Source organism: Hylobates moloch, unplaced genomic scaffold (genome assembly GCF_009828535.3).
Source record: "Hylobates moloch isolate HMO894 unplaced genomic scaffold, HMol_V3 SCAFFOLD_2, whole genome shotgun sequence".
Lineage (NCBI taxonomy): Eukaryota > Metazoa > Chordata > Mammalia > Primates > Hylobatidae > Hylobates > Hylobates moloch.
This window is the reverse complement of record NW_026652277.1, coordinates 151,470,391-151,542,479: the sequence shown is the minus strand read 5'-3', so window position 1 is coordinate 151,542,479 and position 72,089 is coordinate 151,470,391. Positions and strand designations below refer to the sequence as shown.

Below are 72,089 nucleotides of genomic sequence, written 5' to 3'. Positions count from 1 at the left end.
TGTAAAGTATAATAATTATTTAGAGTACTAACAAATCTTCAAAACACAGTGGCTCAGACAAGCCACAGATTTACTTTTCTCTTTCGTATCAGTGCAGACCCAGGCAAGTGGATGACTCTGCTCCATAAGGACACCCAGGGATCCAAGTTTTTTCTACCTTGTTACTCTTTCATCCTTTGGTGGGTGACATACCTGAGTGAAGCCAGCTTACCTTCACCAGCCCTGAGGAAGTGGGAAAAAGAGGATGGAAGGCAAGCAGATTCCTTGTAATAATGGGATCTGAAAGTTATGCATATAAGTTCCACCCCCATCCATTGGCCTCTTTAGCTGCAGGGGAATTTGGAAATATGGTTTCTAAATATGCCGTGCTAAAACTTAGGGCTGGGGGAATCTATTAGAAAAAAGAAAAGGAGCCAGTTCACAGAATCTGCCAGTGTATTTATAGCACAAATGATAAAGTTAACTATAATGTAAAGACCTGAGTCTCTTGTTTGACCCTGATATAAAGTTTACTTTCTGTATAAGCTAGCTTCATTGTTTTTATGCAGATGACAGTTCTCTGTGAAATTTATAATTAGTCAGAATCTAGGGCTAGTGGGCTTCATGTCTTATTTGGAGCTCAGAATCAGTTGAAAAACATTTAACAACTCACCTCTGGCTACATGCTTGAGGTCACACACCAATGTGAGGCATTCCAACTAATGTTGTCATTAACTTACCTTCAAAACACAGCTTTATAAAATCCTGTTTTTGAGGCTAGACCAGTAAAAATGTATAGGTTATATTTACTAACAATCAATGGCACTCACTAAAGCCCTCCAAGTTGTTTTATAAGAGTTGAGAGCAGCTCTTTAAAATAAATTGCTCTGTCACTCAGGCTGGAGTGCAGTGGCACAATCTTGGCTCATTACAACCTCAGTCTCCCGGGCTCAAGCAATCCTCACACCTCCTCTTCCCAAGTAGCTGGGACTCCAGGTGTGTGCTGGTATGCTTGGCTAACTTTTAAATTTCTTGTAGAGATGAGGTCTCACTATATTTCCCAGGCTGGGCTCAAACTCCTGGACTCAAGCAATCCTCCTGCCTTGACCTTCCAAAGCGCTGGGATTACAGGCATGAGACACCACACCCGGCCTGACATATTTTCAAGGTTTGATAGTGGTGTGCTCTTTTAGTCAGCTTAGGCTGCCATAACAAAATACCATGTGGCTTAAACAACAGAAATTTATTTTCTCACAGTTCTGGATGCTGGAAGTCCAAGATCAGGGTGCCAGCATGATTAGGTTCTGGTGAGGGCTCTCTTCCTAGCTTTAACTTTAATTTCATTTAGCAGCCTCCTTCTCACTGTGTCCTTACATGGCCTTTCCTCTGAGTGCATACAGAGAGACAGGCAGAGAGAGACAGAGAGAGAGAGAAAGAGAGAAATCTCTTCCTCTTATAACACCACTGGCCCTATCGAATTAGGAACCCCCTTTAAGACCTCATTTAAGTGTAATTATCTCCTGAAATTTCTATCTCCAAATACAGTTACACTGGGGGATGGGACTTCAACATGAATTTCGGGCATACACAATTCAGCCCATAAAATTCACTATTAGAAATTATAACCAAAAAATGTCTTTTCTTTATTTTTATTCCCAGTTTTCTACCTATTCAAGATTAAGAGAAGATATGCCTAGGACTCTTCTCTCTTTTGAAGATTTACTGTAGATTTTATACCTTTGGCAATAATGGTAACAACAATAAACCTAAAGCATTGGCTGTCTTGATTTTCCTTTTTGAGGAATCATTAGGATAAACTGTACATCTAGATTCATGATCTATGATGGGGGTAGGGAGGTCATCTGATTCTCATTCCTAAAATTTGCAAAGAGAGAGGACTATTCTTTAGTTAGAAGCTCTAAATCAATTTTAAAGAGCCATTCGTAGAAGAATTTAGGAATTCTTTATCTAGTGCATTTGAGTACACCACACCGCTCCCACACAGCAATAGACATGGGTTAGATCCATTTAGTAATAACATTTGCCAAATGATTTTGGGGGGTTACTCCATAGACAAAACAAGCAGTTGATTGACTGTACTGGGGTCTTTTCAACTGGTCACTCTGACATATTTTAGATAAAGTCAGTATTATTTTAAGCTAGAATGTTAAGCAGATACTACACTTCTTCCTCTCACACGAATAAGTAAATTCTTTTTCCTCTCAATCTAATTGCAAAGCCATCTACAGTGAAATAACTTGCCCAGGAAGGATAGGAGTCACACTTCTCAAATGAATTTGAGTGGAAGAGTAAACTAAATGTTCGATGGAAAGTATAAAGCTTACATCCTATCAAATTTTAAAACATGAAAGTCCTTCATAGAATTATGATTTTCTGTTCATTTTACATTTTTCTCTTAAATTATTGTGGTGGGAAAATACTCCTGGACTGTGAACCAAAGGACCAGATCCAAGTTTTGCTTATACATCTAACTAGTTGCATGAACTTGGACAAGCCCTTTAACTTCATTGGGTCTCAGTGTCCTCTTTAATGTGCTGACAGCAGGGATGGGTTCCATAGGGCTAATTGAGATGATGCATACAAAGGGATTTTGTTTAGTGCTTAACATGTAGTAAACATTTACAAATACTGGTGGTTGCTGTAACAGTAGTTGTTGCCGTCTCTTAGGCCCTTTTTAACAGTAACATTCCATTTTTTTTTCCATTTCCATTTTTGGCTAGGGGTAAGATTTTATAGAATATAAGACTTTCAGCAATAACAAAATAATAATAATAATAATAACTCAAAATTAGTAAAAGATGATAGTCATATGTTTGCATCATGAAAAAACATAGACTTGCATTGGATTTTTTATGGAAAATGGAGCCAAATTTTCTATTGCTGATGAGGGAAGCCCTCAATCAACAAACCAACCAAATAAACAAAAATGCTTTTTAAAATGATGCTGTTGATACTTTGGGAGGCTGAGGTGGGTAGGTCACTTGAGGCCAGAAGTTTGAGACCAGTCTGGGCAACAAAGTGAGATCCTGTCTCTATGAAAAATAAAAAAATTATCTGGGTGTGATGGCGTGCACTTGTAATCTCAGGTACTCAGGAGGGTGAGGCAGGAGGATCACCTGAGCCCAAGAGTTTGAGGCTGGAGTGGGCTCTGATTACGTCACTGCCCTCCAATGTGGGTGGCACAGCAAAAGGCTGTCTCAAAAAAAGAAAAATGATGCTATTGAATAAAAACTTTAAACTTTTAGAAAGAAGGAATAAATAGTCATGCCTCTCTAATAATGATATTTACATATGATTTCCCATTAAATGGGGGCAGGTAATAGAATCATGAAGCCTCCATTTCAGTCTTACTTAAATATATACATTTTATTTTAATTTTCATATATGCATTCATATTCATATATATTTCTAGTATTAAAAAATCATCTGAGAACTGAATCAGTTATTGCATGTATTATTTATCATTTTGTCTTTAAGAAGAAATTTTAAAAATTATAGTCTATTGTTATGTCAAGAAAAGCACTGAAAGGCTTAAATGTTTCACCTTCAATTTTTCTATCTCTATCAAGTGATTTTACTTGATTCCAATTATTTTGCATCCTTTTCTGTCCTTTTGATTATCTTTTACAAGGTGTTCAAAGTCAGTATCTTAATGATGAATAATCTTAGAATAACTGTAGTTTATCTTCTCATGCCTTGCGGACTTTTATCCGTTAGATCAAAAGCTTCATGGACTTCCCAAGCAATAAAGAATTAGCCTTAGAAACTTTACATAAACCATATAGGTTAGGCAGCATTTCCATTTTTCCCCCTTATTTTTTAATAACTTTTCTCACTGTGGAAGAGACTCTTGATCAGACAGATGTCTTTTCTTTTTCCCTTTGGGCTCTTCAATTTGTGTTATACATTTTAAAAAAATCCTTAAAAGACAACATGAATATAATATGCTTGGTAAGACGTGTTCTTTTTTTTTTTTTTTTTTTTACAAAAATTAAACATTGACATTTAAAAACAACTCACATTGTAAGGGGCTTCCATCTTTCATACTGAAAGCGTTACTGACACATACCATGTGAAACGAGTTAAAGAGTAATTTTTTCTCAAAGCGTCTGCAGCTATTTTTTTGTCCTTCACCTATACAAAATGACAAATAGGAATAAAACATTTTTTATCACATCCTAGAATACTCCTGAATTTTTATATCAAGCAACTGATGTCTATTTTTCAAAAAATATTGTTTTCGTGACATGAAAGAAAAATGTAGTATACTCTAGGCTGATGGCTATTTGTAAGATGGCAGCATACTTTATCATCCCACAAATATTTCTACAGGGAAAATGTTGAGAGGGATGATGTCTTTTTTGACTGCTTGTTTCTGAAATGTTAAATAAACTACATTAACATGCTTCACTTACATTGTTTCTAAATATGCAAAACCATCAGAGGAATTTTCATCATTAGGATAATCCATGCCAATTTTTTTTCTTCAAAAATATAAAGATAACAAACTGGTATTTTGGGAAAGAGCTTAAATTATGTAAATAATTGCCTTCCTTCCTCTGCTTCACAATCATCGTAAGTTCTTAAATATTCTAAAATATTTTAGTTTTCTTTTCTCATATTTTAATTTTTGGTCTGGGCCAGATTGAGGTAAACATGCTCTGTTTCATTTACAATTACATCCAAAAGAGTGGGATCACTTTGTCCAAATCATCTTTTTGTTTCTAGTTTCTATAGTTGATTTCCTTTGACGACATGCACAATGTTAACTTCAGTTAACAGCTACCACTCCACAACCAAACTCGACTGAGAGTTGTAAACTTGTAGAAACAAAAAACTTAAATGCCTCTGACAAAAGGGAAAAGGATTTTTAAAAGGGTAGGCAAGGCATAAGTTATCATGAGGGCTGTGGGTAACTCTATAGTGTAAGTAGCTATTGACCTGTCTACCAAGTTACTGAAACCTCTCCCCAACTCCAGGAAGGAAAATAAAGTGTTAGTAGAAGTTTCCTGTAATCCTTCCTCATCGTGACATAAGATCCCTTGGGAAATCTGCTGCTGTTGTAGGATTTCTCTGCTTCTATGTGGAATAGTGGTTATCTTTCCAATGCCATATTCTAGGCCCCTTAGCAAGTGGTTCAATTCATTCTTACTCAGATACCATCTTCATCAGCAGGTCTTCTCAAATTGCTGTGTTTTTTAAATTCTAGTTTCACTTCAATATGGGCACATAAACAGAGTATGTAAATATTAAAATTTAGCACACTGGAGCTCTTTCTTCAAAATGGCAAACAACGTATAGATTGCATTAATTGACTGAAAAGAAAAAATTAAGTATTTTAAAGATATTGTGACAGAATTTCCCTTTTTAGCAGCTTTATGGAAGTATAACTTGCATACCATAAAATTACCTCTTACGATTCAATGATCTTAGTAAGTTTATAGAGTTGTGAAACCATCACTACAATCCAATTTTAGACCATTTCCATTACTCCAAAAGTTCTCTCCTGCCCATTTGCAGTTAATCCTCACTTACCTAGCCCCAGGCAATCATTGATCTGTTTTCTGTGTCTAAATATTTGCCCTTTCTAGACATACTGTAGAAATTATAAAATACATGAATCAGAATATGTAATCCTTTGTATCTTCCTTCTTTCACTTAACATGTTTTTGGGGTTCATCTATATTATGGCATATATTTGTATTTTGTTCCTTTTAATCGTTGCGTGGTATTCTTGCATTTCAATTTTTAACCAGTTATTTGGCATATTATGGAAACACAGACCCAGCTAAAGGCCAGCATTTTTGACTTTAGTATTAAGAACCATAGGCCGGGCGCGGTGGCTCACGCTTGTAATCCTAGCACTTTGGGAGGCCGAGGCGGGCGGATCACGAGGTCAGGAGATCGAGGCCATCCTGGCTAACACAGTGAAACCTGGTCTCTACTAAAAAATACAAAAAAAAAAAAAAAATTAGCCGGGCGTGGTGGCGGGCGCCTGTAGTCCCAGCTACTCGGAGAGGCTGAGGCAGGAGAATGGCGTGAACCCGGGAGGCGGAGCTTACAGTGAGACGAGATTGCACCACTGCACTCCAGCCTGGGCGACAGAGCGGGACTCCGTCTCAAGAAAAAAAAAGAACCATATATTAAGTGTTTTAAAGAGAAACAAAATAAGTACTGTCCTTTCACTTCTGAAAACCATACTGGAGTGTGATGACTAGTTCTTCCAGTTTCTACAACACTGTAATTTGTTGTGGGAAGGTTATAATAGATAGACCAAATTTTTCTTTCTATCAGTAATTCCTGAGAAAGAAACTATGTTACTACCATGATCTTTTCATGCAGACACTGGCTTGGATATATTATTTTTGCTTCTATTCTTGGATTACATTAGGTATGAAGAAGGAGGAAAAAATTGAACAACAATACAAGATAGAAAGCAAAAGCTTAATATTATGCACCAGGAATATTGAGACAAACTACAGCTATATTCAACATCATGGATGAATCATAGAAACATGCTTAATCATAGGAATGTTGAATGAAAAATCAAGCCACAGACTACATACAATATGATTGTATATTATATATTGTATGTGATAAAACTATCTAGAAACATAAGGGATTGCTGAAAACAAAATTCAGAATGTGATTTTATCTAGGGATTTTAGGGGTATGTGATTGGAGGAGCACAAAAATAGATTTATAGGTGTTGGCAATGTAGTTTTTGTGTTGAATGGTGGTTCTGGGTGTTTTAAATGAATGGTGGCTAAGGTGTTTGTGTGGATCAAATATTATGTAATTATGTACTTGTATGATATAAAACCATGAAACTCAATATAACCTCATAAGTTTTATAAAGTCATTAATTTATACTTTCTGGAATAATGTAGAAACTGATTTATATTTATGATGATGATAGTCATTCTTTCATAGTACTGAATATTTTCATTGTTAACATTTAAAAGAAAATCTACAATCCACTCTCCAACCATATGCCAGAAATAACAACCTGTTGAAAGTGATAACTTCAGTGAGACCAAACAATTTTTTTTACCAACTTGACTGAATATATTTGGGGTTTACCACTTTAGCCTTTGGGACTGATTGTTAAGTTATTTTTCCCATTCACCTTTTGGGATTTTTCACTACGCGTTAAGCACCTCCATTAGAGAGGAGGGAAAGGGAAGGAGAGGAGGTTTGTTATTTCAGTGTTGGTTAGCAAGCTGTACTGGTGAGAGTTATGGGACAGACACTGAAATTAATAGCCATACCAAATATTTTGGATTATCTGTGAAACTCACTATCTATTGAAAGGTGTTCTTAGAGTTACAAATAAAAATAGACCTTTTGGATGGGTTCTGCATCAAGTAACAGAAAACCCATTTTGATTTAAGAAAGAAGTGGAGAATTTATTGGCCCGTATAGGTCAAAAGTCCGAGGATATAGTTGCCAACTATAGAGCTTAAATTATTAGAAATCAGTCCACATTTAGCCGGGCGTGGTGGCAGGCGCCAGTAGTCCCAGCTACTAGGGAGGCTGAGGCAGGAGAATGGCGCGAACCCGGTAGGCGGAGCTTGCAGTGAGCCGAGATTGCGCCACCGCACTCCAGCCTGGGAGACAGAGCAAGACTCCGTCTCAGAAAAAAAAAAAAAAAAAAAAAAAAAAGAAAGAAAGAAATCAGTTCATATTTCTCTCTGCCTTCTTTTTTATTTTTATTTTATTTTATTTTTATTTTTTGAGAGAGACTGTCACTGGTTGCCCAGGCTGGAGTGCAGTGCCACCATCACAGCTCACTGCAGTTGCCCAGGCTGAAGAGCAGTGGTGCAATATCGGCTCACTGTAGCCTCAACCTCCCACACTTAAGCGATCCTCCCACCTCAGCCTCCCGAGTAGAGGGGACTACAGGTGCATGCCACTATGCTTGGCTAATTTTTATATTTTTTGTAGAGATGGGGTTTCACCATATCAGCCAGACTGGTCTCAAACTCCTGGGTTCAAGTGATCTGCCAGCCTTGGCCTCCCAAAGTGCTGGAATTACAGGCGTGACCCACTGTGCCTGGCCTTCTGTCTGCCTTCTGGTGGTTGACTTCTGTGTCAGGCTCCAAATGGCATTAGAGTCATTGCCTGATAGTCCAGACCTCTTCCCAGGCATAGCCTTGGTGGGAAGAAGAGGGAATGCTCTTCTCTTGCAGCTCCAGCAAAAGGTTTGCAGCTGTGAAAGGCCCACTGGACAGCACAGACTTAAACCTGAACAAATCTGTGGGTCACTTGTTCTCTCTAGTCTTTCCCCCAGGCACAGATGAATATTTTGATTATGTCATTATGTCATATCTTTGACCCCCACTTTCACCTATACTCACTCTTGTGATGAGAATTCTTTCCTTCCCAGTATTCTGAACTTGCTCTTGTAAAGCCACTGTCATATTTCTAATGAAAAATACCAATGGCCTTTTTCTTGGTTTTCATCTTCTTTGGTTTTTTCGTACAGCATTGGTAGCTGGTTTATCATTGGTTTATTATAAACATTTTATAGTGTTTGCCACCAGTTTACACAAAGAGTGCATAAGTATATTTTTTATGGTAAAGCTTCAAAAAAAGCAGAATGAAAATGAGAAAGTTCCACTTCACACTGCTGTTCTATGCCTCCTCTTTTCTCCATGTGGTGGTCAACCTTAAAGTCCACCAAATACTTATAGTCTGTGAATATCTATCATCTATTAATATAGATATATAGACGTGTGTGAGTATAAATTTTACATATATTTTATAATGTTTTAAATTTTCTTCTTATATATTTGGAACCTTAACCACATATATATTATTCTGTGATTTAATAATAGGGCTTGGGAATCTTTCCATGGTAGCAAGCATAGATCTACCTTTCCCAATGGTTGTGTAATATACTGTGGTATTACATCATAATTTAATCATTTCCTGATTGATAGGCATTTAGGTTAACTTTTAAAATGTTATTTCAAATAATGCTATATCACTTTATCTATTTTTTTAAAAATACTCCTTTTGCTTGGATCCTGTGACGCTACACACTTTATATTGTTTTCACATTATCTTTGATCACTTGTTTTATTTTCACTGGGTCCTCTTACACAGATTACCTAAATGTGGGTATTCTCAGTTTCTCTTGCTGTTTTTTTTTTTTTTTTCATTTTCTTTCTTTACATTAAACGGTCATGGTCATTTCCAAGTCTTTAATTAGTAGTTGTACATGTATGGTTGTCCAATTAAGTTTTTCCTCTGGATTTAAATCCTGTAGTTCAGAAATGAATCTTCAAATGCCTTCTGGTCATTTCCTTATGCATTTGTCTCACAGGCAGCATGCCCCAAGCTAAGCTCTTTACTTTCTCTTTCAAACTAACTCCTCCATGTCAATATTGATCATTGATGAGAAGGAAGCCTTGGCTATTTGATAAGAAGAAGTAATTGGGATTTCAATGAAATATTCAAGAGAATTTTGATTGAATAAATTTGAAATCATTACTGAATGTTAGGTAATTTTTTGTGAAATTATATGTTTTGATTGATTAGTTGTATAAGTAGGGTTTGCATTAATAAAGCCATAATATCAATAAATTGATCAATATAAAAAGTACAAACAATAGGAATTATTCCTGTCCAAGCAGGACTCTCCTTAAATATATAAAATAATGTTATCAATACCTATAACAACTCATGCCTCTTGCCTGCCCCTCAAGCTCCTTTTTCATTTAGCAAATATTTATTAGTACCTTCCATGTATCAAGTAATGTACAAGATTCTGTGGACTTTTATGATTTGCATGCCTCTTGTTCATCTCCATCTCCGTCTTATTCTTTGGCTTGAAATACAAGGTACAGCATCTTGTTTAGGCCAGCGGGCTGTACTTGCAAGCTGCAAATCAACAGATGAAATGCTGAATGGGCATTTATTTTCTCCTTACATTTAACACACGTTTTGAACTGTCACATTTTCCTGTCTTAGTCTGTTTTTATCAATTTAGATTTGTGCCTTAAATAAAACAATTGAGTTTTTTTGGCTGCAAAATAGCCAAGTCTGAAGCCAAAAGGGATCCCTAGTTTATAGTGACCTTTCTCTTCTTTCAGTGAACTAGCTGCTGGAGAGAAATGAGTATCTTAGAGGCAGAATAGTACAGCTAGGTTTGGTGCCAGATGAATGGATCATTCTGCTCCTTTCTGGCTGCATGAGCTTGGGCATAATTAACCTATGTAGCTTCATATGCTTGTTTTGAGGATGATGTGAGATTGTACAAATATACACACACACACACACAAATAGCACATCTTAAGTACTCGATAAGTATTAATTCATTATTACATGCTCTATTTTGTGTTTCCTGTATGTTTTAGGTTAGAGGTCTTTTTCTGCCATTTTTAAAGTAAAATATATTATTTCACTTATTTAGATGTATACCTTAATCTAAACTTTCTAGAAAAATCATCATTCTCTGTATAATGTGAACTGTTAATGAATTGTCAGCTATCAATCCCAATTCTATGTGCTTGAGCAAACAAAGTTACCATGGAAATCTCTGTATAATAAAATGATTATAAAACCCATAGAATTGATGTATTTTAATGAACAATGTCTAAAATGTGAATTTCAAGGCAATCAAAATATTTGAGATTTTAAAATACTTGAATTTTTGCTATAAAAGAATTAGATCCATATCGTTGTCATAATTTTGATAAAACTACTGAGATGTGTTATACATGTGGACAGATATAAAAACACCATTCTACCATGTGACATTTAAAGAAGTTCAAAGCAAAGAAATATATTTGAAAAATCTGGATCCCATACCTCTTTAATGGCCATATTTCACTGTGATAAGATTATATTTTACATTTCTTCAACACGTTTGGTAATTTCATACAAATGTAAATTTTATATGATCCTTTGTAACAATTCTTTCTGCATCAAGTGTTAAGTATTTACAAGAGTACAAGCTCATTTCATCAATATTAGCCTCCAAAAGTACTATTTTCATTTAAAAGGCGGTAAAATAATTTGTACCGAGGTGCACAGGACTAGCTGTCTTACATTCACTAATTACTTGCTTATTAAAAGCAAATTTATCAATTCAAAAAACCCTCTAATTTGAAGGAAAAGATCTGTGTCCCAGGTGGGTTGAGGGCTTTACATGCATCATCATATTCAATCTCATAATAATGTTTCTAGGTAGATAACATCTCCCTTTACACACATAAAACCAGTACTTAGAATGATTATTTACTCAAGTTCACTCTTTCAAAGCAGGGAGAAGCTGATGAAAACCAAGTCTTTCTGAGTCGTATTTCTCCATTGCCTCACACCACTTCCTAATTATCTGCTTGTGGTAGAAATATTTCTTAGTAGAGAAACTTCCAAATGCCTTTATTTGTTAGATGGACTGGTTTTCTCTCAGAGATGGATTCTTGGATCTTTTTAGAATTGTTCAAACTGTTTCATTTTTATTTTATTTTACTTATTTATCAACAACATTTTAAATATTTATTTATTTATTTATTTAGAGGCAGGGTTTCACTCTGTCACCTAGGCTGGAGTGCATACTGCAGCCTTAAACTCCTGGGCTAAAGTGATCCTCCCGCCTCAGCCTCGTGAGTAGCTAGGACTACAGGCACTTGCCACCACATCTAGCTAATTTTTAAATTTTTTATAGAGATGGTGTCTTGCTCTGTTGCCCAGGTTGGTCTTGAATTTCAGTCCTCAAGTGACCCTCCTGCCTCAGCCTCCCAAAGTTCTGGGATGCTCAAACTACTTTAGGGAGTCGGCTTAGTATCTTTGTAATATGTGTAGACATCTACTAATTGCATATATGTGTATATTAACTTATTAATTATGTCTCTATTTTCTTGAATTTAAAAATTGAGATACTCCTGTTCCCAGGGGTACAGGCCATGGACATAGAGCAAGCAAGCTTCATTCTTCTCGAGCAACACAGACTAGAGGAGACAGAAACCCAGGACGGATTCTTGATACTTCTTGCTGTCTCATTTTCCACATCAGATAATCCATAACCAATTTCTCTTAACTCTACCTTCCAAAAATCATTGGAATACATCCATTTCTTCCATCTTTATGGCTAACACTAATGTTGAAGCTACCCTTATCCTTCACCCTGATAACTGCAACTGAATTAGTGCGAAGAAGTCTCTCCATATCCTTTCTTGCCCACCTTTATTTATTCTCTGTGATGCAGCCAAAGTAATCTTTGGAAAGACAATTCTAATTAGGCCAGTATTCTGTTTTAAACTCTTTCCTTTCCATTGCATTTAAGTTGAAAACAGTCTTGGTCCATCCAGGCTACTGTAACAAAATGCCCTAGCCTGTGTAATTTAGAACCAATAGAAATTTATTGCTGAGGAAAGTCCCAGATCAAAGCATCAGCAGATTTGGTGTCTTTTCCTCATAGATGGCACCTTCTGTGTCCTCATGAGGCAGAAGGGGCAAGGAGGCTCCCTCAGGCTACTTTTATTAGGGCACAAATCCTATCCGTTAAGGCAGAGCCCTCATAACCTAACTACCTCCTAAAGGCCCCCTCTTAATACTAGTGCATTGGAGATTAGGTTTCAACATAAGAATTTTGGGGAGACACAAACATTAAAACTATAGCAAAAACCAATACTGGTTTTCGGTGGGAGATGGACTGAGTGTGGCACATATACTTATTAATTTAGTGTTTTAAATATGTAGAAATGAGTAGTGCCTTCAATGTGTTTTCTCATGGTTTAATATTATGAAAAGTTACTATTACCTGCTATGAAGATGAAATTTGTTTTGTAGATAATTTTCTGAGCGATCATATTAGTACTAAAATTCACTTACAAGACCAACATGATAGATAGGAAGTACAGTATAAAGAGTTTTGACTTTCCTGGAGTGAGACTGTCGATGTTTGAAATCTGCTTGTTTTGCTGCTTCCTCACTGGAAAACTTACTTGAATTCTCTGGGCTTTGACTTCTCCATCTGGAAAGTAGGGACACCAGCAGTTCCTATTGTGAGGATTAAAAGGGAAAATACATATAAAATCCGCTTTGGAGAGCTTGGCACACAAAAGGTATTCAGTAACTTAGAGCTGTTTTCATTAGGTTCTTTAGTAGTTAGGCAAAATCTTGTAAAGAAGACCTACATAAAATATTTTACCAAACTGCTACTACTTAGATCAATAAATGAGAACTGAGCAAGATTACTGTTCTTAAATGTTAAAATAAGATACAAGTTAGAAAATAGAAAGGGAAAATTACCACAGATAATTAGGGAATCAGAAAAATTTAAAGAGATTACTTTAATTACTAAATTACTTTAAAGAAATTTCTCCTTAAAGAGTAAACAACGATCATTTTGGAGAAAAATACGATATAGCAAAACTTAAACTAGGAGAGACAAAAAAATCCCCTAACAGTCGTTAGAAAAATTGAAAAGCTGTCAAGACTTTCCACTGTCCCCTCATCAAAAAAGCAACAAGTCTAGATGTTTTTTTCATGGGATTCTATCTCTAAGGAACTGATAATGCCATTATTACTTATACAGTTTCAGAGGACAGAGGGAAAAGAAAGTTCCCAAATTATTTTCATGAAGTGAGTAAAACATCGATACCAAATTTTTTTTTATAAGTAGACAGTTTATTTGGGTCAAGTTTAAGGATTATAACCTGGGAGCAAAGACTCAAGTTGCCTGGAATCTACACTTTGACTAGCAGCAGTTGCAAGAGGAGTTGTAAAGACAAAAACAAAGAGACAGACAGTGGGCTGATAGAGTTGTTTGCCAGAAAGTTTTATTTATTTAAAGAAATAACATTGGTTATTGATTAGATATATATCATTATAGTTTAGGGTATGAGATATAGTATCCAACGTGGTATTATTAGTTTAATATATATCTACTTGTGGCAATAGTGAACAATTTCAAGGGATGAATACATAATTTTGAAATATAAACTTTTAACTGAAGTATAGTTAACATTTTTAAAAATGCCACATACATTACTACTAGTTTATTAAAATTGTTCGTACTTAGATATTTATATCTAATACCCCAAAAAATTTACTACCAAATTGTTACAGTAGATATTAGTCTGACATGTTTTTGATACCAAACGTTAAGAATGCTAGTGCACTTGAACCTGTGCATACGTATACCCAACCATCCACCATATCCAAGAACTGTGGTCCATTTTCCTCTAAATCTTTGCAAAAATCCTAACCAAAATATTTATAAAAAGAATGAAGCAGCAATATGAACAGACTAATATGATACATATAAGTACATTTATACATTTTTATGTGTATGAAAACAATGATGTTTTAGTATCAGGGACTCTATTATCTATTAACATATTCATTATATTCATAGGTCAGGAAAATCACATAGTCATTGCTATGCTCTGTATATTAGTCGGGGTTCTCTAGAAGGACAGAACTAATGGAATATATAGATATATGTATATATGTGTGTGTGTGTATATATGGGAGTTCATTAAGTATTATATATATGGTTTATTGTATATAATATATAAAAACTAAAAATATATATAATATATATAATTTATATATATAAAAAAATATATTATATATAAATTAAATATATTATATATTATTATATATAAAAATTATATATAAATTATATATAACATATATTATATATATATATATATTATATAAATATAAATATAATTTATATATTATATTATATATTATATAATTTATATATATAAATATAAATATATTATATATTATATATAAATATAAAATATAAATATAATTATATTAAAATATATATATATATTATATAAAATATTATATATTATATATAATTATATATTATATAAATATATAAGTATATATTATATATATTATATATTATATTATATATAAGTTTATTATATATAATAAACTCCATATATGTACATGGGAGTTTATTAAGTATTAATTCGCATGATCTCAAGGTCCCACAATAGGTTGTCTGCAGGCTGAGGAGCAAGGAGAGACAGTCGGGGTTCCAAAACTGAAGAACTGGGAGTCTGATGTTCGAGGGCAAGAAGCATCCATCATGGGAGGAAGATGTAGGCTGGGAGGCTAGGCCAGTCTCTCTTTTCACATTTTTCTACCTGCTTATATTCTAGCCATGCTGGCATCTGATTAGATTGTGCCCACCCTGATTAACAGTGGGTCTGCCTTTCCCAGCCCACTGATTCAAATGTTAATCTCCTTTGGCAATACCCTCACAGACACACCCAGGATCAATACTTTGTATCCTTCAATCCAATCAAGTTGACACTCAGTATTAACCATTACAGTCTGGCTCTGTGTCCTCACCCAAATCTCATCTTGAATTGTAATCCAAATTGTAATCCCCATGTGTGGGGAGAGGGACCTCAAGAGAGGTGACTGAATCATAGGAGCACTTCCCTTGGCTCTCCCCCTTTGCTGTGCACTTCTTTCATTCTTCTCCTTCCAGACACCATGTGAAGAAGGACGTATTTGCTTTCTCTTCTGCCATGATTATAAGTTTTCCGAGGCCTCCTCAGCCCTATGGAACTGTAAGTCAATTAAACCTCTTTCCTTTATAAATTACCCAGTCTCAGGTATTTCTTCATAGCAGCGTGAGAATGGACTAATACAGTAAACTGGTTCTGGTAGAGTGGAGTGCTGCTATAAGGATGCCTGGAAATGTAGAAGTGACTTTGGAACTGGGTAACAGGCAGAGGTTGGAACAGTTAGAGAACTCAGAAGTAGACAAGAATATGTGGGAAAATTTGGAACGTCCTAGAGACTTGTTGAATGGCTTTGACCAAAATGCTGATAGTGATATGGACAATGAAGTCTAGGCTGAATTGGCCTCAGATGGAGATGAGGAACTTGTTGGGAATGGGAGCAAAGCTGACTCTTATTATACTTTAGCAAAGAGACTCGCAGCATTTTGCCCCTGCCCTAGACATCTGTGGAACTTTGAACTTTAGAGAGATGGTTTAGGGTATCTGGCCCCGATGCCTTCACTGTTCCAGCCTTCAGGCTTTGGAGAGTCTGAGCCGACTCAGGGCAGAAGGGATCCCCCCAGCACAGCACAGCTGCTCTACCCAAACATGGTCAGACTGCTGCTTTAAGTGAGTGCCCAATCCCATTCCTTCTCACTAGACTGGACCTACCAACCAGGACCTCCAGCCGCCCCTGCCCAAGCTCTCCAGCCAACACAGATCTGAATTCCCCTGGGGCAGTGCATCCAGAGGGAGGGGTAGGCCACCATCTTTGCTGTTTAAGCAACTTAGTTGTTCTAGCCTTTGGGCTTTGGAGAGTCTGAGCTGACCTGGGGTGGAAGGAATCCCCAGCACAGCACAGCTGCTCTACCAGAATGGGACCAGATTGCTGCATTAAGTGGGTGCCTGACCCTGTTCCTACTTACTGGGCGGGTCCTTCCAAATAGGGCCTCCAGACACTCCTGCCTGAGCTCTCCTACTGAGAGAATTCTGAATTCCTCCTGGAACAACTATCCCAGAGGGAGAGGTGGCAACCATCTTTGCTGTTTGGGTGACTTAGTCATTTCAGCCTTTGGTCTTCAGAGTGTCTGAGGTGACCAGCAGCTGAAGTGGACCCCCACCGTAGCGTAGTAGATGCTCTAGCAAAACATGGCCAGACTGTTTTTAAAGCAGGTCCTGATCCCATTCCTCCTCGTTGGGCGGGACCTCGCATCCAGGGTCTCCAGCCACTTCCTACAGGTGTCTTTGGACCAGCAACAGGCATGTAACTCCCTGGGACAAAGCTTCCAGAGGGAGGGGCAGGCTGCCATCTTTACGTTTTTGCAGGCTTCACTGGTGACACCTCTAGGTTCTAGAAAATCCAAGGTGGCTAGAGACTGGAGGAGGCCCCAAGCATACCACAGCAGCCCTACAGAAAAGTGGCCAGACTGTTACATGAGTGGCTATTCCCATATCTCTTTACCAGGCAGGGCCTTCAGGCCTGGGCCTCCAGCCACCTCCTGCCAGAGCTATTGAGCCAATACCAACTCAGCAACTGTCTGGACAGAGCCTCCAGGGGAAATTGAAAGCCTCTTGGCCACCCCCCATGCAGTGGAACTGCCCTTGCCACCTCAGACTAATGAAGGCTAACAGTAGACCTCTCAGCTGAAACCCTACAAGCTAGAAGAAATTAGGAGCCTATATTCCACATTCTTAAAGAAAAACATCTTCAACCAAGAATTTCATATTCAGCCAAACTAAGCTGCCTAAGTGAAGGAGAGATAAGATCCTTTCAAGATAAGCAAATGTTGAAGGACTTCATTACTACCAGACCTGCCTTACAAGAGAGCCTGAAAGAGGCACTAAATATAAAAAAGAAAGACTGCTACCAGCTAATACAAAAACGCACTTAGACACACAGACCAGTGTCACTGTAAAGCAACCATACAAACAAGCCAACATAATAGCCAGCTAACAGCACAATGACAGGATCAAATCCACAGATATCAATACTAACCCTGAATGTAAACAGGCATAATGGGCCACTTAAAAGGCACAGAATGGCAAGCTAGATAAAAAAGCAAGACCCAATGGTATGCTGTTTTCAAGAGACACATCTCACACATAATGACACTCATTGAAGGGATGGTAACACTATTGAGGGAATGACACTCTATGAAGGGGTAGAGAAAAATCTACTAAGCAAATGGAAAATGCAGGGGCTTCAATTCTAATTTCAGAAAAAACAGATTTCAAATCAACAAAGGTAAAAAAGGACAAGGAAGGGTATTACATATGGTAAAGGGTTCGATTTATCAAGAAGACCTAAGTGTCCTAAATATATATTCACCCAACACAGGATAGTGAGTTCTTCTTGATGAATTGAGCACCCAGATTTATAAAGCAAATTCTAAGTGACATAGACTACCAGACAGTAATAGTGGGAGACTTCCACACTCCACTGACAGTATTAGACAGATAAGGCAGAAAATTAACAAAGATGTTCAGGACCTAACCTTAGGGTTGAACCAAATGGATGTGATAGACGTTTACAGAAGTCTCCACCCCAAAACAACAGAATATACATTTTTTTCATCACCACATGGCACATACTCTAAAATCGACCATATAATTGGACATTAAAAAGTCATAATTCTCAGCAAACTATCACAAGGACAAAAAACCAAACACCGTACGTTCTCACTCATAGGTGGGAATTGAACAATGAGAACACATGGACACAGGAAGGGGAACATCATACACCAGGGACTGTTGTGGGGTGGGGGGGGTGGATAGCATTAGGAGATGTACCTAATGCTAAATGATGAGTTAATGGGTGCAGCATACCAACATGGCACGTGTATACATATGTAACAAACCTGCACATTGTGCACATGTACCCTAAAGCTTCAAGTATAATAATAATAAAATAAAAGAAAAAAAGAAAAAAAAAGTCTTCAACAAATGTAAAAGAGGCAAAATTATACCAGACACACTCTTGGACCACAGTGTAATGAAAATAGAAGTCAACACAATGAATATTGCTCAAAACCATACCATTACATGAAAATTAAACAACATGCTCCTGAATGACTTTTAGGTAAATAATAAAATAAAGGCAGAAATCAAAAAGTTCTTCGAAAATAATGAGAACAAAGATACAGCATACCAGGATCTCTGGGACACAGTTAAGGCAGTGTTAAGAGGGAAATTCATAGCACTAAATGCCCACATGAAAAAGTTAGAAAGATCTCAAATTAATAACCTAACTTCATAACTGAAAGAATTAGAGAAGCAAGAAAAAATCAACCCCAAAGCTAGCAGAAGATGAGAAACAACAAAAATTAGAGCTGAACTGAAGGAAATTGAGACAGGAAAAACCACTCAAAAGATAAATGAATACAGGAGTTGGGTTTTTGAAAAAAAAAAAAAAATAGGCCACTAGCTAGGCTAAAAAAGGAGAACAGAGAGAAGATCTAAATAAATACAATTAGAAATGATGAAGGGAATGTTACTACTGACCCCACAGAAATAAAAACAACCATCAGAAACTACTAAGAACACCTCTAACCACACCAGCAAGAAAACCTAGAAGAGATGGATAACTTCCTGGACACATACACCCTCCTAAGACTGAGCCAGGAAGAAATTGATTCCCTGAACAGACCAATAATGAGCTCTGAAATTGAATCAGTAATAAATAGCCTACCAACTGAAAAAAGCTCAGGACCTGATGGATTCACAGCTGAATTCTACCAGATGTACAATGAAGCACTGGTACCATTCCTATAGAAACTATTCCAAAAAGCTAAGGAGAAGGGACTTCTCCCCAACTCATTCTATGAGGCCAGCATCATCTTGATACCAAAACTGATTAGAGACATAACAAACAAAGAAAACTTTGGGCAAATATCCTGATGAACATTGATGCAAAAACCCTCAACGAAATACTTGCAAACCAAATCCAGCTGCACATCAAGAAGCTAATCCACCATGATCAAGTAGGCTTCATCTCATGATGCAAGCTTGGCTCAACATATAAAAATCAATAAATCTAATTCATCACATAAGCAGAACTAAAGAGAAAAACCACATGATTATCTCAATAGATGCAGAAAAGGCTTTTGATAAAATTCAACATCTCTTCATGTTAAAAACTCTCAATAAACTAGATATTGAAGGAACATATCTCAAAATAATAAGAGCCATCTATGACAAACTCACAGCCAACATTATACTGAATAGGCAAAAGCTGGAAGCATTCCCATTAAAAACTGCACAAGACAGAGATCCCTTCTCTCATCACTTCTGTTCAAGATAGTATTGGAAGTCCTAGCCAGAGCAATCAGGCAAGAGAAGGAAAGAACGGCCATCCAAATAGGAAGAGAGGAAGTCAAACTCTGTTTGTTTACAGAAGACATGATTCTACATCTAGAAAACCCCATAGTCTCGGTCCAAAAGCTCCTTCAGCTAATAAACAACTTCAGTAAAGTTTCAGGATACAAAGTCAATGTACAAAAATCACTAGCATTCCTATACACCAACCACAACCAAACTGAGAGCCAAATCAGAAAGGCATTCCCATTCGCAATTCCCCCACACACACAAAAATAGCTAGGGATACAGCTCACCGGGGAGGTGAAAGATCTCTACAATGAGAATTACAAAACACTGCTCAAAGCAATCAGAGAAGATACAAACAAATGGAAAAATATCTCATGCTCATGGATAGAATAATCAATATCATTAAAATGGCTCTACTGCCCAAAGCAAGTTACAGATTTAATGCTATTCCTATTAAACTACCAATGATATTCTTCACAGAACTAGAAACAATTATTTTAAAATTTTTATGAAGCCAAAAAGAGCCCAAATAGCCAAGGCAATTCTAAGCAAAAAGAACAAAGCTGGAGGAATTGCGTTATCCAACTTCAAACTGTACTACAAGGCTACAGTGACCAAAACAGCACAGTACTGGCACAAAAACAGGCATATAGACCAATGGAATAGAATATAGAGCCTAGAAATAAAGCCGCACATCTACAACCATCTGATCTTTGAGAAAGCTCACAAAAAGAAGCAATGAGGAAAAGAGTTCCTATTCAATAAATGGTGCTAGGATAACTGGCTATCCATATGCAGAAGATTGAAGCTGGACCCCATCCTTATACCATATACAAAAATTAACTCAAAATGGATTAAAGACTTAAATGTAAAACCCAAAACTATAACAACCCTGGAAGACAAACTAAGCAATATCATTCTAGACATAGGAATGGGCAAGGATTTTATGACAAAGACACCAAAAGCAATTGCAAGAAAAGCAAAAATTAACAAATGGGATCTAATTAAACTTAAAAGGTTCTGCACAGCAAAAGAAACTATCAACAGAATAAACAGGCAGCCTAAAGAATGGGAGAAAATATTTGCAAACTATGCATCTGACAAAGATCTAATATCTAGCATCTATAGGGAACTTAAACAAATTTGCAAGAGAAAAACAAACAGCCCCATTAAGAAGTGGGCAAAAGACATGAACAGACACTTCTCAAAAGATGACATATGGGCCGGGCACAGTGGCTCATGCCTGTAGTCCCAGCACTTTGGGAGGCTGAGGTGGGCAGATCACAAGGTCAGGAGATCGAGACCATCCTGGTCAACATAGTTAAATCCCATCTCTACTAAAAATAAAAAAATTAGCCAGGTGTAGTGGTGTGTGCCTGTAGTCCCAACTACTCTGGAGGCTGAGGCAGGAGAATCACTTGAACCCAGGAGGTGGAGGTCGCAGTGAGCCGAGATCGTGCCACTGCACTCCAGCCTGGTAACAGAGTGAGACTCTGTCTCAAAAAAAAAAAAAAAAAAAAAAAGAAAGAAAAGAATACATACATCTGACAAACAAGCATATTAAAAAAAGCTCAATATCATTGATCATTGAAGTAATGCAAATCAAAACCACAATAAGATAACATCTCACACCAGTCAGAATGGCTATTACTAAAAAGTTAAAAAAAAAAAAAAAAAAAGAAACAGGTACTGACAAGGTTGAAATGAAAAGGGAATCCTTACACACTGTTGGTGGGAGTGTAAATTAGTTCAACCATTGTGGAAAGCAGTATGGCGATTCTTCAAAGAGCTAAAAGCAGAACTACCATTTAACCCAGCAATCCCATTACTGGGTATACACCCAGAGGAATACAGAGCATTCTACCATAAAGACACATGCACATGAATGTTCACTGCAGCACTGTTCACAATAGCAAAGACATGGACTTAATCTAAGTGCCCATCAATGACAGACTGAATAAAGAAAATGTGGTACATATACACCATGGAATATTATACAGGCATAAAAAAATAACAAGATCATGTCTTTTGCAGGAACATGGATGGACCTGGAGGTTATCATTCTTAGAAAACTAACACAGGAACAGAAAACCAAATACCACATATTCTCATTTATAGGTGTGAGCTAAATGATAAGAAATTATGAACACAAAGAGGGAAACAACAAACACGGGGGTCTACTTGAGGGTAGAGGGTAGGAGGAGGCAGAGGAGCAGAAAAGATAACTACTGGGTACTGAGCTTAATACCTGGGTAATGTAATAATATGTACAAGAAACCCATGTGACACGTGTTTATCTATGTAACAAACCTTCACATGTACCCCAAAACCTAAAATAAAAATTAAAAAATAAAATAAAATAAAATAAAATCTTGTTATAACTAAATAGAAATGTTAGTAATATCACAAAAACATATGATGAAGCACCAGACACAGTTTCACTGAAGTCAAAAACAAAAGATATATTATCTCTACTATTATTTATTATGGTTCTGGAAGTCTTAGCCAAGGCAAGTAAACAAGAGGAAGAAATTGAATTAGTAAACTGCATAGGACAATTTATTATTGTTTTCAGATCATAAACCTGTATACCTGCATAACTGAAGAGAATCAATTGAAAAGCTATGGAAAGGATAAGAATAATAAAACAATAAAACAAAGGAAACAATATTTAGAAAAAAAACTCAAAAAGCAATGCTCAGGACCTAATAATAATAATAAATATTTTTGGAGCGTTTACTATTGCCAAACATTGTTTAAGTGCTTTGAATGGAACTTTAAATTATTTTAATTCATTTAATTCTTATTACCACTCTCTGAGGCAGGTGCTATTGTTATTAGTATTTTGTCTGTGAGAAAATGGAGGTACAAAGTGTTTATGCAACTTACTCAAGGTCTCATAAACATGAGTCTATGCTCTTAATCAGTGTAATATACTTCTTCCTGGACAATCTAAATCTCACTGAGGAACATTTTTATAACTTGGGGAGAAAAACTTCTGCCATAAAACCATAGTTGCTCTTGAGTCAGAAGATTCAATATTTTGAAAACATGAATTCTCCCTATCTAATTAATAAATTCAATGCAGTCCCAAACATAATATATGTAAATTTTTTAAAGCTAGGTACACTTGTTCTTATATTGCCAGAAACATTAAAGAAAAGAATAAGTAATAATGAGGGAGGAATGATGTCATAAATTAACATATATATACTAATTTAAATAATTGTATGTTGACACCTGAGTAAACAGACACATTATTCAACCAACGTGAAGAGCCTAGAAACTCAAATATAAATAAAAATTTAATTTATGGGATAGCTGATATTTTAGATCAGTGGAAAAATATATTCCATAAATTGTGTTAGGACAAATAAACTGTATCCTTACTTCACTGCTTGAACCCAAATAATTTCTAAATGGACTGAAGATTTAAAAGTAAAAAATTAAGACTATAAAAGTACTAGAAGAAAAGTGAGAAAAGTTTTTAAAAATGTAATTTTATCGTGTGTGTGTATGCAGAGGAGGGAGCTTTCTTAGCAAATGTAAAACCTAAAAACCATGAAAGAATAGGTTGATAAATGTGTTTACATATACATGTAAAAATAAACAAAATAAAAAGACACATTTCAAGTAGAAAAATATTTGGAAATATATGATAGAAAGACAGCTCATTTCCTTAATCTATCAAGAAATTTTCAAACCAATAAGAAAAAAGCCAACAACTTAAATTGCAACACGGATAAAGGAAAAATACTTCTATCATATAATCATTTTGTATTTTAAAATTATATACATGTAAAACTTTTGAACAAAAATGTAGAACATCATTATCCTGTGATAAACCACCTTTCTATATATCTTCTCAGATCTTTTTTATGACATTTTTCAAAAAGATGAATTATATTTTATGATAATCCATTTTGTCATCTAACATCATAAACATTTTTGGATGTCATAAAATTTTCTTCTATGACATAATTGATGACAAAACAACTTTTCATGTTGTATATATTTATTCCTAGTTTTTTATTACTGTGAATATTCTGTAAGTAAAATCTTAGTGTATATCCTTATTTTTTATCAAATAAATTCCCTGAAATAGAATTGCTAAAGTTAAAGTGTATATGCATTTTAAACTCTTTTACTAATACCTTTGGACATTCCTAGGTTGTTCTAATTTACACATTCTCAAACAGTATCTGGGAGTGGCTGTTTCGTTGAATTCTTGTCAATATTGGGTGTTACATATTAGGAAATTTTGACCAATTGGACCACTTGAAAGATAATCCTATTATTATTATTATATTACATAAATGATTACAATTGAGATTGAATTTTAATATATATGCATATTGGTTATTTTTTTCTTTTCTGAATTTAGGCATCTATTTAGAAGAAATTAATGCTGTGCCTATTTGGCTAAAATAACTATCTGGACTGATCATTTTGTTTTCCATAATCATTAAGTAGGTAGTCTTGCAATCAGTTTAACAACAGTGCCACAAATAGTATCTTGACTAAACTCTTAAATAGCTGCTTTTGTCAGGGAACCTATATATGCAGATTCACCAAGCAGCCATACAAGAAGGAAAGCCTGATGAATTATCACAAAATTTAGATGGTTCTCCAGTGTTCATGCAGACAGTAGAGTTTTTACAATTGCTTCCTCTATTTTTTTCTTATGATTTCTTTACATAATAAACCGGATGATTTAGAACTCTCCCTTCAACCGGATTGGTTTCATTTCCAACAGTCAAGGGAAGACACAAACAGCTCGGTGTTACATTGTCAATTAAACCAAGGTGGAGGAGGGGGAGGGTGGGCACAGTGATAAATGAGCAGTCATTTCAATGTTTTCTTTCCAGCCGAAATCAGAGCCAGATTACACTTTATCTCACCCTGACTTTTAGCAAGATAGATAGCCACGCAAAATTTTCAGGTTCAAATAGTCTCCATCAAAAGGGCTAAAACCCTCATCTTCTGGCCACATTGAACTTTCTTCTTTTTAACTCAAGGGATCTGATTCCTTTTACTGAATAAGAAAGAATTTTATTCAATTTATTCTTCCAGTCTTAGGTCTTTAACCAAAATAAAAGCAAACAATTAAACAAATTAACCTCACTGCTTCGTGCACAGCCTTTTAGATATTGTCCAAAAAGTGCTGTTTCAGATCCTGAAAGCAAAGTGATTAGGTTTAGTTGTTATCAACGGGGAGCTCTTGTTCAGAACTACGTATTTTAGGTATCTAAGGCTGCATATTCTGATAAGACAGCGTTGGCCTTAAAGCTGAGGCAGCAATAAATTACATTAAAAGTAATAGACTTCTGGAAAAATAATTCCTTTTGATTGCATTGCAGTTAGAAATTTACCTATTTATGTTTGTGCGTAGATATTAATACAAATGTCTTTGTTTTTTTAATGTAGCACCTAATATACTAACAACAGAAATAAATAAAGTTCTGAAATACAGAACGAATGAATGTGGCAGTGGTTTGTTCTTTTCACGTTAGAGCTGTAGGAGCAAGGCTTGCAGGGTTTTGGAGCGGATCTACTGCAGGGTCGCTGACACCAAGGGTTATCTGCTGTTAAGAACTAGTATATTTTAGTTACATTTCATATTAAGTGGAATTAAATTTCACGTTCAAATCACTTGTCAGCGCTTCAAAAAAAAAAAAAAAGACTTCTAAACGACCTCTCAGATATATGACCCGGATGCTGCCAGACCAAACGACTTTTATCCAGGTGGACCCTTCGGGGGTACTGGGTAACCTGCAGGGTAACCAGACAGGATCTCAGATTTGGTGACCATCCCAGAAGCTGGGGAGAAGGTGCCGCCAGAGAGTGAGCGGAAATCTCCCTTGGAGGCCTGGAGGCGGCAGTCCGAACCCCTTAAGCCGGGAGAGGGCACCCTAGCTGGTTGGGGCCGACAGCGCTGCAGCCTCGCGTCCGCAGGTGAAGATGCGCTCCCGCTGAGCATGCGCGCCGCCTGGGGCCAGGAGCAGGTGGGAGGATCCTACCTTCCGCCCCAGCACCGCCTGAGGTCAGAGGGACTGTCCTTTCTTGCACTGCCCAATTTGTCAAGGTCCCGTATCGAATAAATAGCTGTCTCCCCAGACCTTTATAGTGACTAATCCAAATAAATCGCAGTCACTTTTACTGTGCGTTTCAGCGGGCAGCCTGGCTTTAATGGCTCTGCCTCCTAGACCTCCGGGGGAGACTCGCCGCGGCCTCTGCGAGACCGTCAGCTCCCCTGGCTGGCCTCAGAGCCTCAGCCTCCCCTCCGATTTTCGTGGGGTCACTGGGAGCGGTCGTAGCCCATCCCCTGCACGCTGGCACTATCTGCTAACTGGAGTTGCCCTCTGGGGTTCCCAGGGTTAAAAGCGAGGGTAAAGCCTCCCATCTTCAATGTGCGCCTGTCTGATGTGGGCTCTCCTCTGAGATCTTGTTTACTTCCTACCGTTCCACCCTCTTCCCCTGCTCCTCTAAACCTCAGAAATTCGAATTATCTTCCCCATTCCACTTAAACCCCTTCGGCCAATCAATCCGGATGTTACCGATTTCCTCTGGGATATTTAAAGCTTTGATCCGCAGGCTTACAGCTCCATCTTACGCACTCCCATCTTTCCCCTCTGGGATCCCTCTAGATGCCTGCTCAAAATACCTGCTGGCGCCAGAGGAAATTCACATGTAACAGATACCCAGCGGGTGTGAAACCAGCACTCTGCTTCCAGGGTCGTTTTCCTCCTCACCTTCCCCATCAAATTGTCGATTAGTGAGTGCTAACACTAGGCATTATTGTGAATCATGAGTGCGGGGCTGGAAGATATGGAACCGCTTTAATAGAGCCGATGATTGCTAACTTACACGTGGCATCGCTCACTCCACCCTCCCCTACTCGGGGCAACCCTGGGTGCCCGACGTCTGTAAAATTAATATGAGCCCCAGGATTGGTCCGCAGGTAGCTTTTGTAAAGGGGTCCAGAATGACTTCAAGCAAATTTCAAGATATCTAAAGTAAAAGATAATTATTCACTTGCTTCTAAAACTGTTACTGAAGCAGAAAAAAAATTAGAGGAAAGCAGCAAATCTCACTCATTTTATTTTGGTGAAAATGAACTACTAGGAAGATTTAACAGGTAACATCAATTTTGCAACGAATTTATTCCAGATATGTTCTATATTTCATATATAAGGTGAATTATCCATGAAAATAACCACTTTATATGAATGCAGATGGCCAGGATGTTGAAAAAAATGAAATTGGCTTCAAAGAGAAACAGTAAATATAAAGGGAGACACACTTTCCCTCCCTAAACATTTGCAAGAGTGTCAGGTAGGTTTTATTTGAGCAAATAACCTTGTTATAATATTTCTTTTCAAAAAAGCAAAAACTGGTAGTCCATTCATAAAACTTTTTTTATCGTTGTTGTATTTTCTAATTCAATTTATTATTTAATATCTGATCTTTTTCAAATTTTACACTTTACAAATCATTTGGCATACATGTGATTATCAAAACTGTTGAACTTTATAAAATACTGAAAAAAAGTATGTGTTGTGTTTATATTTCTAAACATTTGAATTTCTTGGGGAGATAGTGGATAATCCCCAGTGGGTTTATTTGAAAATCTCACCTGACAATTGTCTTTCAGAGGAGGTGTGGCTCTGGAGTTGTTTCTGCCTGGCTCTGTCTTTGTGCTGCTGAGCAGAGCTCTAGGCTCTCAGTAGAAGCTCACAGAATTCCTTTTGATTGATGGCGAGGGGTGATGGCCTATGCAAAGGTCTCTACTTCCAACTTCCCTGTCTTCTATGGCAGCTCCAGATTAGCTCAGTGGGTGTGGGGTGGAATTTTCAGTCAAGATGCATGATGCCTCATGGTTTACTTTCTACTGTAGCATCACTCTTATGGTTAAGAACTTCTGGAACGCTGTTAAGCAGTTTCCCCATTATCGATTTTGGAGATCTTGGCCTATGTTATTTAGAGATGGATTTTAAACAGTGATAAAGATAAGGTACAGATTTACACTGAGAGTTAGTAAGATCTTCCTTTGGAAAAAGATCTACCACATTTCAGAGGTTTGGAGCTGTTAGTGGAGCCAAGAATGACATATAATTTTTGTTACTTGAGGTCTTTCTTGTTTATCAAGTTTTCCAGTTTGCTTTTCTGCCAAACAGAAATGGCAGAAAACATCAGCATATGAAAATTTTAACTAGAAGACAATATCATCTAGGTTCTGGGAAAGCTAGGATGATTTTAAGGAGAATACCAGGGAGAACATAAGAAATACTTTACAAATTACATTTAGATGTCAGTGTTATAATTGTTGTTTCTTGAACCTTTTAGAGAACTTGAGGGAGGAAGTAGGAGTAGGAGGGAGTTTCTTAGGATTATCAAATTAGATTTCTAAGTTGTCCATTATAGATTTTTTGTTTGTTTGAGACAGAGTCTTGCTCTGTCACCCAGACTAAAGTGCAGTGGTGCAATCACAGCTCACTGCAGCCTCAACCTCCTGGCCTCAAGGATTCTCCCACCTTAGCCTTCCCAGGAGCACACTAGCACGCTTGGCTAATTTTTGTATTTTTAGAAAAGATAGGGTTTCACCATGTTGTCTAGGCTGGTCTTGAAGTCCTGGGCTCAAGCGATCCACCTGCATCGACCTCCCAAAGTGCTGGGATTATAGGCACGAGCCACCAAGCCCGAATATGGAATGTATTTGATGGTTTAATTGTGCAAGGTCAGTTAAACTGATTGGATTTTCTCACTCCAGAGTTTGGTAGGTGGCAGAGCATAACACTGTTGTTTGAGATATTAACTTATCCTAAAAATAAGTCATTTTTTGATAACACCTAAGGTAAAATTATTAGCTTCAGGTTAATAAAGCATGAAAACAAAGTTTCATTTTGTTAAAGTTGAGGTAAGTCATTATAGCATTAGAAAAGACAAAAAGCAACAACAAATGAATGAGGAATAAAATATTAAGATCAAAACAATAATTTAATGCCAATTGTGATGATTGTATCACTTTTGATTATCTTCTTTTGAAAGTAAAATTTTAAAAAGTCTATTTTACTTTGTAACTGTCTCAGTATTTTTGTTTTTAAGGGAGAGATTAAGAAAAGCCTTAAAAACAGTTTTGAAATACAGGAATTACATTATCAAAAAAGTACAGCCAACAGTAGTTTTCTAGTGAATTTGAGTTGTGTAGGAAATTAAGTAGGTAATGGTGCCTCCAAATAACAAATCTAACCTCAGATAATTATTCAAGCCTCCTCTCCACATTTTCACCAGAAACCTCTTGCTTACTGGCAGTCACTCCTATTCTCCTCTCCCGACCCCAGCCCTATACAACCACTAAACTATTTTGTCTTTATAGATTTGCCTACTTTAGAATTTCATATAAATTGAATAATACAATTTGTGGTCCTTGATGGCTGGCTTCTTTCACTTAGCATATGTTTTTGAAGTTCATACATGTTGTAGCATGTATCAGTAATTTATCCTTTTTAATGGCTGAATAATATTCCATTGAATGGATGCACCACATTTTGTTTATTCATGCATCAGTTGGTGGGCATTTTGGTTGTTTCCATTTTTTGACTATTATGAATAATGCTGCTGTGAACATTCATGTCCAAGTTTTTGTGTTCTCTGCCTTGATTGTGTAGATAGTGCCACGCATGGCTTGGTCTGTATGTCCATGTGATATTATGAAAATTTGCTCTCCACCTTGAAAGAAATAGAATTCTAACCCAAGTTTTTCCTGTTCATTTACCAGGCTGAGTTGTTTTCTCTGATACATGCATGTGGCTTATCTCTAAGAAGTACCATAGGAATGAAGAGTTGTCTATTTATTTGAACCAGTTGGAAACAAGGGACCTAGAAAAAGAAAAATATTTGTTTTGTTTGCAGATAGGCAAATTAATATAATTAACCAAATTAAGTTACTTTCAAGTGTTAGGAACTAACTATGTTTGCTTACGGACTTTCCATCTGGTACAATTTGTATGATTATTTTTTGATTCTGCTAATTCTTAACTCTTGGATGCTTGCTATTATAATTCCTACGCAGATGGCTCCCGATTTACAATGGTTTAACTTAACAATTTTTCAATTTTACAATGGTGTGAAAGCAATATACATTCAGTAGAAACCACACTTTGAATTTCGAGTTTTGATCTTTTCCTGGCCTAGCAATACACAGTATGATACCCTCTTCTGACACTGGGCAGTGGCAGCAAACTGCAGCTCCCAGGCAGCCACAATCACAACAGTAAACAACAGATACTACACAGTGCACTGTAGTCAATAAATTACACGAGATATTTAACACTCTATTATAAAATAGGCTTTGCATTAGATAATTTTGCCCAACTGTAGGCTAATGTCAGGGTTCTGAGCACACTTAAGGTAGACTAGGCTAAACTATGCTATTTGGCATATTAGGTGTATTAAGTGCATTTTCAACTTATGATAGTTTCAGCTTACAATGGGTTCATCAGAAGGTAACTCCCATCTTAAGTCAAGGAGCATCTGTATTCCCATAGAATATGCATCTTACACTTTAGGTAGTATTCTAGTCCATTTGGTAAGCATAGCTTCTTTAAACTTTTTTTGGTTTGATCCTATCAAGGAATATCTGATTTCTGTGGCAGCAGGCTTATTTGTTTTTGTTTGTGTGTGTGTTTTTCAGGAGGTTTAGCAGAATACTTCTGGTATTCTGTCTTGCAATGGTGACGAATCTGTCTCCACCATGTATTTTAAAACAATTAATGTTTCCAAAGTAGAACTCCAGGGACATAACATGGTATGATACTGGATTGTATGAATGGCTGTTAGCACTTATACATGTTCTCTGTGAAAAGGGGTTATACATTCATCCAACAGATATTTATTGATTTTCAACTATAGCTATTAAAATGTCTGCTTTAGGATAATATAAAAGTGTATTTATTACATAGATTCATCTAGCACCTCTTAAGACTACCTGAGACCTTTTGGAACTCAAAAGTTGCATGGAACATGATCTGTAGCACACAGCAGTTTACTATCTTTGAAATAACGAATGTAATTCCAACCGAATTAAGGTTTACATTGTGCAGAGTTAATTATAGAGCTAGTGGTTATTATTACAAAGTTAATACACATTAATAATTGCAGATAATTCAGAAAACTTAATTTGGTAGCATCAGCAACACTTTTGCAAAAATCTCAACATATATCATTTTTTTTTGTTGTTGTTGTTTTTTGTATTTTTTTTGAGATGAGTCTCATTCTGTCGCCCAGGCTGGAGTGCAGTGGCGTAATCTCAGCTCACTGCAACCTCTGCCTCCCTGGTTCAAGCGATTCTCCTGCCTCAGCCTCCAGGGAGCTGGAACTACAGGCATGTGCCACCACACCCAACTAATTTTTGTATTTTTAGTAGAGATGGGGTTTCGCCATGTTGGCCAGGCTGGTCTTGAACCCCTGACCTCAGGTGATCCGCCTGCCTCAGCCTCCCAAAGCGCTGGAATTACAGACATGAGCCACTGCACTTGGCCAAAAATCTCAACATATATAATGTTTCAAATGAAATAAAGTAGATCTCTTTCAATTAGCAAGAAAGAATCTTAGACAGATTCTAGTTAATCAGGCAGCTATGGCATCAGGGTTAAAATAATAACCCCTGAAAAAGATGTCATTGACTCTTTTATAATCTCAGCAATCCAGATCCAGTGTTTATATTTTGTTTGAGAGAGAACATGGGCTTTCCTGAACTGTGTAAACTGTACAGTTAACGCAATAAGATTCAACAGGATTTTAGAGCTTTCCAATTCCCTTTCTCTCATGTGTGATCTTGATTAAATGCATCTATGTTCTAAAGCTTGATGCAAGCTATATCCCTTACCTTGAAGTCTCTTTTTAAAAACTTGTATAGGCAAGAAGTGTGTTTTGGAATTGGGTACAGTTAGTTGTCTGAGTCAGAATTTTAAACATGGCAGCATAGTTCTTGCAGTATGGAGTTCAGGTGAGGATACTTCACTCAGTTGACATCTTAATGGCTAAAGCTTTTTACTGTTTTGTCCTGACTAGCACTTCAAAAGATATTCTACACAGCAAACATTCCCTTAAGTGTTGGAAAGCTTGGTTCCAAGTGTGCTTCTACATGGAACCAAGGATATTTGGGTGTTGAATACTGTAGGAAGGTGCTTTGGTGCAATGAAGAATGTCGGAACTATTTGACAATGTACTTGGGCACACCAGACATAGGATTCCTCATTGCACAATTATTCTCTAGCAATTTTCTTTTCTTTGCAAGAAAAGAGACCTGACTTTCTTTCATGGATATAAATAAACTTAATATTTCTTATAGCTGTGCATATTTATCTTCTTAATGACACAAATTTATAACATAAATATGTTATTTACATATCACAGGACAAGTAGCAATTTATAACATAAATATGTTATTTACATATCACAGGACAAGTAGCATCTTGACAAACTGTTCTCAGAATAGAATACAGTAATTAGTAGAATACAGTAATTAATCTTTGTGTGTGCATGTGTGTGTGAAAAGAAACACTTCTTTAATAATGACTTTTGAAAAAAATGATGAAAAGTTATAAACGAACAATCAGTATTCAAATGAGGTTTCTGTGATTTTTATAAATGCATAGCATCTTACAAACACTATACATTAGTTGGTGGATATTTAATATGATAGAAACTATTCCCTCTGAATTTTCTAGGGAGGTCAAAGTTACTTTGGTATTGTAAATCTTTTAAGCCAAATTAATTGGGTTATATTTTCTTTTTTTTTTTCTTTTTCAACTTTTATTTTAGGTTCAGGGGATACATGTGCAGGTTTATTACATGGGCAAATTTCACGCCACTAGGATTTGTTGTATAAATGATTTTGTCACCCAGATAGTGAGCACAGTACCCAAAAGGTAGTTTTTTGAACTTCTCCCTCCTCCCCCACTCCACCTTCAAGTAGGCCCCAATGTTTGTTGTTTCCCTCTTTGCACTCAATGTTTACCCCCCATTTATAAGTGAGAACATGTGGTATTTGGTTATTTGTTCCTGCATTAATTCATTTAGGATAATGGCCTCCAGCTGTGTCTATGTTGCTGCAAAGGTCATTTAATTCTTTGTTATGGCTGCGTAGTATTCCATGGTGTATATGTGCCACCTTTTCTTTAGCTAGTCCACCATTGATGGGCATCTAGAATGATTCCATGTCTTTGCTATTATGAATAATGCTGTGATGAACATACATGTGCATGTGTCTTTTAAAGTATAGGTATTTTGACATTAGTAGTATGCAAATCACTTTCTAAAACCATTGTATAGACTGTCTAATGGGTTCCAGTTAAACTTAAAACACACAAAGATAAGTGAATAAATAAGAGAATGAATGATGGAATAAATATACTGTAAAATCCAGATGTCTGTTGTCTTCGCGGGAGGGAAGAAAAAATTTATCATGGATTTTTGAATCTAATTAGGAAATTTGCATTTTATCATCTTCTCTCTTGTTTCCTTGCACTATAAGAATACAAGTTACTATTATTACTACCTGGACAGTTAAACAGTTTGAGCTCTTTTACTATACAGGCTTTCAAGGCTCATGTTCTAGGGAAGAGGGAATGAATATTTGGAAGATAAGCATGTATCTCATTGGGAATGTCAAATGTTTTAGTTTAATTATTTTGTAGATTCTGTGTTAATGGGTGGAGGCTGGATCTTGATGAAAATACAGAGGACAAAGCAACTGTCGTAAACACTGATCTTCCCACTTTAGGAACCTGAGCTCTGTTATTGTCTAAAAGCATGAGTGCCCAGTAAATGTCCAATGATTGCTTGAGTAATTACTATGTGTTCAGATATACAACTCTGTGCTTTTGTGTGTGTGCACATGTGTGTGAAAAAAGAAGGAGATATAAAAGAACTTGAATTTGCCACTCTGTAGTAACTAACAAAATTAGGTACATAGTGCTCAAAATAAAATTTCATATTTAGGATTGTTAGAAGAATAAACAGAAAGAAAATTATTAAATTGTTAATTTTGTAATAGGAGACAGAATAAACTCAGTTTTCACTATAGTATAGCATTCTTTTAGCAGCAATCCTTACAAAATATCAACTGAAAACCAATTACATAATTTTTCCTTCAAGTAAACAGCTCATGTCTTTGGTTTCTATTACTCCTGTGTTTTTATTGTCTTTGTATATTTAAAAGATGGGCTAGGACATCAATGGACAAGTCCTTGGAACATTAAAAACTATTATTCTAATTTCCTTCTTTTAAAAATATGCATATTTAATCTATTTTGGAACAATTTGGAAATTCGGGAAGCATAAAGTAACAGATAATTATAACCATGACTCAATTCTGATTAAATCTCATAATATGACTATCCTTCTTTTTTTAATGGTTGCCTCTTCAATGTGCCAAGTAATGAACACCTTCTATATATTACACATACAACAGAAAGATTACAGGATCTCATTGTGCAAAATTGGTATAAATGAAGGTCTCTTAAACTTCTGCTACTTTGCATGGATAAACAGAAATAATAACAAGTATAACAAATAGACCAACATTTGCTTCTTTTATTTTGAAATTGAGGGAAATATGTCCAGCCGGTGGTAAGAGCTACACATTGTTTTATTTCAGAGGAAATGGACCTTTAAAGAGTTATCTGTGTTCCTTTTGGTTGTAAAACTTTCAAAATATGTACTAAAACAAGAAATAATAAATTATTGTTGTATACAGTTCTTTTTTCCTAGGAAAGAACAGCAGAAAGCTGAGAAATTATTTATTCAGTTCAATTGGATCACTCTTATGAAATAAAAAATACTGCCCTAAGAAACTGTGACTTCTTTTATTTCAGATAACCCAAACCTGTCAGGGTAAACCCAATCTACTATCACTTAAAGCTGACAGGAAAAAAATGTATACTATAACTTTTAGTTTAAAAAAAATACCACTATGTATGTTTTTATAAATTATTCAAGTCAGAATTAAAAAATTATGTATCATTCAATATTAAGTGAACAATTCAGAATAGCAGGTTTTTGTAGTTAATATTTGTACAAACTTCTAATAATTATTAAAATGGCCTTTATTTGTTTTTTCTTGCCACTGACCTATAGGATGTACTAAAAGAAGACAGATCAGTCTCTCTCCTGATAAGAAGAGTCACCAAGAGGAACATCTGCAACAACTAGGTTGTGAGGAATTTCTTTTTCAAATGTACATAAAAATATATTAATGTACACTGCCTTGGGTAGATGAGATGTGTTATTTCTTTAATAAGTTTGCAAACGTTTACAGAAAAACAGTTAACATAGGTACTTGTTTCTTTATTTTTTGTAAAGAAAGCAATTAGTAAAAATGGAAGTTCCAGAAGATGCTAATTTCTTAGAATAAGATCTGTTTAAATTTTTCCAGTGCATAACAAAACACTTAAAACATTTTTTAAAACATTAAATTTAACATACTATGTTTTAGAAAATATGTGAAAGCAACCTGGATTTAGAGGGTTTAGATCAAGCCTTTGAAGTATCTTAAATCTCCTTGAGACCTAAAAGACTTGTTTATAACTAACAGTTGCTTTGTAAAAACAGCATTATGAGATGTTTGAAAATTTTCTTGTTAAATTTTTATAAGAACATTTCGGTTGGGGAAGGAAGCATCTGTATTGCAAGATGATTTCTATTATTGATTTATTTAATCTCAGGAATGGAGAACAGGATGCCTTGCAGGGAAGTTTATCTGTGACTTGTAAACATGAAGCGACTGAAAATATGGAAACTTCTATCATCTTTGGATGGGCCTAATAATTTCTCATTATGAGTATAAGACTAGTGATATGGCATCTTTAGTAGATTTTTGTGTGTCTTTTTTTTTGTAAGACTGCTGGAACTTAATCCTGGTTCACCCAAGTCTGAGAGAACACTGTGAGACTATTGAACAGATCAAACCCACTAACATGTAATTTTCTCCCAAGTTTTGCTTTTAAAGTGATCAGAATTTATTTAAAACAGATTGACACAAGAAACTTATTTGGAAATAAAGTCTGCATTAGTATTTGGGACTATTGATAGGGAGAGAATTTTTTTCTAAGAAAAACATTTCACTGTCTTTATAATAGAAGAGAGTTTTTCACATTTGCTCTGTGCCTCACTCACTCTTGGCTATGTACTTTTGTAACATTGTCAAACTTTGCAAGAGAAGGCCAAGGAACAGAGGGAGATTCAACAAAGATATCACATTCCAAAATGCCGAGTTCTTATTTCTCTACTATGAATTAGTCTGCTAGTCATTTATTTCACTAATTAAGTCCTCCAGGAAAATGTGAACTTAAATTTGTACCACTGTTGAATCCTAAAGTAATAAAACAGTTAGGTTTTAATTAAGAGATTTAGTAGAGGGTTCAATATACTTTGCATGTTACTTATATTATTAATATATACTTTAGTATATATTAATACTAATATAAATTAATAAATATATTTAATGAACATATAAATATGTTTAATATTAATACATCTAAATCTATTAAATGTACATTAATATATTATCTAAATATGTAAATATAGATGAATTGTACTTATTTTTTCTCTTTTTGATCACACATGCATTCTAGAATTTTCAGAATTGGTTACAGTGATCCCCATTGTTTTCCTCCTGTTTTCTCTAGATTCATTATTCAGACTATTAACCTATAGTCTCCAATACTTTGTCCTTACATCTCAATAATAAATGTATTTTGATTTCTTTCTTTCTTTAGATTTTGAGGGCTTTATTATTACAGGGTAATAGTCCTAGATTTCTTAATATTTTGGGAATTTTATCATGAAATTACTGAGTGATTTGGAGAAAGCTATTTTTTTGGGAAGAATTGCTTTGCATTTGGTGTTTAGTTTTATGTTTTTAGTCCTAAACCCTATACTCATGACAAATTGGACATATTTGTGCTTATGTTGAAAAAAGTGAATTGAGATTAATCTTTTTCTTTTTTTTTTTCTTTTTTAGACAGTCTTGCTCTGTCACCCAGGCTGGAATGCAGTGGCACGATCTTGGCTCACTGCAACCTTTGCCTCCCTGGTTCAAGTGACTCTTCTGCCTCAGTCTGCTGAGGCAGAAGTAACTGGGATTATAGGTGTGCGCCACCATGCCCGGCTAATTTTTTGTATTTTTAGTAGAGACAGGGTTTCACCATGTTGGCCAGGCTGGTCTTGAACTCCTTACCTCAAGGTGATCTATCTGCCTCAGCCTCCCAAAGTGTTGAGATTATAGGCGTAAGCCACTGTGCCCAGCCTGAATTGAAATTAATCTTATAAGAATTATATTTCTACTTCTCTAAAGAATCAGTGTTTATTGAGTAAATACATTCAGTAAAAAAGGCAGGCTACAAAAAATGCATTAGATATGATGTCATTTTTCTAAAAACAATATACACGTAGGAAAAGATTTAAAAGGATCTACATCAAGGTACTTGGTGGGTTTTAAGGAGATTTCCCTTTGTACATCTGTATTTAGTAATTTTTCTACAGTGAATCTTAATTGATTTTATAAGTACAATAAATTTTAAAAATAATTCATATTGTGGAATTGAGTATAGAAAGCTAGCCACACTGGATCTTGATAGATTGAGGTACATTTTATACTTTGTCAGCAGTTAAGTCAGAAGCCACATCCTCATCTGAGAGCTGAAATTGGGTGTGGGGAGGATGATCGTAACTCAAGAATTGTTGAGTGCTCATCTTGTAAAGAACTCCAGAGCTGCTGCTAGGGAAGTCTTCTCCTCCATCCTATGGATGAGGTCACTGAAGCCCTAGCTATGAGGTCATGAGTCCAAGTTCACATGGCTACATGGCTAAACCTGGTTTCAAGAAGTTCTTTTCTTAGAGGTCACAGATTTGTGAAACATTTGCTGCTACGTCAGGTCTGCAGGCCTATGAATATGTAAGAATTTGGGGTTCGTGTTTGCATTTAACAATCAGGAGTATTCACATAAAAATCCAGATGTCTAAGTTATCTTGAGAAAAATCTTGAAAAGCCATACTTCATGTTCTTTTGCTAAGGTAACAGGTGGAATGGGACACGGATTGCCCATTTTATGAGGGGCAACAAACTTTTGTTCTCCATTGACCTCACAAGAACCACCTGGCCCCGTAGGCCTTGGAATTAGCAACTTCTTTTTTTTTTTTTCTTTTTTTTTTTTGAGACGTAGTCTCGCTCTGTCGCCCAGGCTGGAGTGCAGTGGCGCAATCTGGGCTCCCTGCAAGCTCCGCCTCCCGGGTTCACGCCATTCTCCTGCCTCAGCCTCTCCGAATAGCTGGGACTACAGGCGCCCGCCACCGCGCCCGGCTAATTTTTTTTTTTGTATTTTTAGTAGAAACGGGGTTTCACCGTGGTCTCGATCTCCTGACCTCGTGATCCGCCCGCCTCGGCCTTCCAAATGCTGGGATTACAAGCGTGAGCCACCGCGCCCGTCCTGGAATTAGCAACTTCTGTATACTGGCCCGAAACAATGAAACAGTGAGAACGTGATTCTTCATTGATAGTAATTAGGATCACCAAACACCATTTCTCAGAATGTCTTATTCTCAGAATGCTTCTTCTCTTCCTATACTTCTATGTCATTTGGGAATCATTACTGAAGAATAAAAAAACTCATTACTGAGTTATTATTCAGTAATAATGAAGTTCTTATTATAGTGAGAGGGTAATTCCTAAACAATAGCTTGGAGCACTTAGTGTCAGACTAAGTTAGGAAACACAGCTTAAGAATGTGGATTTGTCAATCCTATGATACATGGATAGTCAGAAAAGAGAAAGCAGCAGGGGAGATGGCTCTGGTCCATTGGGCTTCCCTGAGACCAATTTGAGACAGCAGGAGGTAACACTGCCTTTTAAGTGTCTTTTTCCCTTGACTCACAAACCTTCCACTTATATTCATTTATATAGTTATTGATACTTGATTTTTAACTCTCACAGCACCCTGCAGGAAAGCACATGTTTAATCCATAATGTGAAAAATGCATTGCTAAGTCTTGACTTGAGTTTGAAGTCAAGAGGATGTCTTAGCTGTGATGTTATTTCTAGACTATCCCCTCTGAAAGCAAATTATCAAGATTTGTTAGATACCTATTCATCTTACTAAGATGGAAGTGGATTCTGAGATGGATGTTAGCATGACAATTAAGGGTAAATGGCAGGACATTTTACTCAAGAGGCAAAGAAAAGCCATATATGGTTTAAATGGGATGCCAAATAAAGTACTGCTTTTCCCATGCTTTATAATGCTGACACTTACATCTTGAAGACATGGTAAGTTTGGATTTGTTTGGAGGTTCCATTATACATTGTCATACGTGCAAAAAATTTTATACATGCTATAGTTAGAGATTCCAAAGTACTTTTGGTTATTTGATGCTTTTCTAGAATAACTCTCATACCTTGGCTCAGAATGACCAAATGCCTTGCTTACTGTAGATTCATCTTTATAGCTGCATTATTGAACTTGACCAGTTTTATTTGAAGGAAAATATTAATCTAAGCAGAAGCATTCAGAACATGTGTGTAAATCATTTCTCCCAGTACACATTTGTTTTGTTAACTTTAGTTCTCAGTGTCTCACCAAGCTGCCTCTAGCACCATTTTCTTGTTAATCTAAATAGAGAATTCTTCTTCAGTCCTGCATGACTGTTTACATAGGCTGTTGATCAATTTTGTTTGATTTTTAAAAGTTGTTATTAAACCTAAAGAGAATACTTAATAGCTAAAGCATACCACTTTTAATATCTTTTTCCTGGTTTTATTCCTAATTTAATAATTAGGACATGAGAAACCGACTCCTAAATAGTTTTTGGCTTAAAAATCACACATTTTTTTTTTTTTTTTTAACACAATACTTAGCTATGGTTTTTGGCCAGCTTTTATTCCTTGCATGTCATCTGTGAATGCCTTCAAATAAAAAATATGCAGAGTTTAATTTATATTTTTGGCCTCAGAGACAGCATAAAAGCTGTTTCCATTTTAATTTTAAGCTAGTTCTGTAAAGAGATATAATGCTACTTAAATTTTAAACACATCAAGGGTCTCATACAGTTAGTATGTGTTATGTTATCACATCTGGTCATTCTTTGCATTAGGATTATTCCTAATGTTTTGCAGTGTTCACTACTTGGGCATCCAAAATCTCAATAACAAACCAAGACCCTGAAGGGTCCCTATTAGAGAGATATTATCAAGAATAAAGAATAGTGTTGAAATACACTTTTGTCTTTAAGACCAGTTTTTAAAGTTTTGGGTTCACGGGTTTCTCTGAGAATCTAATGAAAGCTATATAGCCTTCTCCAGAAAAATGCACATACAATGGAAAAATCTGAATATTCAGTAAAGCTCTCATCATGTCTCTAAGTTTATAGGTCACAGGTGAGAAAGCCCTGTGACAAACTGATGTAGATATGTGTTCATAGATATGTATGTATGCACTGTATATGCTATAGGATATACATATATTTAATTTTTTAAAAACTTCCTTTAAAATCTCCTCAAGTAGTTGAAAGCTCAAAAATCTTGGTTGCTTCTAAGGATTGTTTACTTCCATGGAAGGCAGGTAGATGTACTGAGTTTTAGGAATCAATATATTAATAAAATAAGAGTGTGTCTAAAACAAGCAACTGACCTAAGGTAGGTTATCTAACTGCAGCTGTATGACACCATCATACCCTGATCCCTTCAACAGTTTTTGACCTCTAATGTTCATGACATGCCAGTTTTCCAAGTATGCTTATAAAAACAGATATTACATTCATTGTCTTCAGTCACATTCAGATCAACATGTTTCTAATTTTACTTTTGATGTCTTCTTTGGACACAGGAGAAACTGAGAAGTTTGTTGCAGAATTCCAAAGTTCTTAGAAATGTCTTATTAGATTTTTTCATAATTTTCAAGTATTTTGGGTTTTTATACATTTCTTTTTGTTTGTGTTTTCTGTTTTCTTTCTGTTATTGTCAGAAAACATACTGTGCATGATTTCAATCCTGTGGAATTGATTGTAATTTGGTTTTTATATAGCCCATTTAGTTGAATGTTTCAGATGCACTTAAAAAGACTATTCTGCCACTGTTGGTTATAGTGTTCTGCATATGTCAATTAGATCAAGTTGGTTGATATATCTTTACTGATTTTTGTCTATTTTGTCGGTTACTGAAACTGGAGTGTTGAAATCTCCAAATATAATTGTTGTACTCGGTTGAGTGGTGTTCCTCCAAAATCTATGTCTACCCAGACTTGTGCATGTAACCTTATTTAAAAATAAAGTCTTTGCAGGTATAATCAGGTTAAGGTGAAGTGGGGCCGGATTAGGGTGGGCCATAATTCAGTGGTTGGTGTCCTTACACACCTAGAGATTTGGACGCAGAAGTAGAGGGAAGAAGGCTATGTAAAGAAGGAGGCATAGATTGAAGTTATGGTCAAGGAATGGCAAGGACTGACAGCAAACACCAGTAGCTTGAAGGAAGGAAGGAAGGATCCTTTCCTAGGGCCTTTAAGAGAGCACGTCCCTCTGATACCTTGATTTCAGACTTCTGGTCTCTGTAACGGTTAAGACAATAAATTTCTGATGTTTTAGGCACCCCCCCCCCCCCCCCAAAAAAAAATTAAAGGTGTTAGGATGCAATAATAATTATTTTGACAGATTTCTCTGGAAAGCTTTATATTTTTTAAAAAGCAAAAATACTCCATCACTATCCTGATAACAATCAACATGTAGTCAGATGCTTTAGCTAGCGTAGTCTTACTAATATCTGTATCAATGAGTAGGGTTATAGTATTAAGATTTTCAACATGGTAGCAAATATTTGTCCCCTGCACTTCTAATCATAAGGTCAAATTCAAATAAAAGTAAGAACACAAAGATGAGAACCCTCATCCAAATTTCGACATACATTATTATTTATCAATCATCAATAGACTCTGTGCCAAGCACTGGGCTGGGTGCTGTACCTTTTGAGGATTCAAAGGTAGAGTAAAAGCAGCCCTGTCCTCACGGTGCTCTGGACACTGTGCGGGGGAAGACATACAACCAGCGACACCGTAATATGGGTCATCAGTACTCTAATAACGCTGACAGGAATGATGTTTCGGAAATACTTCTCAGTTCGTGTTTTCTTACTGGCTAGCTACACTTTCTCTCCCCGCTCCTTGCTGATCTTAAGAAATCCAAGAAAGGGGCAGACCAAAGCTACTTAGGAGAGAAGAGCGGTCTTGGTGAGATTGCAGCAAGAAGGGGAAGGTTGGTGGGCGTGGTGGCGGGCGCCTGTAATCCCAGCTACTCTGGAGGCTGATGCAGGAGAATCGCTTGAACCCGGGAAGCGGAAGTTGCAGTGAGCCAAGATGGCGCTACTGCACTCCAGCCTGGGCGACAGAGCGAGAGTCCATCTCAAAAACAAAAACAAAAACAAAATCAAAAACAAAACAAACAAAAAGGCCGGGTGCGGTGGCTCACGCCTGTAATCCCAGCACTTTGTGAGGTGGAGGCAGGTGGATCACCTGAGGTCAGGAGTTCGAGACCAGCCTGACCAACATGGTGAAACCCCGTTCCTATTAAAAATACAAAAATTAGGCGGGCGTGGTGGCGCATGCCTGTAATCCAAGCTACTAGCGAGGCTGAGGCAGGAGAATAACTTGAACCTAGGAGGTGGAGGATACAGTGAGCCGAGATCGCGCCACTGCACTTCAGCCTGGGCAACAAGAGCGAAATCCTGTCTCAGAACAAAACAAAACAAAACAAAACAAAACCTGCACTAGAATAAGTGCTAGTTCTTTTTTCTTTAAAGACCGACAAGATGAAATGTTTTAATTCTCATTTTACCTAATAATAAAGGATGTGCCGTTAAAATCAAGTAGGAATTTATCCTTGTCTTATTGTCATTTTTTAAAAATTGTGCTATTCTGCACAGGACCAGTTTCTCTAGAATGTTCCCTCCCTGACTTTTCCTCTAGTAGTATCAGTTATACTGAAAATCAGTTGTATTCTTTTGCTTTATTTCACTGGGCACCATCAAACTAACAAAAGAGGAGAGTAACAGAGAGTAGGAGAAGATGGAGGATGCAAGGGAATAGGACACCTGTGTCCTAACCTCCTCCTGGGTATAGATTTCAGATTGGGGAACTCTTTCCACAAGCCCGGAGAGAACTGGTAACAAGAGGGCGGGGCTAGTGCGAGTTTCGATCCCGATAGGGCCTCCAGGTGGAGCGCCTGGGATCTCACGGGCACCTGGACCCCAGGCGGGCGGATTCAGCCCCCGGGGAGCAGGCGCGGGAGTGGGATGGGCCAGGGCTCACGGGGCCAGAGGCGGCGCCGAGGCAGGGGGTGCGGATCCAACACAGCTCCTTCCCGGCCCAAACCGAATAAAACTCCCAGCAGCCCACAGTGAGACCCAGTGGAAAAGGCGCCCTCTGCCGGAGAGGCGCAGACAGGCGGAACTGGAAGAGACAAAACCCAAAACACCTGAACATTTAAATACTTCAAGTAGGAGGCACGGGGGGGACGCCGTGCCTTGTCAAGTTAAAGCGGACAACTTCTTCCTTCTCAGCACACCTCACTCCCACCTACCCTGCAGGATGGAGGTGTATCAGGAAAAACAGAGCAGCCAGATCCCTTACCTGAGATCTAGAGGCCACATTTTCTTCGCAAGAGTTCTTAAGTCAACTGGGAGGACAAAGATTGCGTGAGTGCTTGGCTTATATGGTTTCATTTCTGTTTTCCAGTTGTCCCTGTAGGCATGGTCAATCTCTGCAAAAACAAAAACAATAGGTTTAGGAGTAAAGTATCCCTGAAATTAAGATTTCTAACTGTTCCCTTTCTGAGTGTATTTTAAAAGGGCACACCCAATTTCTTGATGTTTTGGATTTATTATTATTATTATTATTACTATTAATGACAAGGTCTCATTCTGTCGCCCAGGCTGAAGTACAATGGTCCGATCATAGCTCACTGCAGGTTTGAACTCCTGGACTCAAGCGATTCTCCAGCCTCAGCCTCTCCAAATGCTGTGATTACAGGAGTTAACAATTTCTCCCGGCTGCATTTTATTATTCTAATTGCGCAGCTTTGTCGAGTAAAGGATGGAGGACTCAAGGGAATAGGACACCTGTGTTCTATCCTCCTCCTTTTGGGTAGAGATCCCAGGTAGGGGGCCTATTCCACCTGCCGGAACAGAGAGGTGCGGCTGTGCGTTTCGGTCCGGAAGAGGCCTTATATCAATGGTAGTTCTCCCTGCCTTTATATACCTCTGCTGTTAGTCTGATAGTGCCCAGTAAAATAAAGTAAGAGTACTACTGATTTTCAGTATAACTGATACTACTAGAGCAAAAGTCAGCAAGGGAACATTCTAGAGAAACTGGTCTGTGCAGAATAGCACAATTTTTAAAAAAGTGACAATAAGACAAGGATAATTTCCTGCTTGATTTTAATGGTACATCCTTTCTTTATTATTAGGTAAAATGAGAATTAAAACATCGCATTTTGTCTGTCTTTAAAGAAAAGAAAGAATTAGGACTTATTCTAGCGCAGGTTTTTTTTTTTTTTTTACGGAGTCTTGCTCTGTCAACCAGGCTGGAGTACAGTGGTGCGATCTCGTCCCACTGCAACCTCCGACCTCCCGGGTTCAAGCGATTCTTCTGTCTCAGCCTCCCGAGTGGCTGAGATTACAGGCATCCGTCACCACACCCACCTAATTTTTGTATTTTTAGTAGAGACGGGTTTCGCTATGTTAGCCAGGCTGGTCTAGAACTCCTGACTGCAAGTGGTCCACCCGCCTTGGCCTCCTGAAGTGCTGGGATTACAGGCCTGAGCCACCGTACTCAGCCTTTAGTGCAGGTTTCTACATTAATCTTTCCTTTGTTCTCGTGAGCTGACTATCAAGACCAGATTAGGATATGTGGTTGTTTCCTAAGAGACCTATGCTTGGGGGACGTGCGTTTGTTTTGGGAGTATGTCAGTATGTATGTGTGTGTGAGTATGGTGGGCAAGGGAAAGAAAGATGAGATCCTCCCTCTCAGTTTAAGGTAGCCTAGGTCTCAGGAAAGAAATGAGGTATGAGCTGCATAACATTTGGGTAATGAAGCAGGGCTTCGAAGAACAAGTAGGGCTTTGAAGAACCAGTAGGCCTCCTATGTCTCCATCCATGACCATAGACGTGCAATCAGTGAAATGGATGAGAGTAGGTTCCTGGTCAGGATCATGTACAGGGAGTTGAGAATTCACTTTTCTTTCTTTCAGAAGACCAATTTTAATTTTTCCACCCAACAGGGGTCAGCAACACACAGAAACTTGTCTTAACTAACTCTTTCCCCTTTAAAATATTATCTATATATAGATAATTTCCACTTCTTTAAAAATTATCTATAAAATTCTCTCTCTACATATATCAATAATTTTTAAAGGGGAAGATATATACATAAAGATATATATATGTTTAATATATAGATAATTATGTATATAACTCTGTTTTATTTTATATATATGATAGAGAGAGACAATGTGTCTGTGTACTCTCTTTTTTACGCAAGTACGTATGCCTTTCTAGTGCTTTGCAGAGTACTTTGAATAAGAAGGTTCAGAGACATCTGAAAATTGTCTGTGAACTTTTGCTATTCTGATTCTTTTAAGGTGGTATATTATAAAATTTTTAAATGTACAGAATTACTTTAAAACAGCCAGTGGGTTAGTAGTTGGTAATGCTAGTAACTAATAGTAGATGACATGTAAGTGCTCACTATTCCACTATGCTGGACAACACAAGCAAATACTGCACATACATTATAGAACTTGATTCTCACCAGCCTGATAATATCAGCGTGTCTCAGGCTTTCTAGGTGGTATCCACTGAGCTAAACACCTCAGTATGCCCTATTTGATTTATTTTTTCTTAACCTTACAAAAGAGGAACTACTATCAATTCCACCTTAAAAATGAGAACACTTTTGATTACCTCTGTAAAAAAAAAAAAAAAAAAAAAAGGAAAAAATAAGAAAATCAAAGCTTAGGAAGGTTAAATAATTAGCTTAAAGTCACACTGGTAGTAAGTGGTGGCACTGGGATTTGAGCAGGCAGGCCAGTCTTCACCACACTTATTATTATATATTTTACACTCTTTCAAAGAGGAGTTAGTTGAGATTCTTTAGAGGTAAATCAAATCCTGTTACTCTTATTCAGTATCCTTTAGTGATTTCTCATTTCTAGCAAAGTAAAATCCACATTCTTTATTATCACGTACAAGGCCCTCTGAGTTCTAGCTCCCTGTCACTCTGACATCACCTGCTGCTGCTTTCTTGTTCTCTGCCAGCCATAGCTGTCTCTTTGCTCAACATGCCAGGCAACACTCTTCTGTCTCAGGGACTTTGCACTTGCTGTTTCCTCTTTTGGGAATGCTATTTCTCTCAGCTATCTGCATGACCTCAGGCCTGGTGAAACATCACATCAGGAAGTTAGGGACTAGTCTATTCCAAGTTGCTACCTTCCTTTCTACTCCTAATCTTGACACTCCCTATTCTTCTTCTCTCAATCCTTATATTTTTTCTTAAATGTCTATATTTTTAAATCTACCTATTTATCAACAGTTATTTTTCCTCTTTAAGATATAAACATCACAGAGGGCAGGTATTTTTGCTTCTCTGTTTAAATTGCAGCATCAGCATTTACAATAGAATGTGGCATAGTAACAGGCACTCAGTAAGTATTTGAATGAATGACAAGAGCTTAGGAAACTCACCCAAGTTCACACAGTTAGCAATAGGTGAAGTGAACTTTGTTACAAATCCAGCATTGGATTTATCCACATATCAAATGCATAAACCATCTTCCTGGGCTCTTCTTAGAATTCCCTTGGTCTTTAATTATAATAGACTGGGTGAACATGAATAAACAAACCAAACAGGAAAAAGGCAGCATTTGTTACTGTCTCTTAAAGTGGGATACTTTAAAGTGAGATCAAATCAGAGGCCAGGTCAGCGAAAGGGGACACTGGTCTTTAACAGAAAGGGAGTTGACAAGTGATGAAGTCAGGAATGTGCTGATGTTTCTGGGCTGCGTGAAGGGGCAAAGTGTGGGAAGGTCCTGGATGAAGCTGGTGTTGGGTTTATTAATTAGGGTGGGATGCCTGTGCATTAAGGGGAGGAAGGAACCAAGGGGATTGATTTGGAGTAGACTGGAGTCTCAAGTAGCATTTACAAAGGATCCTGGAGGCACAGGAAGGATGGGAGAAGTGTTGGGTACAGCTCAATTTGGCGAGTGGCCAAAGAAACATGTCAGATATTAGTGAAAACGGGCCACAGCTGCTGCACTTTACAAGCTAAATGGCAGGCCTTTCCTTAGCCCTCCCCCACCCCAGCCCATCTTATGGCTTGCAATAGTTATTTTCTTCCTGAGACAGCCAGCCATAACTCAGTTCTCACTTGAGGGCACAGGAGAAGCAAAGGGATGCTGAGGCTTCATTGCTAAGGAAAGAGGGCTCAGAGCATGAATGAAAACTCAATTTCTCCTGAAGCTCAGAATTTAATGTTAGTGTATTGAAGATCCACCTCTTTCATTCCCAGGATCATTTTTAAAAAATCACGGTTATTTCTCTTTAATCTCATGATATCTAAACTTGTCATTTCTAAGATTTCTGGAATACTTAAAAGTCTTTTAAAACTGTTTTCCTTTTCAAAATGTATTTGTACATTTTGTATATTTGTGTATTTCTCCTTTCTAGAAAAAAATCCTAGATAGTTCAGAGTATACTACACCGGAGTGTTTAAACATAGAAAGAACAAAAACACTGAAAGAGAACACATGTTGTTACTAAATAATACAATTTGGTTAAGCAGCTTGGTAGCATCTCTTCCCTCCTCTTTCTTACCCTTTTCCCACACTTACCTTGCAAAACTTTGCAATTAGGTGCATGGATTCTGGAATTCATAGCTGCATTTCAACCCAGGCTCTGCCACCTTCTAGTTCTGTAGCAGTGCCCGCATTATTTAGCTTTTATTTTCCTTAATTTTCCTCATTTGTAAAATGAGGCCAAAAATAATTAACTAAAGGACATTCATAATAAAATAGTATTAAATGTTAAATATTACTATTATTTACAGACATTATAATTTTTTTTTAAGTTCAGGGGTACATGTGCAGGTTGGTTACATAGGTAAACGTGTGTCATAGGGGTTTGTTGTACAGGTTATTTCATCACCCGGGTATTAAGCCTAGTACCTATTAGTTATTTTTCCTGATCCTCTCCCTCCTCCCACCCTCCACCATAAATAGGCTCCGGTGTGTGTTGTTCCCCTCTATGTCTCCATGTGTTCTCATCATTTAGCTTCCACTTAAAAGTGAGAATATACAGTATTTGGTTTTCTGTTCCTGTGATAGTTTGTTAAGGATAGTGGCCTCCAGCTCCATCCATGTTCCTTCAAAGGACATGATCTCATTTTTTATGGCTGCATAGTATTCCACGGTGTATAAGTACCACATTTTCTTTATCCAGTCTATCATTGATGGGCATTTAGGTTGATTCCATGTCTCTCCTACTGTGACTAGTGCTGCAATGAACATAGGCGTGCATGTGTCTTTGTAATAGAATGATTTCTATTCCTTTGTGTATATATCCAGTAAGGGGATTGCTGGGTTGAATGATCTTTCTGTCTTTTAGGTCTTTGAGAAATCACCACGCCGTCTTCCACAATGATTGAACTAATTCACACTCCCACTAAAAGTGTGTAAGCATTCCTTTTTCTCTGCAACCTTGCCAGCATCTGTTATTTTTTGACATTTTGATAATAGCCATTCTGACTGGTGTTAGATGGTATCTCATTGAGGTTTTGATTTGCATTTCTCTAATGATCAGTGATGCTGAGCTTTTTTTCATATGATTGTTGGCCACATGTGTCTTTTTTTGAGAAGCATCTGGTTCATGTCCTTTGCCCACTTTTTAATGAGGTTGTTTGTTTATTACCTCTTGTAAATTTGTTTAAGTTCCTTATAGATGCTGGATATTAGACCTTTGTCAGATGCATAGTTTGCAAAAATTTTCTCCCATTCTGTAGGTTGTCTGTTTACTCTGTAAATTCTTAAATAATTTTTGTATATATTTGGAACGTCATATTGGCTGCTCATTGTTTAAAGTCTAAAGCGGGTGGGAAACTGGTTTCTTAACTGGTTTTATACAGCACTTAGGAAAACTACTTCAACACTTTTATCATGTTGAGGAAAAGAAAATGTAATTACAGTTCTAGCCAAATGATGCTACTTATTCTTGATGAAAATATAAATGTATATGGCATATGAAAAACTCTTCTATTTGGTGAAATAAAAGTTAATATAAAATTAAGAGCAGGTTCAACATTTAGGAAGTGAATTTATTGTTTTCTTAGTATCAATTTTTCTTTCTGACATTGTCCAAATGTTGTGTGAAGTTGTGTTTTTTTTTTTTTTTTTTTTTTAATAACACTCATTTGAATGCTGAGATGGTGTAAGGTCCACTACCCCAGGAACTACCTGCTGTTTAAGATGAGGAAAGTGGTGGTTTATCAAGCACACATGATAAGAATGAAGATTTTACTGTAATTTCTTCCTTGATTTCTTCTAACATGAATTGATACCTATGAGGGCATTGTAAAGCATGGATAAAGATTGTGAAAAACATTGAAACCAAACTAAGTCCTATGTAAGTTATCAATGAATAGATTTACCTCAAATTGCTAATTTTAAGTGCTTTATTGGTTAATCAGTTGTTCTGTGGTCAGTTGATTATTGAAACTAAACGAATTATTGATTTTTTAAAATCAGGTGCTGAGCCTTGTTAAAGGGGCTAAACATAGAAAGTTGCATAAGACAAATCCTGCCCTCAATAGAAGTCATTTTGTATTACAAGAGATACAAATTATTGTCTTTTAATTGTAGTGCACGTGGTAATGCTATGACAATATAGGACTAGGAAGATGCTAAAAAGACAAGGGCTAATTCTTCTAGAATTAAGGGGTGTGGGTGGTCTTGAAGGATGAATAGAGGTAACACAGCGTCAACTCAAAGAGCAGCCAGAGAATACTTGGTGTTTCTGGTACATGCAAATAGTCTGTTGAAGCAGGAGTATAGGTTGCGTGGTGGAGACTGTCATGATATGTGACTGGAAAAAGGATAAAGCTGAAAACAAGGCAGTGACAATGAAAATGGAGAGGAAAGTATTTACTTGATAAACATTTTGAGATATGATAGACAAGACATGACTAATGGCCGTGAAGGTCTAGGGAGCTAGAAATTGGAGATAAAGTGGCTTGAGTTTGTAATATCTGAGAAGGAAACACAGCATAAGTTTATTTTTGTTTTATGCTTTGCTTTTGCTTGGCAAGGATGTGCATATTGCTAATTCAGATTAAAGTACTTTGAGTTTAAATATGTTGTCACCATGCAACCAAAACTACCTTTGCCTTACTGTCTCTGGTATTCAGCTAGTCACAGCATCCTCTTAACTTGTATTTGCACTGTGCCATGCATCTCATGGCTGGTCTGGTTCATTCTTCCTCTCTTATGGAATATTGTGTACCATTTTCAGGGCTCTTAGTTGTTTTTTTTTTTTTTTTTTTTTTGAGACAGAGTCTCGCTGTCGCCCAGGCTGAGGGCTCTTAGTTTTTAATGCTAGTGACAAACAATAGAACTGGCTAGTATCAACTAAAATAAAACAAAGAAGACTCTTTCTATGATTCAAATAGGACATATACCCAAACAACGTAACCCATTCCCCTGGGCACAGTATTCCAGGTGACTCTTTTGGTCCTTAGAAACTTCTAGATCCCTAACGAGACATGAGAGTTAGCAAAGGAAGTAAACAGTTCATTTGAGTGCACCAGGAAACTTCTCTCCACTCACAGATACATTCCTATTTCTGAGAGTTATGCACAAGTCAATAAAGATTAACTAAACAGTTGGAAATACAACTAAATAAAAGCTGAGACTTTTAAAATCACTCAAGAATATGCACATTGTAAGCCATTTGGTAGGAAACAGCTGCGTGTTTGTTTTTGCTCTATTTCTTAACACAGTTTCTCGAAAAATCAGCTTTGAGGCCGGGCGCGGTGGCTCACGCCTGTAATCCCAGCACTTTGGGAGGCCGAGGCAGGTGGATCATTAGGTCAGGAGATCGAGACCATCCTGGCTAACACAGTGAAACCCCAACTCTACTAAAAATACAAAAAGTTAGCCGGGCGTGATGGCGGGTGCCTGTAGTCCCAGCTACTCAGGAGGCTGAGGCAGGAGAACGGCGTGAACCCGGGAAGCAGAGCTTGTAGTGAGCCGAGATGGCTCCACTGCACTCCAATCTGGGTGACAGGGCAAGATTCCGTCTCAAAAAAAAAAAAAAAAAAAAAAAATCAGCTTTGGTAGAAGAGTGGAAGATCCTCTGTAAATGGATACTTGAGAGCTTGGGCTGTGTTCATAGTTTTCTTCTTAAACTGAAAGCCTTAATTTACACTACTGATGGATGAGCTATATTTTTTCTCCCTTTAAAACTAATTTCTAACTATAGTATAAAATGTAAACATAGGCTGGGGTGCGGTGGCTCACGCCTGTAATCTCAGCACTTTGGGAGGTGAAGGTTGGCAGATCGCTTGAGGCCAGGAGTTTGAGACCAGCCTGGCCAACATGTGAAGCCCCATCTCTACCAAAAGTACAACAAAATTAGCTGGGCATTGTGGCGTGCACCTGTAAACCCAGCTACTTGGGAGGCTGAGGCACTTGAATTGCTTGAACCTGGGAGGTGGAGGTTGCAGTGAGGCAAGATCGCACCACTGCACTCCAGCCTGGGTAACAAAGTGAGACTCCATTTCAAAGAAAAAAAAAAAGTAAACATATCAAAGTGACATATATTAAACAAAAGCATATTTTAAGAGTTTTTAAAACAGATGAAGGCAAATATTCTTTTGGCTTATCAATTTATATTTAGATGTTAATCTAAGAGTACTTTAAGGTACATATAATTGTGACTAATATTTAATTTTAGAGAACAGTTATCCAATTTGTGGACTCAAGAGATAACATGAAGTTTTAAAAAATGTCATTAACTTTTTACTTTTGGTCTTGTAATTAATTTGTGTATTTCTTCAGGATGAGGATAGAAAAATGAAACAAATCAATTCTACTCCTTGAATATAGCTCTAGTACAAAGTCAGGTGGAGTTGAGAAGATTTAAATTACTCTGGAAACTGGAATAAAGTTTTTAATGATGTGTGCATTTAGATTTATTTACACCAGTTCTTCCAGTTACAATGTAGAATTGAAAAATGGATTTAAACTGTAGGAACCATACATATTTCAACGCTAGAATGTCTTCGTTGGAGAGAAAGAAATACAGAATCAATAATTTAATAATATTTTTTTCTTGTAATTTGTACAAATGTATGGGCTACACATGCAATTTTGTTACATGCATAGATTGTGTAGCCGTCAAGTCAGGGCTTTTAGGGTATTCATCACCCAAATAACGTATATTGTGCCTATTAACTAATTCCAAATCATCCTCCCTCACACCCCTTCACCCTTCCAAGTGTCTATTATCTATCATTCTACTCTCTACATCCGTGTTAACACATTTTTTTGTTTTGTTTTTAGCACACACTTATGAGTGAGAACATGACATATTTGTCTTTCTGCTCCTGGAGTGTTTAGCTTAAGGTAATGACTTCCAGTTCCATCCATGTTGCTGCAGAGGGCATGATTTCATTCTTTTTTTAAATGGCTGAATAGTATTCCATTGTGTATATATTCCACATTTCCTTTATCCATTCATCCATTGATGGACACTTAGATTGATTCCCTATCTTTGTTATTGTGAATGGTGCTGCAATAGACATATGAGTGCAGGTATCTTTTTGATATATTGATTTACTTCCCTTTGGATAGATACCCGGTAGTGGGATTGCTGAATTGAATGGTAGTTCTATTTGAGTTCTTTGAGAAACCCCCATACTGTTTTCCATAGAGGTTGTACTAATTTACATTCCCACCAACAGTGTATAAGGGTTCCTTTTTCTCTGCATCCTCATCAACATCTGTTATTTTTTGTTTTTAATAATCGTCATTCTTGCTGGTGTGAGATGGTATCTCATTGTGGTTTTAATTTGCATTTCTTTGATGTTGATGATATACTTTCTTTATAAAAAGCTAAAAGTTGATTTATTTGAAATCTTCAAATGCTTTGAATATCTGTCTAATAACTCTTATTTGTGGTTTCCAGAAGAAGAATTGAGCAGCATTGCTGGTTGTTCTGCTCAGAGTGAGGGCTCCTCTCTGGCATAATCAGTTATTTTACTCATTTCTTTTTTTAACATTAAGTTTGAGAATTTAACAGTTGCCAGAAAAGGAAAACGAAAGTTTTTTAGATATAAAAGGCTTAAGAAGATATTTTTAAAAAGTTTTGATACTTGATGAGTTCATTTAAAAGATTTCAAAAGTATTTCATATTTGACTAATGTACTTATGTCAGAGTTCCTATTAGTTTTGAATAATTTCATTTTCAATTCATTTAAACTTGAAATGTTAGTACAGACTATAAAAATAATAAAATTAGTTATTTAATATTGATTAAAAACTATCATATTAGTTTTAATTGATCATTTCGGTTTTATTTTTTCCTCAGTTGAGGTTACTAGCAGAGCCATTTCTAAATACATTGTTGACACACAGAATTTTCCCTCAGAGAGTAATCTTCTTCTTACCATGAGGCCAGAAACCTCATGTATTTCCTGAAATAAGGTTACCCACTGTAGAGCCTCCATCTCCTGTTCTAGAATTTTCTTTCATTCTCTCTGTTAAAACTTTTGTCTTTCCTCTTGGTTTTGAGCTCTGTTCCTAGACCATCATTAAAGCATTAATGGCCAACATGCCTTAATAACAAGTTACGCCTTCCAGGCAACATCTTTCTACACTTCCAAGAGAAAGTAATTTTAAGGAAAAAAAAATCAGGAGTGCTTTATTTCAAGGGGAGCCTTTTCATTATTTCCCCAAATCATACACTTAGAATCTGCTTGCCTAGTTTGGTGCAATAATTCCTAATAATACCACAGAGCATTTTATGGGTCACAACCTGAAACCATACGGGAGTGCTGCCTTGATGGGCATTGTCAGACTCTAGGGCAGTGGTTCTGAAAAGAAGATGATGTCCCTTTCCCTCCTCCACCCCAAAGATATTGGGTAATGTCTGTAAACATTTTTTGTTGTCACAACTGGGGAAGTGCTACTGGCATCTAGTGGGTAGAGGCCAGGTACGCTGTTCAACATTCTATAATGCAAAGAGTATCCTCCTACAAGGATTACTTAGTCCACAAATGTGAATAGTGCTGAGGCTGAGAAACCCTGCTCTAAGACAATACCAGCCTAGGCTGCAGATAATTAATCTAGCCAAAAGGCTTTCTTTTTAGTCTGGAATCAGAAGTGCAGTAAATTTTGATTGACCACTTAGAGTGGCACAGCTATTTATGAGATAGTCTACTACATTTTTGCTTTGGCAGAGATATATAGTTAAAATATATATACTTTCAAATCGGAATTTAAATTAAGCATTTTGTAATAAATGAAATAGGGAACTTTAGAGTTTTGCCTTGGTCATTAATATTACAGTTTTGGAAGTAACACTTTTAGTGCTTTTTCTTTGTGTTTTTCCCCACTCAGATTCTTTTCATTTTCTCTATTTTGGGACAGATAACCCAGCAAGCTTCTTGGGTTTGTGTGAATGCACAATATTTATTAATATTTACTATATTTTCTTCTGTTTCTTTAAGTTACATCTTTCTATGTTTGAGTTTTTCAAAGCTTTCTATAGTTTGAATCATTCACTAATTTATTCATTAAATAAATGTTCATTGTCAATTGATCCAGATAAAGTATGTTAGGGCTACAATAATGAATCAAATGGACAAAAATCCATACAGTCAAGGAGTTTATATTCTAGTGGAATAGAGAGACAATAAAAAAAAATACAGCAGAAAATTGCATAGGGATGAGTGCTATGGAAATGATTAAGACAGAAAGAGAAGGGGGAGTTTCAGGGTGAGGGATGGGGAGTAAAATTTTAAACTGATTGACAAAGACAAACTGAAAAAGTGAAATCTGAGCAAATACCTGAAGAGGATTGGAGATGTGCCATGTGGAAATCTGGGAGAAGTACATTCCAGGAAGGGGAAACTACAAGTGCAAATGTCCTGAGGCTGGAATGTACTTGGTCTGTTTGAGGACAGCAGAGCATTCTGCATAGCTGGAAGAGAGTGAACTGGAGATGAAGAAGAAGCAATGGAGTCAGGGAGGTGATGGATAAAAGGATCATGTCAGAATTTACAAGGTTGTTGGAGAGATGTTGGCTTTTACCCTGAGTGAGAGGGAGAGCCATTTGACACTTTTGAGAAGAAGCACAACAGAATCTGACTTGTGTTTTAAAATGATCACTTTGACACTTACTTACACACTGTTGGTGGGAATGTAAATTAGTTGAGCCACTGTGGAGAGAACTTTGGAGATTTCTCAAAGAACTAAGAGTTGAACTACCACTGGACCCAGCAATCTGATTACTGTATATATACCCACAGGTTCTACCAAAAACGTGCACTCATATGTTCATTGCAGCACTATGCACAATAGAAAAGACATGGAATCAACCCAGGTGGCCATCAATGGCGGATTGAATAAAGAAAATATGGTACATATACACCATGGAATACTATGCAGCCATAAAGAATTAAATCATATCCTTTGTGGCAACACGGATGCAGCTGGAAACCATTATCCTAAGCAAACTAACACAGAAACAGAAAACCAAATACTGCATGTTCTCACTTATAAGTGGGAACTAAATATTGGGTACTCGTGGACTTAAAGATGGGAACAATCGATACTGGGGAATACAAGCGGGAGGAGGGAAGAAGAGGGGCAAGGACTGAAAAACCACTTATTGTCTACTGTGCTCAGTACCTGGATGACGGATTCATTTGTACTCCAAACCTCAGATCATACCTTTGTTACAAAGGTATGATTAGACCTGCACATATATCCCTGATTCTAAAATAAAAGTTGAAAAAAATTATCAAATAATGTTGTAGAATTCCAAAAGAAGATAATTAAACTCAAATTTTAATAATTAAAATAAATAAATAAATATATATATAAAATGTTCACTTTTGCCCACTATCTGGAGAATAGGCTAGTGGGGAAAGAGTAGAAACAGGAAGACCAGATAGAAACCTGTACATGGCATCTGGACCAGGGTGCTCAAACCTAGAGGTGGTAGATCTATTGATGGATTTGATTTGAAAACAAGAGAGGAGCCAAGAGTTTTAGCCAGAGCAACTGGGGGACCAGTGTGGCAGACTGTTTTGCTGTTTACCAAATATTTTAGTTTCACTCCATGTAGGCTCCTTTCCTGTGAGGGGACAATACACCTCTGCCTTGTGGAAAATGGGAAGCCATGTGACTTGCTTGACCAATAGAAGTGGTCAGAAGCTTTAAGAGCCAGCACTTGGTTCGTGTGTCATTTTTTTGCCACAAACCCAGCAATTTTCCAGATAAAGGTTATTCTGTCATTCTGGCTCCTGGAGTAAAGCTGATGTGGATGGCAACTATAGGAGACAGGCAGAAGATATGCAGCAAGAAATAAACCTTTGCTTTTGGAAGCTGGTACAGTGTTAATTTCGTTTATTGCTTCAACAGAACCCAGCTGAGCCCGACCAATACAGATAGGGTTGGCATTAACTGAGATGAAGATGTCTGCTAGAAGAGCAGGTGTTGGATGTGTATGGAGAGACCAGGAGTTTCAGTTTAGGTAAGTGAGATTTGAGATGCCTTATTAGACATCCAAGTGGAGCTGTCAAGTAGCTGGTTGTCTATAAAGAGCTGGAGTTCAAGGGAGAGGTCATGGATAAGGATCTACATTTGAGTCTTCAGCCTGAGATTGAATAAAATTACCAAGGGAGTGTATAGATGTATAAGAAGCCCAGGAACTGAGGTTGGGAGTATTCCAACAATGAACAAATGAGACTGAGAAGGAGCAGCAGTAAAAGAGGAGGAAGACTAGGAGAGCATATTATCCTGGAAGCTAAGTGAACAAAGGATCTCAAGAATGATAAGCTTGTCATATGGTACTGATACATCAAGTGAGGTCAAGACTGAGAATTGACTTTGTGATGCAGCAATGTGGAGGTCACCAATGACCTTGACAGGAGCAGCTTAGACAAAGTGGTCTGTAGGAAAGCCTGAATGAAATCGGTTCAAGACGGAATGGCAGGAGAAGAGTGAGACAGCAAATATAGATAACACTTTCAAGGAGTTTTCCTGTAATATGGAGCAGAGAGTGACAGCTGGGTGATATGGTTTGGCTCTGTGTCCCCACCCAAATCTCATCTTTTAGCTCCCATAATTCCTGTGTGTTGTGGGAGGCACCCAGTGGGAGAGACCTGGTGGAAGATGATTGAATCATGGGGACAGGTCTTTCCCGTGCTGTTCTTGTGATAGTGAATGGGTCTCATAAGATCTGATGGTTTTAAAAATGGGAGTTTCTCTGCACAAGCTCTCTCTTTGCCTGCCACCATCCATGTAAGACGTGACTTGCGCCTCTTTGCCTTCTGACACGATTGTGAGGCCTCCCTAGCCATGTGGAAATATAAGTCCGTTAAAATCTCTTTTTCTTCCTAGTCTCTGGTATGTCTTTATCAACAGCATGAAAACGGACTAATATACTGAGGAATGAAATGGGGCAAAAAGGTGTTTGTGTTTTGCTTTTTTTTTGGTAAGATGGGTAAAGTGAAAACCTACTGATTTGCTAATGAAATGATGCAAGAGAGGAAAAACAATTGATGAGGCAAAAGAGGGAGGGAGAATTGCTGGAGACATGTGCAGAGATGGGATATGGTACACAAATGGAGATGAAGGACCACATACAGTCCATTTACAGGAAGAGGATGGGAAGGAAAGTATGAGGATATAGATGGGTGTGGGGTAAGAGCTTGTAGAACTTCTGATTGCTTCTGTTATTTTCATTAAAAATGGAAGCCAGGTCATCCACTGAGAGTGAAGATGGGGAAAGAGCTGCTAGAGATTTGGCATAGTTTTGTGTTTTTCTCTATCTATGTTCAGTTGGATGTAATGTAAGTGTGGAGTGATGGAAAGATGCATATAACCATAGTTGGAGGTTTTCCTAGCAAATTCAACAAGGCAAAGGAGGATGAAGTGTTTAGGGGTATATTCAGGGGAGCAATTACAGTGAACAACCATGGAATTTTAGGTGGGTAAGGAGAGATGTGAGGAACTGGGGGCACCGAGAGACAGTGAGAAGGCAGTACTGTGAATGGATTGGTGAAGTTGGAGAAGTAGAAGGAATACATTGCAAAAACAGAAGCTATTGGTCAGAGAATGGGCTGCTTAAAATTGAGATTCTAGAAAGGCTGCAATTGGTAATGGCAACGGCTAGGGTATGTCAATGGAAATGAGTAGGGTGTAGGACAAGATCTTGGAAGTTTTTTACTCTTTAGTTGCTCTATTTAATTCATTTTTTTTTCTTAAGCATTTTCTTTTACTGAAACTCCTCAATTAAACTCATATTTCTTGCGAGTTCCATCCATATGGATTTCAAATCTAATGAAAATTTGCAAAGCCAAATTGAGTAAGGAAGGACTTTGTTTAGTATTATTTCAATAATTAAGATGTGTTCATATCAAAGATGACCTAATCACTCATTAAAGTCCCTAAATATATTAGACAGTTAAAAATTTGTTATTTATTTGTTTAATATTTGGCTTCATGCTACCTTTATAAATTATTACCTTTACTAACTCTCTTCTCACCATCATCCATTGAACTATTTATATTCTTAAGATATTGTTTAGTGTTGGGCAGTCACTAATTATTAGGTTGTGAAAATCAGATAGGAGATACCTAATTATCAAAAAAGGTGAATGTATTGTTTATCTTAAACAATGGAGAAAGTCCTGTTTTATACTTGAAAAATCGCAGAAATATAAGTTAACTTTGAAGCATCAGGGCTGCAGGTCAATTTTGGATGCTTAGAAAAAGTTGATGGTAATCATTGAATTTATATGAAAAAATAATTACAAATAATTTAAAGTCTGAGATTAAGAATGAGACTTATTTGTAAGGAGAAAATATGGTTATTGATCCTAACCTGACTGACTTTATGTCAGTCTTTTACATTGACATTTTGGATTAGTTTTTTTCCAAATGATTTCCAATGAATGCAAATTCATATGTATTTCTAATTTACATATATGTTATATAAATTTAATTTTATGACTGATTCTGAGGTTGTTAAAGGTCTCTAAGGCAGAAACTGTTATCTCCCAATTATCCTTCTCTTTTCTTTAATATAAATACCTGATTTTGTCATAGCATTTTGCAACTTAAAGACTGTATTTTCCAGGCTTGAAAGCAGCCAAGTGAGCTTTGGGACTAGGTTGGGGAATTTTAGGTGGTTCTTCTTAGAAGTCTTCTTTAAAGTGAGCGTGCAAGCCCTTCTTTTCTCCGTCTAGTTTCCTGGAACTCAGATGTACATGTGATGTCTGGAGCTCTGGCAGCCATGTTGGATGATGAGATGAAGGAATTACTAGCACTAGAATTTGCAAAGAAGACCTAGAAGGTGCCTGGGTTGCTGAAGAGCTCATGAAGCCACTGCATCAGCCTGGACTGCTGAATATCAGTTTTCTTGACAGAACAAAATCTTGTTAGTGTAAATCACTATTTTCCAGGTCTCTCTTAGTTGCAGCAAAATTCAATTTCTACAGATAAAGTAAGAATCATTCATTCTCATCCCACCCATATGTCTTTTAAATAAATTTTTCTTTTATTGACTGCTCTTCTGATACCTCCTCATTTCTCTATAACTTCCTAGGAAAAAACAAACTTTGGGTGGGCCACTGTTTTCATGTACAAGGTTTCTAGCCATTTGTCTTGGTGTTCCACATTTATGACAGCAGTTTGATCTCATTATGAAGTAACAGCTCAAACAGTAGTTCTAAATGAGGATGAGGGTGGGGGAGTTGTAGAATCATTTTGGGGAGTTTTTCCAAGCTACACATTCCTAGCTCCATTATCTCTGCAGAGATTCTGATATTCTTCTATCAGCTCCCATTTGAGAATCACTTATCTGTAGCACATCCGCAAGTGTTTACTTGCTTCCAATTGGCAAAATTTAACATTAAAAACAAACTAGGAATTCTGTGAAGTGAAAAACTGCCTAGAGCATTACAAGGTAGTAGAAAAAAGGTATACATTTTTTAATATTTTGAAATCCACTTAGAGGCTCACAATCTTTTAATTTAAATGTGTCTTGAATCTTAGTTTGAAAAGCCCCAGTCAAATATAAGTGGCCTAATGTAAGTGACTATATATTTTTTCTCTACTAGTTTCTTCCTAGAATTGCTCCTTTAGAAATATGGGGAGAAAGTATGGAGGAAGACACTGGGCTATATGTCTGTCAAACCACTATTTTTCTTTTCGTTATCACACTTTCGGTAATATATATTAAACACTAAAGCATATGTGTTGCTGTGCTAGGTACTATATGCATTTGCCAATGGCAAAACACAATTATCTCCTGTTTCCATCAGAAGCTCTTCCAGGTCTCTGTGGGAGGACTCAGGGTCTTCTTTTTACTCTCTTGGTGGGTGGCCTGTTGATTTGGGCTTACACCGCTCAGCGTGTACTCATTTGGCTAAGCTGTAATTAGACCAAGACTATGGCATTCCTTGCTTTGTCTACAAGACATGGTGATAGAAAGGACAAAGACTGGATTACATATACCTGGTATATTTGATGAAGAAGTAGTGTGTTCAGGACAGGGGAACTCTATAAATAAAAATAATGAAAATAGAAGCAAAAACTGAAAAGAGAGCGAGGTTACATATAACAAGGAAATGACCTTACCTCAGAGGTGTGGCAGCAGCATTGCTGATTTTAAAATTGAAAAAGAAATCGTAGACTGCCTTCAATGATTAGTTCCATGATTAGAGAGGAACTAATAGGATGCAAATACTATACTTGTGTGTACTCAGAGCATTGCAGAACACAGTGTCTTGTGCAAACCATATGTTCAGGGAAAGTGTATTATTGACTGATGACTTTTTTTTAAGTAGTAATTTTGTGCTTTGGGTGATACTGAAAGTTCACTTCAATTTGAGTATGCCTTTGATTTAAAAAAAGTCTTATTTGTGTAACTTTAATTGCACAGTCTTATATTCTTTGCTAATTTATATAAGTTGTGTGAAGTCAGGGATTTATTATTATGGCATTCAGCACAAGCCTTTAATAAATAATGGGTGGATTAAGCAAGTACAAGGAAAAAAACCTCAGCATTTTTCTGAGATTTGACTTTTTACCTTATTGATTTTCTTTTTACCTTATTGACTAACACATAAGCCTTAAGTACTGGATTTGAGAGAATGGCTGTGGTTGTCAGCTATCTACCTGAGTCCAGTCTCTCCTCTGCTTTAGTGAAGGGAATACTGCCAGGCAAATGCTAAGACTTCATTTCCCATTCTTCCTTGGCTTTTGAGTGAAAGTGACTTGTGTCACATCTGGGCTGGCTGAGGCTTTTTATAAGTGCACCTGTGGGGTTTTCCATGCTCTTCTCCAGTTTCTGCCCACTGGATACAGATGATGATGCATCACTAGAAGATAGGAGAGCCACACAGTAGATTGAGGAGAGAGGCCCATTAGTATGAATACCAGCCCTCTGCTGCTACATATGTGAGAAATAAATTGCTATTGCTTTTAACTGACTAAAATGTCCAGGTTTGTTGATTATATAAGTTTATTTTAACCAGTACAGATTTTAACTTATTTATTTCCTATGAAAATTAATTATTTAATCATTAAAATACTAACACATAATTAAAGTAGAAACAGATATATGCTATGTACTACAAAAGTCTGAAAAAGTAGCTGATATAATGACCACTTTCAAAGATGGGAAAGATTTTAGAAAAATGAGATTTCTGGGAGCAAACTCATAGGATGGAGACTGTATCTTGAGTAAAGATCTTGATTTTTGGTGCCTTAAAATGACCGGAGTTCTATTCCTTGTTTTGCTGCTCCAGTAGCTGTGATCCCAGGAGGCTGGGCTATAGTTTTCTCATCAGTTGAAGGAGGTTAGCCTACTGCTACTTCCAAAAAGGCGAAAATTAGGGAAGATACTCTATTTTTGATGAGTTGCTATAGTTTCTTGGGCAATTTGAGATTATCATTGGTTTTTCATTAGCTCTGTCCTATCACAGCTTGCTTCTGTTGCTGTACACAATGTTCATGCTTTGTGAATTATAGGTAAAATGTCATCAGATTTTCTAAAAAATTACTTAGCTTTCTTTCAGCCTCTTTAGTATATTTTTCAATTTATAAAATTAATAGTGCATGGAATAAATGTATTGACTTACACATTTAATAGTATACTAAATAAGTCTTTTTATTTCTATTCAGTAGCATATTTAATACTGATGTGGTTTAGGCTGTGCCCCCACCCAAATCTCATCTCGAATTGTAATCCTCATAATCCCCACGTGGTAGGAGGTGATTAGATCATGGGAACAGTTTCCCCCATGCTGTCCTCATGATAGTGAATGAGTTCTCACAAGATCTGGTGGTTTTATAAACAGCAGTTTCCCCTGCACTTTTCTCTCTCTCTCCTGCCACCTTGCGAAGAAGGTGCTGGCTGCCCCTTCTGCCATGATTGTAAGTTTCCTGAGGCCTCCCTAGCCATGTAGAACTGTGAGTCAATGAAACCTCTTTCCTTTATAAATTACTCAGTGTCAAGGAAGTTCTTTATAGCAGTGTGAAAATGGACTAATACAAATACATTTAATAATATTTGGTACCATATTGAATAAATGTATTTTCCTCATGTCTGGGTTTAGGTCATAATGAGCGAGCTGGATTATTTGCTGTAAGTTTCTTTTCTAAAAACTGAGATGTATTTTTACAGGAGGAAGTTTGCCCAAATGCTATAAAGGGGAAGCATTAGGCAAAGAAGAGGCAGACTGTCCAGTTGGCTCCAAGACAGACACAAGCTGGGAGTCTTTGCTTTCACAGGATAATTCCCTTTAATCCAGTACATAGTTAACAATTTTTGTATTTCTTCTTCACTCTCAGTTCTCCCCTCTGCAACTGTTCTGTTTTACTGCACCATGCTGGCACTGTGGTTCTAGGAAATACCCTGACTCTAGGGCCCAGGTCCTGGCTTTTTTTTTTTTTTTTTTTTTTGAGACAGTGTCTCACTCTGTCGCTCAGGCTGGAGCACAGTGGGGGAATCTCGGCTCACTTTAGCCTCCATCTCCCAGACTCAAGCTATCCTTCCGCCTCAGCCTCCGGAGTAGGTAGGACTTCAGACGCACGCCACTGGCACGGGAGAATTTTTACTTCTCCAGGTAGGGTAGGTATTACCCAGGCCCAACCCGCTGCGTGTGCAGTGCCTCACTTGTCCAGTAGGGGCGCCGGCCACACTATGTTTGGTCAAAACTCTAAATTCCCTTTGGGTCTGGGGTCCAGATTGTGCAGTCACTCCTGAAACACATTTTTATTTTATTTTAAATCCTTAATTTATTTTATCTACTTATTTAAAATCCTTATAACACTATTACATTAGTTGGCAGATTGCATAGGAACAAAATACTACCTGAGGCTCTGAGTTTTTAATTATGGAGAAAAACATTTGATTAAGATACAGATGTTCAGAATAAGGTTCCTAATTCTTTTTTTTTTTTTTTTTTGAGATGGAGACTTGCACTGTTGCCCAGGCTGGAGTGCAGTGGCGCGATCTTGGCTCACTGCAAGCTCCGCCTCCCGGGTTCACGCCATTCTCCTGCTTCAGCATCCCCAGTAGCTGGGACTATAGGCACCCGCCACCACGCCCGGCTAATTTTTTGTACTTTTTTAGTAGAGATGGGGTTTCCCCTTGTTAGCCAGGATGGTCTCAATCTCCTGACCTCATGATCCGCCAGCCTTGGCCCCCCAAAGTGCTGGGATTACAGGCGTGAGCCACCGCGCCTGGCCGGGTTCCTAATTCTTAAGGGCTGGAGTCATCTTTGCCTAAAAATTTGCTGTTGCCCTGACAAATTGTTTGGTCTGACTCTGCCAGCACCCATCTATTTTTAAAAAAAAGGTTTTTTGGCCGGGCACGGCGGCTTACAGTTGTGATCCCAGCACTTTAGGAAACTGAGGCTGGAAGATCGCTTGAGAACAGAAGTTCAAGATTAACTTGGGCAACATAGTGAAACTCTGTCTCTACAAAAATAAAAACAACCAAACAAACAAATAAAAATGGTATTTCCGTTTAATGTGTCATGAATGAAACATTTTCCTTCTCCTTCAGTTTGCAGCTGAGAGGGAAGTTCTGACATTACAACAGCATTGTCCATTATATAAGCAGCATCTGCAGGCCTGTTCTTCCTCTCCCACTGCCAACTCATTATGGATATATTGGGATGCATAGGTATCCAAGGCTCATTAAATACACAGTAAAGAGTTGGACAGGAGAAAAAGGGGTCAAAATCTATGCAGAACTCTCTCAGAGAAGCTAAAAGGCAAGAAGGTCAAAGTTTCCCTGTGTGTGTTTCAAATTTTTTTAAATGAAAGAAGACACTGTTTTTATGTTCTGTGTGTCCAAGTGTTAACAGAATGAGAAACACTTTTTGTTCACATTCCCTTGTAACCTTGAACTAACTGAGAATGTTGAAGTTTTCGTCTTTCTTTTTTATTGCATCCCACAAAAAGGTTATTCCAAATGCACTTGGCAATATTCAGACAAGCTATTTCCTAATTCTCAAAATAGCTTTTGTTTTGAGTGTTTCCCAAAAGTCTTAAAATATGTTCATGTTCATGAACTGTATATATGCTTCATTACTAAACTTTTGGATTGAAAATCCTTAAAGGAAAAAATGAAACTTGAAGAGCAAAGATTTTTAAATATTGTAAATCTAGATAAGCAGAAATGCACATTAAAATATCATCTTTTTCCTAATAAATAGAAAGCAGCTTAAAGTTATATACTCAGAAAAGAACCTCATCAATACTAGAAAGTTAAATTTTTGTTGTTATTATTGTGAATCATACTAATTTATTGAGTTTTCAACCACAGAATATTTTTACTTAACATAAAATTACCCATGGAGTAGAAAACAAAGTAATATTATGAATTCATTCAAAATGGAATGTCCTTTTCGAAGCATTCCACGTAGTGTGGATTTTCTCCTGAGGTAACACATTCTATTTTCTGAAATTGTAAACTCATTCATTTATTCATTCAACAAATACTCCTGGAGTGCCAGCTGGCACTGTACTGGTACTGATAATACAATAGTGGAGGAATTAGACATTAATTAGAAATAATCACACAAAACTATGTAATCGCAGATTGGGATCTGTATGATGAGGGAAATAAGTTGGGAGTCTTGAGAGACCTGATTGAGGCTGAAGAATTGGGAAGAACCTTGTGAAGAAGTAACCCTTGAGCTGTGCTGTGAAGGATGAGTACGAGTCAACCAGGCACACAGTGAGCCTGGACAGCATGTACCATGGTCCTGGCATGAGAAGGAGCACAGCATTTGTGAGGACCTGAAGGAAGACTAATGTGCCCAGGGCACAGAAGGTGAGGGAGGATGTGTCCCTTGAGTTCAGCCAGGTCTGGATCTTGTTGGATCTGAAACTGTGCTGAACATTTTGATTTTATGTTAAGCCCAAAGTAAGTTTTTAAGGTATTTTAAGAAAAAAGGGAGAAAGACCATATGAGCATTTAAAAAGAATTGCTCTGGCTATATTGTGGAGGGTAAATTAGAGAGGGAGATAGGTGTGGATGAGAGAAAGCCAGATAAGGAGCTGTGTTAGTCCATTCTCATGCTGTTATGAAGAAATACTTGAGACTGGGTAATTTATAAAGAAAAGAGGTTTAACTGACTCACAATTCCACATGGCTGGGGAGAGCTCAGGAAACTTACAATCATGGCGAAAGGCACCTCTTCAGAGGATGGCAGGAGAATGAATGCGAGCAAGCAGAGGAAATCCCAGATGCTTATGAAACCATCAGATCTTGTAATAACTCACTCACTATCACAATAACATGATGGGGGAAGCCGCCCCCATGATTCAATTACCTCCCACTGGGTCCCTCCCATGACACCTAGGGATTATGGGGATTATAATTCGAGATGAGATTTGGGTGGGGCATAGCCAAACCATATCAGGGGCTATTAAAATGGTGCAGGGGAGAGTTGTCAATAGTAGCGGTGGAGAGTAAGTGATAAGTAGAGAGGTTCAAGAGATTTTTAGAAGATAAAATCAATAGGAAACTTTCTAGAGGTGTCACATAGTGAACCTTAGAAGTATGGGCAAAAGCCTAAGTTGATGAGGCACCCATCTTCTTCTTCGTTGAAAGGTACATGGCATTTATGTGACATCAGCAGAGGTGGCTGCTGAAGAAGGTAGACAGGTAATAGGCCATTGTATGCCAGAAGTTTCAATCAGAAACAGAACAGCCAAAGTTAAGGCAAGATAGTGGCCAAGCTAAGGCCAGCAGCAACAGCTGGGATCTCTCTTGGGAAGGCTCCTTGAATGAAGCAACTAAGTTGACATTCAATGCAGGCTGTATATGGGGTGGCTTACGATTCTCAGGCAGATCTGCTCATTTGCCAAAGTAATCCTAGAAAGCTAAACCTGCCAAGCCACCTGACTTATCTCTGTAACTGTTTGATGTGTTCTGTCTCTTTCTAGGTTGCAACACAATAGTCAGGGTTCCTCATCCCTCCCTCACTGAAGAGAATTTAATGTTTTAGAAAGATTTTGGAATAGGGAGTCAAAAGGCTGGGGGCTAAATGCTAGCCCTGAATTTTTTTAGTAGTGTAAATTTTAGAGGTACAATTTCCCTCCTATTTAAACTATGGTTAATAAGATCTACAACCTTGCCATGTGGTTGTGAAGATTAGGTAACAGGTACTCTGCAAATGGTAGCAACAGCAATAGTAATAATAAGTAATAGTTTTTTATTGTTGAAATATACTTTTCTTTCACATCTTTTTTTAAATAGTTATTGTTGAGATAACTTTTTTCACAATTATAGCTTCAGCTATATCTTTATTTGGCAAATGTTGCATACTAGTTAGGTGCCAGATACCATAGAAGGTGATGAAGATAAAGTGCAGGAGACGAATATATTCTCTGTCCTCACAGACTTTTTACTTTATTTAAAATTTTCATTTTATATGTATATTTTTTGGGACAGAGTCTTACTCTGTTTCCCAAACTGGACTGCAGTGGCATGATTTTGGCTCACTGCAATCCTCTAGTGCTTCATGCAGGGGCAATGGTGAGCACCTGCTAACTTACAACATTCCCACCAGCCTCCCTCACTTTCAGTCTATGCTGCCAGCCCCTGTTATATTAGCCTTCTGAAAGCATTGGTGTTATTTCTTCCCGCTTAAGTTCAGTGGCTTCTCTTTATCTATCAAAGTGAACTCTGTAGCCTTGTATTCAAAGTTTACTATAACCTAGTCTCATTTTATGTCTCCAGCTTTTTCTTCTATTATTCTTACCCATGTTTCTTAATGCAAACAATATTGGTCTTTGGGAGGGAATATTATTTGTTGAACCATAATGTCCCAGGAATTATAGCGCATTTAGCCACACTGAGTCCATCCACTAAATGCCAGGAGAACTCTCTGGGCATTATAAAATAATAAACATGTCCACAAATTTTGGAGAAGGGAGCAGAAGACTGTCCTTGGTTGAGAACTCCTACGACTACACCATTAACAAAAGACAATATGTATTTATTGAGTCTGCACCACTCTGTTATTTCCTTATTTAATCCACGTAACAACTGCCTGAGCTAGGTGTTATTTTTATAAATATTGATATTTGGAGAAAAGTTTGGCTCAGGAAAGCGAGAGTTACATAGCTACTGAGAGAGAGCTGGCTCAAAATGTTCACTTGTATACTTCATCCAAACTGGGATAATATGCTCTGTTTTTTACTGATTCTCTTCATTCTGCTTATTCTGCCTGATATGGTTTGGATATTTGTCCCCTCCAAATCTCATGTTAAAATGTGATCCTCAATGTTGGAGGTGGCCTAGTGGGAGGTGTTTGGGTTATGGGGGCAGATCCCTCATGAGGGCTTGCTGCCACCCTTGTGGTAATGAGTGAGTTCTTGCTTTATTAATTCACATGAAATCTGGTTGTTAAAGGAGCCTGGCACCTCCTCCTCTCTCTCTCTCTCTTGCTCCCTATTTTGCCATGTGACACACCTGCTCCCTCTTCATTTTCTGCCATGAGTAAAAGCTTCCTGAGGTCTCACTAGAAGCTGAGTAGTTTTGTGGGTGCCATGCTTGTACAGCCTGCAGAACCGTGAGCCAAAGAAAGCTCTTTTCCCTAGAAATTACTCAGTCTCAGGCATTCCTTTATAGGAAAAAGGGAGTACATTGCCTAAATACCCCTAATTTCTTCCCTCTCTTTTCTTTTCTTTTCTTTTCTTTTCTTTTCTTTTCTTTTCTTTTCTTCCCTCCCCTCCCCTCCCCTCCCCTCTCTTCCCCTTCCCTTCCCTCCCTTTCCCTCCCTTCCCCTTCCCTTCCCTCCCCTTCCCTCCCCTTCCCTCCTTCCTTCATTCCTTCCTTTCTGTTTTGCTCTGGTCGCCCAGACTGGAGTGCAGTGGCACAATCTCAGCTCACTGCAACCTCCGTCTCCTGGGTTCAAGTGATTCTCCTGCTTCAGCCTCCTGAGTAGCTGGGATTACAGGCACACACCACCACACCCAGCTAATTTTTGTGTTTTTTAGTTGAGATGGGGTTTCGCCATCATGGCCAGGCTGGTCTCAAACTCTTGGCCTTGGGTGATCCACCCACTTCAGCCTCCTAAAGTGCTGGGATTACAGGTGTGAGCCACTGCACCTGGCCACCCCTTGCCCTGTCTTCAAGCATGAGTTTCTATACCATTCCCCTTAGGAAATCTTCCCTGACCACATTAACCAGGGACATTTAAGGAGCCCTGTGATGCTTTCTCCTGCTGCTCAGCCTTTTCCACAGCTTGCATTGGACCATCCTCTGTGCATCCTCTTCTCCTCTCACGTTGGGGTATACGCTCCTTAAGGGCAGGACTAATAATATTGAAGCCATTGGGTTGCCATGAGAAGTAAATAAGAATGTATGACATATTCAGCAAATTAATGGGAGCTAGTGGAAGTAATAATGAAAATAGTTACATATCAGGGCTTTAAAAAAATCAACACAAATGTTTTTCAATGCTGACTTAGGCATTTTCCTGAAAGTCCAGGACTAAATTATCTCTTTACAGGCATGCCTGGGGCTGGTGTCCATGAAGTGATTTTGGTTTCAATTCTCACTTTTCTCACACTGTTCAGGTTGGTTCTGAATCTGGGAAAGCACAGAACTATAGGGCAGGCTTTCCCTAATACTCCCTGGTAAGCTCCTCTATAAACCTGGCTATCAAAGTAAAAGAGGAGAGCTCTTGTTCTGATCCTCATAGAAATTTCACTGGGTCATTGTACATCTAACTGTAACTCTAAAAGATTGTGATATGAAACCAACCACTCATCTATATATCCACCTATCCATCCTTTCTTCCTTCTAGTCATCCATCCATAGGCCACTTGGCATTTTTAAATGCCACCTATGTATCTGTATTATGCTAGGAATTAGAGCTGTAATGAATAAGAAGACATAGTTTCTGTCTTCAAGAACATTATAGTCAAGAAGTTCAGAGAGAAATGTAACACATACAGTGAACACAGTTATCAAGTCAATTGTAGAAGCATGCATAAAATGCAAAGTCTTCTGGATCTCTAGACTGCCAACAGACTTGTGGACTATTCTTAGTCTTTAAAAGAAGTGATAGAAAACAGCTTGCTTTGTCTAGTAAAGTAGGGTCATCAATTGTGTAAATTCACTGTGAAGTTAGAGGGGTCAGTGCACACAAGCCACCCTCATTTCTGACACCAGTTGCAAATTCAGGGGATTCTCAAAACCACTTCAGGTTTGATAACTTGTGAAAAGAGCTCACAGAACTCACTAAAAGCTGTTATGCTCACAGTTATAGTTTTTGGAAGGGAAAAGAAACAGATTAAAATCAGCCAAAGGAAGAGACACATAGGGAATGTACAGGAGTACATCAAAGAGGGAGCTTCCAGTTGTTCCCTGTGGTTGACTCAGGAGAGCATTACTTCACTAGTGTCAATGAGTGACGTGCACGGAATACTGCCAATCAGGGAGGTTTACCTGATGTCCAGAGTTTTTATTGGGGCTTCATCCTATAGGCATGACTGATTGCTCATATAGCTGATCTCAGTCTCCTGTCTATCCAGAGGTCAACCGATACCATATGACCCAAAGTCCCCACCCTAATGACATTGTTATTATTAACTCAATCAGTAGCCTAATAAGGCTACCTGGTGTTTCCAGCCCCCACTCTAAATCAAATTGTTAGGCTATCCAGTGTGATTCAAGTCTGCCAGGCAAACAAAGACACTCCTATTGAGCGTGACATTCCAGGAGCTCAGAGATTCCTTCCAAGTAGCCATGAGCAAGGCCAGACCTCTCTTTGGGCAAGGCTAAATTCTTTACCACAAATTCATCTATAGTATTTTCAATTTAAAAATTCTCACAGTTTATAGTAAGTGAATTTTTATTGTCTACTCATAATTATCTACCTAAATGAATTTTGAAAGTTCTGCTCAAGGGTTGAGGACGAAGTGATTAATATGACTAGATGAGTTTAGTGGATTATCAGATACATTATTTGGGATTTTAGTTACAAATAATAAAATCTTGGCAGCTCTGGTTTGAGAAAAAAGTGGGATTTATTAGGAGGATAAGTTCATGTAATTCATATATGTGCTTCTTTCTTTCTGTAGTCCAGAAGGAGGAACTTGGTCACTCCATGGTTCAGGATATATATGATTTAGGTCGAGTAAGGGAGACACTGATTATTTCTTTTATGGTCCCAATTCCAAATTTCAGTTAGAAGGAATTTGATGGGCTCAACGTGAAGAAGGTATTTACCTCTGGGTCAGTAAGCTAGGACCAGTGGAATAGGGCTATCAGGTGTAAACATGTGGCAGGGAGCCACAGAAATATGACAGGGAAGCTGTCCTATTAGATGTTGACTGTAGAGATCCAGACCCACTGCAAAGGTTGATCATCCATGAAATGTCATATAGCGAAAGGACTCATGGGTAGCTTAAAAGCAAGGTAGGCTAGGTGACTGGGTAAACCCTGGGATTACAAGAAGGACGCTTATGTTCTCCTTTTAATTTTGCCATGCATTTACAGCATTATTTTATGTCAGACTATGCATTAACATAAGAAAGACATGGCATCTGGATACAAAGAAACCACATTTAGCCTCTTACTAATGTCTTAGTTAATTATCTTCTTGGAGCTTTTGTTAACTTATTTGTGAAATACAGAAATTCCCAACTCATGAGGTTGTTGTGAATAACAAATGAGATCATGTATGTGAAAGCACTTCCTAAAATACTGAGCACACATTAACAATTATCTTTTGGAAATAATTTATTGACTTAATCCAGAGCTTTTCTAATTTGTGTACTCAATAAAATGTGTACATTTAATTAGTCTATTAGGTATTTTTAACTCAAAATTATATGCACATCTAAGTGTAAAGATTCATTTTGATGCAAAAAAATGTTTCTCAAGGAACTATAAGACTTATTCAACAATATCCTTATTAAACTTGATTATTGATTGTTTTATAGCTGACAAGATGGTTAGTTAGGAATAATGCAACATGTTTCAACAATTCTTTAAAATCTCAGAATACTTCAGTTAAAAAAATGTTGAGTGGTCATGATGTGCAAAGAATTGTTTTCCTTAAAAGGAAAGAGGCAAATCTAATTAATACCATGATTCAGAAAGTTGGTGCTACTTCTTTAATCCTCTTTTTTGATGTATTACAAAATCTAGATAGAATCTATTTATTAGACCCTTATTGAATTACTATAATAAAGGAATTTATTTTCCCTGTGTTTCTAAGGTAGCAGATATAAATGATATCTCTTATTTCACCTTGGGATATATAGTATTTAGATTAAATGACTGAGCATGTGGTCTACCAATAAGAGAATGTCTTACCTCTTTCCCAGAAATCTTCTTCCAACAATAACTTCGAGTTCCTCCCTGAAATTTTTGTATAGTCCAATGAGTCTGTCCTACTTCCTGTTGACCCAGTG

At 37.3% G+C, this 72,089-nt stretch overlaps 1 long non-coding RNA gene across 1 annotated transcript; it reads right to left on the bottom strand.

Moving 5' to 3' along the window:
- Positions 1–26,899: 26,899 nt before the first annotated feature.
- LOC116472558 (uncharacterized) lies at positions 26,900–59,810 on the bottom strand. The gene is made up of 3 exons (XR_004249115.1): positions 59,226–59,810; positions 43,487–43,616; positions 26,900–29,693 (listed from the first exon to the last, which is right to left on the bottom strand). It is a non-coding gene; the product is annotated as an uncharacterized LOC116472558 (long non-coding RNA).
- Between the last annotated feature and the right edge of the window lie 12,279 nt (positions 59,811–72,089).